The following is a 72,089-nucleotide window of genomic DNA, read 5'->3' on the forward strand; positions in this document are numbered from 1 at the left end:
GCATTACATCTGGGCAAATTCCAGCACGTCCCATGTTTTGCACATACATTGAATTTGGTGGTGCAGAATTATTTAAAAAACGACAGGGCCGTGCAAGAAATGCTGTCGGTGGCCCGAAGAATTGCGGCCCACTTTCGGCATTCATCTACCGCGTACAGAAGACTGGAGCACCACCAAACATTCCTGAACCTGCCCTGCCATCATCTGAAGCAAGAGGTGGTAACAAGGTGGAATTCAACCCTCTATATGCTTCAGAGGATGGAGGAGCAGCAAAAGGCCATTCAAGCCTATACATCTGCCCACGATATAGGCAAAGGAGGGGAAATGCACCTGACTCAAGCGCAGTGGAGAATGATTTCAACGTTGTGCAAGGTTCTGCAACCCTTTGAACTTGCCACACGTGAAGTCAGTTCAGACACTGCCAGCCAGAGTCAGGTCATTCCCCTCATCAGGCTTTTGTAGAAGAAGCTGGAGACATTGAAGGAGGAGCTAAAACAGAGCGATTCCGCTAGGCATGTGGGACTTGTGGATGGAGCCCTTAATTCGCTTAACCAGGATTCACGGGTGGTCAATCTGTTGAAATCAGAGCACTACATTTTGGCCACCGTGCTCGATCCTAGATTTAAAACCTACGTTGTATCTCTCTTTCCGGCAGACACAAGTCTGCAGAGGTTCAAAGACCTGCTGGTGAGAAAATTGTCAAGTCAAGCGGAACGTGACCCGTCAACATCTCCTCCTTCACATTCTCCCGCAACTCGGGGTGCGAGGAAAAGGCTAAGAATTCTGAGCCCACCCGCTGGCGGTGATGCAGGGCAGTCTGGAGCGAGTGCTGACATCTGGTCCGGACTGAAGGACCTGCCAACGATTACTGACATGTCGTCTACTGTCACTTCATATGATTCTCTCACCATTGAAAGAATGGTGGAGGATTATATGAGTGACCGCATCCAAGTAGGCACGTCAGACAGTCCGTACGTATACTGGCAGGAAAAAGAGGCAATTTGGAGGCCCTTGCACAAACTGGCTTTATTCTACCTAAGTTGCCCTCCCTCCAGTGTGTACTTCGAAAGAGTGTTTAGTGCAGCCGCTCACCTTGTCAGCAATCGGTGTACGAGGTTACTTCCAGAAAATGTGGAGAAGATGATGTTCATCAAAATGAATTATAATCAATTCCTCTGTGGAGACATTCACCAGCAGCAATTGCCTCCACAAAGTACACAGGGACCTGAGATGGTGGATTCCAGTGGGGACAAATTAATAATCTGTGAGGAGGGGGATGTACACAGTGAAAGGGGTGAGGAATCGGAGGATGATGATGAGGTGGACATCTTGCCTCTGTAGAGCCAGTTTGTGCAAGGAGAGATTGATTGCTTCTTTTTTTGGTGGGGGCCCAAACCAACCAGTCATTTCAGTCACAGTCGTGTGGCAGACCCTGTCGCTGAAATAATGGGTTCGTTAAAGTGTGCATGTCCTGTTTATACAACATAAGGGTGGGTGGGAGGGCCCAAGGACAATTCCATCTTGCACCTCTTTTTTCTTTAATTTTTCTTTGCATCATGTGCTGTTTGGGGACAATTTTTTTGAAGTGCCATCCTGCCTGACACTGCAGTGCCACTCCTAGATGGGCCAGGTGTTTGTGTCGGCCACTTGTGTCGCTTAGCTTAGTCACACAGCGACCTTGGTGCGCCTCTTTTTTTCTTTGCATCATGTGCTGTTTGGGGACAATTTTTTTGAAGTGCCATCCTGCCTGACACTGCAGTGCCACTCCTAGATGGGCCAGGTGTTTGTGTCGGCCACTTGTGTCGCTTTGTTATGATTCCAGCACTCTGGTCTGAGGAGATCTTTTTGCGAGGACCGGAGCACTGGAACGATATGCTGGGGAAGGGAGTGGGAATGGAAAATAGCCCCTTGCGCCCTAACTCCGTTGTCTCACCCGTGCTGTCAGAAATCCCCTGCGAGACTATGGTTGCTTGAGCCCATGGCAGCCGTGTCTGCCCAACTCCGATGCCCCCCCAGGTCTTAATGAGAGACAAAGGGAAATCCGAGACATGGTGATAACAATGGGCCCTCTGACTAAACAACCAGGCCAGGGGCTACAAGCTAACTGAAAACTAGAAATATGTGCAGAAAAACCGCCAGGGAAAAGGACAACCAAAATATCCACTTGTCCACTTCTCCTACCCAGCACCGCCGAGTTCCAGAGAGGACTTGTGGAAGCGGAACCCTCCGCAAATGCTCCAAAAACAGAATATACAAAGATAAAGCGGCTGAGCCGCAACACACGGCAGAGCCGCAACTCACGGAACACCACTCGATATACAAAGGTGGTTAGTCAGGACAACTGGGGACCAAACGACTTCCTGGGATGAGATGACAACTCCTGAATACAGGACTTCTGAGGACAGGAATGACCGGATACAGCAGGACTGGAACAGACTCTCAGCAAACCAAAGCAGCATGCAGGAAGCTATTACCGGCGTCTGTGAGAAGTACTGGGAAGGTATTTAACGGGGAGTCCTCCAATCAGCTGCTTAGAGCCTGATTGGGAATAAATGCCGTGTAGCTGCATTGCTGCATGGCCAGAGGACAAGTGTGTGTGCTTGTAAATTAGGCCCTGCAATGGGGAACGCGGTCCGCCCGTGGCGTCCCCGTTGCTAGGGTCCGTGCGGCTCAGCGCGCCCGGCGTCTAGCGTTGCTAGGGAGCCGGCGGCTGAACGTGCACGGCGTCCCTAGTTGCTAGGCGCCGGGCCGCGCGGACATGCGGACCCCGGCGCCTAACAGTACCCCCCCCCTTGAGGAGGGGTCAAGGAACCCCTAAAGCCAGGCTTCTGAGGAAATTCCCGAAAAAATGCCCTCTTGAGCCTAGGGGCATGAAGATCCTTATCTAGGACCCAAGACCTTTCCTCCGGACCATAGCCTTTCCAGTGAATTAAAAAATAAAGCCGACCCCGGGACAATTTGGAATCAAGAACTTTCTCTACCAAGAACTCCTGTTGTCCCTGTACATCCACTGGAGATCTACCCTGAGAGATCCTCCGAGGAAATCTACTGGAAGAAACGTATTGTTTCAACAGGGAACAATGAAACGTATTTCCAATCTTGAGAGATCTTGGTAAACGTAGCCGAAAGGCTACTGGGTTGACTCTTTTAATAATAAGAAATGGTCCAATAAATTTGGGTCCCAGTCTAGCCGAGGATTGTCGAAGCCTGATGTTGCGAGTTGACAACCACACCTTGTCTCCCACCTTAAAAGTGCAAGGACGTCGGAGCCTGTCAGAAAATTTCTTTTCTCGAAAGGCCGCTTTTCTGAGAGCAAGGTGCACTTTTTTCCAAATTGCTCTGAGATGGGAGGTCAATGCCAGCGAGGAGACTGGAGAATGATGAAAAAAAGAATTAGCTCTGGGGTGAAAACCAAAAACTGAAAAGAATGGAGACTCTTTAGTGGAGGAATGACAGGAATTATTGTAAGCAAATTCAGCCAAAGGAAGAAACTCGGACCAATCATTCTGGAGTTTGGCTGAATACAAGCGCAGATATTGTTTTAATGACTGGTTAACTCGTTCGGTTTGCCCGTTGGATTGTGGGTGATAACCGGATGTTAAAGACAGTTTCATCTTTAATGAAGCACAAAAACATCTCCAGAATTGTGCGATGAATTGTGGACCCCGATCAGCAACAATATCAGTTGGTAACCCATGAAGCCTAAACACATGGCGGAGGAACAAAACTGCCAACCCTTGAGCAGAAGGCAATCGGGGAAGAGCAATAAAATGAGCCATTTTACTAAAACGGTCCACTACCACCCATATGACTCGGAATCCGGCTGAAAGGGGAAGGTCAACCACAAAATCCATGGAAATATGAGAGCATGGCCTGAGAGGGACACTTAAGGGCATAAGTTGCCCGATAGGCAAGGAACAGGGAACCTTATGCTGTGCACAAACCTGACCTGAAAAAACAAATTCCCTAACGTCTTTAGACATACTAGGCCACCATACTGAGCGAGAGACTAACTCCAATGTCTTAGTGATTCCCGGATGCCCTGAAACCTTGTTGTCATGGAATTCAGTTAAAACAGTAGCTCTCAAAAATTCAGGAACGTAAAGACGACCAGCAGGAGTAAATCTAGGAGCTTGGTGTTGAAGCTAGTTTAACTGGGTAAATAAATCCTGTGTGAGGCCTGCCCGGATGACCGAGGATGGAAGTATTGGGGTAACAACAGGATTGTTATTGTGAACCGGAAGAAAACTACGTGACAGGGCATCAGCTTTAGTATTCTTGGAACCAGGCCTGAAAGTGATTATAAATTTGAAACGAGTAAAAAATAACGCCCAACGTGCCTGCCGGGCATTAAGCCGTTTAGCTGATTCAATGTATTGCAGGTTCTTATGGTCAGTCAATACCGAAATAGTATGCTTTGCTCCTTCCAGCCAATGCCTCCACTCCTCAAAAGCCCACTTTACCGCCAGTAACTCCCGATTACCAACGTCATAATTGGATTCAGCGGAGGAGAACTTCCTGGACATAAAGGCACAAGGATGTAAGTCCAAAGACACCGGATCCTTTTGAGAAAGGACAGCCCCCACTCCAACCTCTGAGGCATCAACCTCCACAACAAAGGGCAATTCCGGATTAGGATGTCTGAGGACTGGAGCTGAGACAAAGGCTTGTTTCAGGGCCCGGAAGGACAACTCAGCTTCATGCGACCAGTTGGTAGGATCCGCTCCTTTCTTTGTCAGAGCCACAATGGGAGCAACCAGGTCAGAAAAAGAATGAATGAACCTCCTATAATAATTCGCAAACCCTAAAAAGCGCTGAATTGCTTTTAAATTTGTGGATTGCGCCCAATTAAGGATGGCCTGAAGCTTCTTAGGTTCCATGGAAAATCCCTGAGGGGAAATTATGTACCCTAAAAAAGATACTTCCGTGACGTGAAATTCACACTTCTCCAGCATGGCATATAAATGATTCTCACGTAACTTTTGAAGAACCAGACGCACCTGGGTGATATGTTGTTCCATCGATTCAGAAAAAATCAAGATGTCGTCTAAATAAACAACCACGAATTTCCCTAGGACGTCACGGAGCACATCATTTATGAGGTCTTGAAAAACTGCTGGAGCATTAGACAGGCCGAACGGCATCACCAGGTATTCGTAGTGACCCGACTGAGTACTGAAAGCCGTCTTCCACTCATCTCCAGATTTAATTCGGATGAGGTTGTAAGCTCCTCTCAGGTCAATTTTAGAAAAAAAATCACAGCCGAACGTAACTGATCAAAGAGTACAGAAATCAACGGCAAAGGATAGGTGTTTTTGACTGAGATTTTATTCAAGGCTCTAAAATCTATGCATGGTCTGAGCGAGCCATCCTTTTTCTCCACAAAGAAAAAACCAGCACTTAAAGGAGATTTTGATGGTCTAATAAATCCTTTCTGTAAGCTCTCCTGAACATAGTCATTCATAGCCGAAGTTTCTGGCCCGGACAATGCATATAATCTCCCCTTTGGCAATGCGGCACCAGGAACTAGCTCAATAGCACAATCATAAGGCCGATGGGGAGGCAAAATGTCCGCATTGCCTTTGGAGAATACATCGGCAAACTCCTGGTATTCCACAGGAATGAGTACTGGAATGATAGCTGCTACTCTAACTGGAAACGAAATACATTCCTTAGCACAAAAAGTACCCCATTGTGAAATCTCCCCGGACCGCCAATCAATGGTGGGATTACAACTGGAACTGCTGGGCAATGTGTTAGATAGAACTCGATCTTTTCGGAATGTAAAGCTCCTACTGTAAGTACTACGGGAGGTGTACGGTGAGTAATAACCCCGTTGGAAAGCGGACTCCCATCTAAGCCATGCATAGTGACACACCTACCCAATGGTAACTGAGGAACGCCTAAGGCCTTAGCCCAAGTTAAATCCATAAAGTTTCCTGCAGCTCCACTGTCAACAAAAGCCGACACCAAAGAACTGAGGCTGCCAAAGGAAACCTTAACTGGGACTAAAAGAGAGTTATTCGAGGAGATAAGCTGCAGACTTAGGTGAACCCCCTCACAATTCACCTGGTCAAAGCGTTTCCCGACTTGTTCGGACAGTTACGAGCAAAATGTCCCTTACCACCACAGTACAAACAAAGACCGGAATTTTGCCTTCTGGCCCTTTCCTCAGGAGACAGCCGGGAGAGACCCATCTGCATGGGCTCCTCTACGTCTTCTGGAATGGAATAAACACAAGGACTTGACCTTACAGGTGTTCCTCTTTCAGCCCTCCGCTCTCTGAGACGACGATCAATCTTAATAGAAAGCTCCATGAGTTTATCGAGAGTCTCAGGAGCGGGGTACTGGAGGAGACTGTCTTTAATGGACTCTGATAAGTCGAGGCGAAACTGACTGCGCAGGGCTGGGTCATTCCAGCCACAGTCGTTCGACCAACGGCGAAACTCAGTACAATAAACCTCTGCAGGATTTCTTCCTTGTTTGAGAGCGCGCAGCTGACTTTCAGCGGACGCCTCTCTATCTGGGTCATCATACAAAAGCCCTAAAGACTTAAAGAAATCGTCCACTGACAACAACGCAGGATCCTCTGCCCTTAAACCGAACGCCCAGGTCTGAGGATCCCCCTGGAGTTAAGAAATAATAATCCCAACCCGCTGAGATTCAGAACCAGAGGAAGTAGGTCTTAAACGGAAATAAAGTTTACAGGATTCTTTAAAACTAAAAAATTATTTTCTATCGCCAGAAAAACGGTCAGGCAAATGCATCTTTGGTTCAGGGACTACCTTTGGGGAGGCTCGCAAAAGATCTTCCTGCGACCTCACCCGAAGAGAAAGGTCCTGAACCATCTGAGTAAGTTCTTGAATCTGATTGACTAAGAGCTGGCCAGGGTTTGGCACTAAACCTGTCGGATTCATGAGGCCAAAAATTTTTAACAAAAACTGAATGAGAGGAAAAAATTAAAGCCCTGTTTAATCTTAATTTTTTGGTATGGCCGGTAATAATGTTATGATTCCAGCACTCTGGTCTGAGGAGATCTTTTTGCGAGGACCGGAGCACTGGAACGATATGCTGGGGAAGGGAGTGGGAATGGAAAATAGCCGCTTGCGCCCTAACTCCGTTGTCTCACCCGTGCTGTCAGAAATCCCCTGCGAGACTATGGTTGCTTGAGCCCATGGCAGCCGCGTTTGAACGGCGGATTATGTCTGCCCAACTCCGATGCCCCCCCAGGTCTTAATGAGAGACAAAGGGAAATCCGAGACAGGGTGATAACAAGGGGCCCTCTGACTAAACAACCAGGCCAGGGGCTACAAGCTAACTTAAAACTAAAATATGTGCGGAAAAACCGCCAGGGAAAAGGACAACCAAAATATCCACTTGTCCACTTCTCCTACCCAGCACCGCCGAGTTCCAGAGAGGACTTGTGGAAGCGGAACCCTCCGCAAATGCTCCAAAAACAGAATATACAAAGATAAAGCGGCTGAGCCGCAACACACGGCAGAGCCGCAACTCACGGAACACCACTCGATATACAAAGGTGGTTAGTCAGGACAACTGGGGACCAAACGACTTCCTGGGATGAGATGACAACTCCCGAATACAGGACTTCTGATGACAGGAATGACCGGATACAGCAGGACTGGAACAGACTCTCAGCAAACCAAAGCAGCATGCAGGAAGCTATTACCGGCGTCTGTGAGTAGTACTGGGAAGGTATTTAACAGGGAGTCCTCCAATCAGCTGCTTAGAGCCTGATTGGGAATAAATGCCGTGCAGCTGCCTTGCTGCATGGCCAGAGGACAAGTGTGTGTGCTTGTAAATTAGGCCCTGCAACGGGGAACGCGGTCCGCCCGTGGCGTCCCCGTTGCTAGGGTCCGTGCGGCTCAGCGCGCCCGGCGTCTAGCGTTGCTAGGGAGCCGGCGGCTGAACGTGCACGGCGTCCCTAGTTGCTAGGCGCCGGGCCGCGCGGACATGCGGACCCCGGCGCCTAACACGCTTAGCTTAGTCACACAGCAACCTTGGTGCGCCTCTTTTTTTCTTTGCATCATGTGCTGTTTGGGGACTATTTTTTTGAAGTGCCATCCTGCCTGACACTGCAGTGCCACTCCTAGATGGGCCAGGTGTTTGTGTCGGCCACTTGTGTCGCTTAGCTTAGCCATCCAGCGACCTCGGTGCAAATTTTAGGACTAAAAATAATATTGTGAGGTGTGAGGTGTTCAGAATAGACTGGAAATGTGTTGAAATTATGGTTATTGAGGTTAATAAAACTATGGGATCAAAATGACCCCCAAATTCTATGATTTAAGCTGTTTTTTAGGGTTTTTTGTAAAAAACACCCGAATCCAAAACACACCCTAATCCGACAAAAAATTTTCGGTGAGGTTTTGCCAAAACGCGTCCGAATCCAAAACACGGCCGCGGAACTGAATCCAAAACCAAAACACAAAACCCAAAAAATGTCCAGTGCACATCACTAGTTTTCACACCCTTTTCACGTTATTTAAGTATCACTCAAATGTATTAAAGGTCATTTGGAGCAGTTTTCATGAAAGACTGCTCCAAACCCCTTAATTGTCACTTTTTTAGTAACCCACATTGCATTTCCCATACTTATAATGGGAAATGCGATGTGGCCGAATTTACAAAAAAAAAAAAAATGTACAAAAATTCTGCAGTGTGCCCTGTGACAATTTCGCTTGCTCAGGCTGGTAAATTCACAGGACAGCACTGCACTGTACACCCTTTGCCCAGCTTTCTCTGCTCCCTTGCAGAGAAAGCTGTGCGGGGACCAGGCTCCAGTGATCAGCTATGTGTGTCCGATAGACACACAAGCTGATCACAGTGTAAAAAAAATAAAAATAACCCCCGTCATACTTACCAGTCCAGGGAGCCGATGTCCACTGTCCACTGCTCATGTGAGTGCTGCCAGGCGCCAGGTCCCCCATATGCTGTGCTGTGACCATGGTGTAGTAAAGTGACGCTGCAAAGCAGCAGTGCACTGTACAGCACCACAGGTCACAGCGCAGAAGAAGGACGTCTGGCAGCCTCCTGAAGCAGCGGACACCGGCTCCTAGACTGGTAAGTATAAAATACGGTGGTAGTGCCGACGGGGAAGAACCTGGCAGTGGCGCAGCAGGACATTTGGGTATTTTTTACTAAAAGTACCCCTATGATGCTGTGGAGAGTCATTGCAGGGACAGAGCTTGCTCGCAAGCTCTTTACCTGCATGCGATAATTGCTACTTCAATGTGATGTACTCAATTCAGGGGCATCTCTAGAGAAGAGGGCACCCGTATGCATACTCCGTGTGTGGGCCCCCTCCTCTCCCCTAGCCGTCACGCCGCTGCTAGCGCTCTCAGTGCTCTAGACTCTGGTACAGTGCCAGAGTCTACAGCACATGCACAGGACTACGAAAAATGGCCGCAGCGCCATTTTTCTGGAGTTCTGCGCATGCGCTGTAGTCTCTGGCACTGTGCCAGAGTCTCTAGTGGTCAGTGCGCTAGCAGCGGCGCGATGGCTACGGGAGAGGAGGGGGCCCACAAATGGTCAGCGATGGACTCCGGAAAGGTAAGTATAGGAGAAATGGGTGCAGTGTGTGGACCCCCCTGGGACTCAGGTGCCCATGAGCACCGCACCCACTGCACCTATTATAGAAATGCCAATGACTCAATTATCGCAATGCAAGTCTGGTTGAGTTTATTACTTGTCATCTGATGCGGATGGTGATAAATAGACCTCAAAATGACTAGAGATGAGCGGGTTCGGTTTCTCTGAATCCGAACCCGCCAGAACTTCATGTTTTTTTTCACGGGTCCGAGCGACTCGGATCTTCCCGCCTTGCTCGGTTAACCCGAGCGCGCCCGAACGTCATCATGCGCTGTCGGATTCTCGCGAGGCTCGGATTCTATCGCGAGACTCGGATTCTATATAAGGAGCCGCGCGTCGCCGCCATTTTCACACGTGCATTGAGATTGATAGGGAGAGGACGTGGCTGGCGTCCTCTCCGTTTAGACACTTGATTTACTAATTTTGGGGAGCATTAGGAGTACTCAGTAGTGTACAGTGCAGAGTTTTGCTGATAGTGACCAGTGACCACCACTTTTATTTATAATCCGTTCTCTGCCTGAAAAAAGCGATACACAGTGACTCAGTCACATACCATATCTGTGTGCACTGCTCAGGCTCAGGCCAGTGTGCTGCATCATCTATTATCTATATATAATATTATATATCTGTCTGACTGCTCAGCTCACACAGCTTATAATTGTGGGGGAGACTGGGGAGCACTACTGCAGTGCCAGTTATAGGTTATAGCAGGAGCCAGGAGTACATAATATATTATATAGTGAGTGACCACCAGACACACAGTGCAGTTTATTTAATATATCCGTTCTCTGCCTGAAAAAAGCGATACACACAGTGACTCAGTCAGTCACATACCATATCTGTGTGCACTGCTCAGGCTCAGGCCAGTGTGCTGCATCATCTATATATATTATATATCTGTCTGACTGCTCAGCTCACACAGCTTATAATTGTGGGGGAGACTGGGGAGCACTACTGCAGTGCCAGTTATAGGTTATAGCAGGAGCCAGGAGTACATAATATTATATTAAAATTAAACAGTGCACACTTTTGCTGCAGGAGTGCCACTGCCAGTGTGACTAGTGACCAGTGACCTGACCACCAGTATATATAATATTAGTAGTATACTATCTCTTTATCAACCAGTCTATATTAGCAGCAGACACAGTACAGTGCGGTAGTTCACGGCTGTGGCTACCTCTGTGTCGGCACTCGGCAGCCCGTCCACCTAACCATATACCACCTAACCGTGGTTTTTTTTTCTTTCTTTATACATACATACTAGTTACGAGTATACTATCTCTTTATCAACCAGTCTATATATTAGCAGCAGACACAGTACAGTGCGGTAGTTCACGGCTGTGGCTACCTCTGTGTCGGCACTCGGCAGCCCGTCCATAATTGTATATACCACCTAACCGTGGTTTTTTTTTCTTTCTTTATACATACATACTAGTTACGAGTATACTATCTCTTTATCAACCAGTCTATATATTAGCAGCAGACACAGTACAGTGCGGTAGTTCACGGCAGTGGCTACCTCTGTGTCGGCACTCGGCAGCCCGTCCATAATTGTATATACCACCTAACCGTGGTTTTTTTTTCTTTCTTTATACATACATACTAGTTACGAGTATACTATCTCTTTATCAACCAGTCTATATATTAGCAGCAGACACAGTACAGTGCGGTAGTTCACGGCTGTGGCTACCTCTGTGTCGGCACTCGGCAGCCCGTCCATAATTGTATATACCACCTAACCGTGGTTTTTTTTTCTTTCTTTATACATACATACTAGTTACGAGTATACTATCTCTTTATCAACCAGTCTATATATTAGCAGCAGACACAGTACAGTGCGGTAGTTCACGGCTGTGGCTACCTCTGTGTCGGCACTCGGCAGCCCGTCCATAATTGTATATACCACCTAACCGTGGTTTTTTTTTCTTTCTTTATACATACATACTAGTTACGAGTATACTATCTCTTTATCAACCAGTCTATATATTAGCAGCAGACACAGTACAGTGCGGTAGTTCACGGCTGTGGCTACCTCTGTGTCGGCACTCGGCAGCCCGTCCATAATTGTATATACCACCTAACCGTGGTTTTTTTTTCTTTCTTTATACATACATACTAGTTACGAGTATACTATCTCTTTATCAACCAGTCTATATATTAGCAGCAGACACAGTACAGTGCGGTAGTTCACGGCTGTGGCTACCTCTGTGTCGGCACTCGGCAGCCCGTCCATAATTGTATATACCACCTAACCGTGGTTTTTTTTTCTTTCTTTATACATACATACTAGTTACGAGTATACTATCTCTTTATCAACCAGTCTATATATTAGCAGCAGACACAGTACAGTGCGGTAGTTCACGGCTGTGGCTACCTCTGTGTCGGCACTCGGCAGCCCGTCCATAATTGTATACTAGTATCCAATCCATCCATCTCCATTGTTTACCTGAGGTGCCTTTTAGTTGTGCCTATTAAAATATGGAGAACAAAAATGTTGAGGTTCCAAAATTAGGGAAAGATCAAGATCCACTTCCACCTCGTGCTGAAGCTGCTGCCACTAGTCATGGCCGAGACGATGAAATGCCAGCAACGTCGTCTGCCAAGGCCGATGCCCAATGGCATAGTACAGAGCATGTCAAAACCAAAACACCAAATATCAGTAAAAAAAGGACTCCAAAACCTAAAATAAAATTGTCGGAGGAGAAGCGTAAACTTGCCAATATGCCATTTACCACACGGAGTGGCAAGGAACGGCTGAGGCCCTGGCCTATGTTCATGGCTAGTGGTTCAGCTTCACATGAGGATGGAAGCACTCAGCCTCTCGCTAGAAAACTGAAAAGACTCAAGCTGGCAAAAGCACCGCAAAGAACTGTGCGTTCTTTGAAATCCCAAATCCACAAGGAGAGTCCAATTGTGTCGGTTGCGATGCCTGACCTTCCCAACACTGGACGTGAAGAGCATGCGCCTTCCACCATTTGCACGCCCCCTGCAAGTGCTGGAAGGAGCACCCGCAGTCCAGTTCCTGATAGTCAGATTGAAGATGTCAGTGTTGAAGTACACCAGGATGAGGAGGATATGGGTGTTGCTGGCGCTGGGGAGGAAATTGACCAGGAGGATTCTGATGGTGAGGTGGTTTGTTTAAGTCAGGCACCCGGGGAGACACCTGTTGTCCGTGGGAGGAATATGGCCGTTGACATGCCAGGTGAAAATACCAAAAAAATCAGCTCTTCGGTGTGGAGGTATTTCACCAGAAATGCGGACAACAGGTGTCAAGCCGTGTGTTCCCTTTGTCAAGCTGTAATAAGTAGGGGTAAGGACGTTAACCACCTCGGAACATCCTCCCTTATACGTCACCTGCAGCGCATTCATAATAAGTCAGTGACAAGTTCAAAAACTTTGGGTGACAGCGGAAGCAGTCCACTGACCAGTAAATCCCTTCCTCTTGTAACCAAGCTCACGCAAACCACCCCACCAACTCCCTCAGTGTCAATTTCCTCCTTCCCCAGGAATGCCAATAGTCCTGCAGGCCATGTCACTGGCAAGTCTGACGAGTTCTCTCCTGCCTGGGATTCCTCCGATGCATCCTTGCGTGTAACGCCTACTGCTGCTGGCGCTGCTGTTGTTGCCGCTGGGAGTCGATGGTCATCCCAGAGGGGAAGTCGTAAGCCCACTTGTACTACTTCCAGTAAGCAATTGACTGTTCAACAGTCCTTTGCGAGGAAGATGAAATATCACAGCAGTCATCCTACTGCAAAGCGGATAACTGAGTCCTTGACAACTATGTTGGTGTTAGACGTGCGTCCGGTATCCGCCGTTAGTTCACAGGGAACTAGACAATTTATTGAGGCAGTGTGCCCCCGTTACCAAATACCATCTAGGTTCCACTTCTCTAGGCAGGCGATACCGAGAATGTACACGGACGTCAGAAAAAGACTCACCAGTCTCCTAAAAAATGCAGTTGTACCCAATGTCCACTTAACCACGGACATGTGGACAAGTGGAGCAGGGCAGGGTCAGGACTATATGACTGTGACAGCCCACTGGGTAGATGTATGGACTCCCGCCGCAAGAACAGCAGCGGCGGCACCAGTAGCAGCATCTCGCAAACGCCAACTCTTTCCTAGGCAGGCTACGCTTTGTATCACCGCTTTCCAGAATACGCACACAGCTGAAAACCTCTTACGGCAACTGAGGAAAATCATCGCGGAATGGCTTACCCCAATTGGACTCTCCTGTGGATTTGTGGCATCGGACAACGCCAGCAATATTGTGTGTGCATTAAATATGGGCAAATTCCAGCACGTCCCATGTTTTGCACATACCTTGAATTTGGTGGTGCAGAATTTTTTAAAAAACGACAGGGCGTGCAAGAGATGCGGTCGGTGGCCAGAAAAATTGCGGGACACTTTCGGCGTACAGGCACCACGTACAGAAGACTGGAGCACCACCAAAAACTACTGAACCTGCCCTGCCATCATCTGAAGCAAGAAGTGGTAACGAGGTGGAATTCAACCCTCTATATGCTTCAGAGGTTGGAGGAGCAGCAAAAGGCCATTCAAGCCTATACAATTGAGCACGATATAGGAGATGGAATGCACCTGTCTCAAGCGCAGTGGAGAATGATTTCAACGTTGTGCAAGGTTCTGATGCCCTTTGAACTTGCCACACGTGAAGTCAGTTCAGACACTGCCAGCCTGAGTCAGGTCATTCCCCTCATCAGGCTTTTGCAGAAGAAGCTGGAGGCATTGAAGAAGGAGCTAAAAGGGAGCGATTCCGCTAGGCATGTGGGACTTGTGGATGCAGCCCTTAATTCGCTTAACAAGGATTCACGGGTGGTCAATCTGTTGAAATCAGAGCACTACATTTTGGCCACCGTGCTCGATCCTAGATTTAAAGCCTACCTTGGATCTCTCTTTCCGGCAGACACAGGTCTGCTGGGGTTGAAAGACCTGCTGGTGACAAAATTGTCAAGTCAAGCGGAACGCGACCTGTCAACATCTCCTCCTTCACATTCTCCCGCAACTGGGGGTGCGAGGAAAAGGCTCAGAATTCCGAGCCCACCCGCTGGCGGTGATGCAGGGCAGTCTGGAGCGACTGCTGATGCTGACATCTGGTCCGGACTGAAGGACCTGACAACGATTACGGACATGTCGTCTACTGTCACTGCATATGATTCTCTCAACATTGATAGAATGGTGGAGGATTATATGAGTGACCGCATCCAAGTAGGCACGTCACACAGTCCGTACTTATACTGGCAGGAAAAAGAGGCAATTTGGAGGCCCTTGCACAAACTGGCTTTATTCTACCTAAGTTGCCCTCCCACAAGTGTGTACTCCGAAAGAGTGTTTAGTGCCGCCGCTCACCTTGTCAGCAATCGGCGTACGAGGTTACATCCAGAAAATGTGGAGAAGATGATGTTCATTAAAATGAATTATAATCAATTCCTCCGCGGAGACATTGACCAGCAGCAATTGCCTCCACAAAGTACACAGGGAGCTGAGATGGTGGATTCCAGTGGGGACGAATTGATAATCTGTGAGGAGGGGGATGTACACGGTGATATATCGGAGGGTGAAGATGAGGTGGACATCTTGCCTCTGTAGAGCCAGTTTGTGCAAGGAGAGATTAATTGCTTCTTTTTTGGGGGGGGTCCAAACCAACCCGTCATATCAGTCACAGTCGTGTGGCAGACCCTGTCACTGAAATGATGGGTTGGTTAAAGTGTGCATGTCCTGTTTTGTTTATACAACATAAGGGTGGGTGGGAGGGCCCAAGGACAATTCCATCTTGCACCTCTTTTTTCTTTTCTTTTTCTTTGCATCATGTGCTGATTGGGGAGGTTTTTTTTGGAAGGGACATCCTGCGTGACACTGCAGTGCCACTCCTAGATGGGCCCGGTGTTTGTGTCGGCCACTAGGGTCGCTAATCTTACTCACACAGTCAGCTACCTCATTGCGCCTCTTTTTTTCTTTGCGTCATGTGCTGTTTGGGGAGGGTTTTTTGGAAGGGCCATCCTGCGTGACACTGCAGTGCCACTCCTAGATGGGCCCGGTGTTTGTGTCGGCCACTAGGGTCGCTAATCTTACTCACACAGCTACCTCATTGCGCCTCTTTTTTTCTTTGCGTCATGTGCTGTTTGGGGAGGGTTTTTTGGAAGGGACATCCTGCGTGACACTGCAGTGCCACTCCTAGATGGGCCCGGTGTTTGTGTCGGCCACTAGGGTCGCTTATCTTACTCACACAGCGACCTCGGTGCAAATTTTAGGACTAAAAATAATATTGTGAGGTGTGAGGTATTCAGAATAGACTGAAAATGAGTGTAAATTATGGTTTTTGAGGTTAATAATACTTTGGGATCAAAATGACCCCCAAATTCTATGATTTAAGCTGTTTTTTAGTGTTTTTTGAAAAAAACACCCGAATCCAAAACACACCCGAATCCGACAAAAAAAATTCGGTGAGGTTTTGCCAAAACGCGTTCGAACCCAAAACACGGCCGCGGAACCGAACCCAAAACCAAAACACAAAACCCGAAAAATTTCAGGCGCTCATCTCTAAAAATGACAAAGGGGTCTATTGAAAAGAGTGGAGACTGTAAGTAAATGTGTGCTTTAGATCCTGAAACACAAAATCAATAAAAAAATCATCCCAACATTGACCCAAATCGACTTTTAGGAAATATTCCCCCATGTGGAAAATACTTCTGCCCAATATACTGGGCTTGTTTTTTCTGCCCCTTGTATTTTTTTTCTCATGTCCTGTTCTGGAGCTTATTATTGTGAGTTATATCTACTGCAATGCTTGCTTTCTTAGCTGAGTTTCTTATATGGTTGATCTTTTTATCAGTGAATGTTAAAGGGTTAAACTCACCTAACAAATTATGCTTAGCTTTACGGACCTTCAACACCCATAAGGCAGATGTGGTGGCTTTGCAGGACACACACTTTTCAGTCCTTAGCCCCCCCCCCCCCCATCCTCAAGGATCATAGATACCCAGTTTGCTATACAGCCAATGAGCCCTTTAAAGAGAATGTTGTTGCCATTTTATTCCATGCTGGCTTCCCTTTCACCCTTTCCCATAAATTTGTCAACAAAAATGACCTCCAGGTCACTTTGGTCTCCTTATAGGTCCCAAATTCCTGTTATAAGAGCCAAAGAGTTCAGAAATGTTATCTTATTATTGGTGGGGATTTTAACACTGCTCCTGACCCTTGCCTGGATAGGTCTGGCCCCGTTTGGTTGGTCTCCCCCCTAGGGAACTCAATCCATCAACATTTTTTATAGATCGCGTTCTGAATTTTAAATTTATTATGTGTGATGTACCGGGAATCCTGAGGTGCGAGACTATACTTTTTTTTTCTAATGTTCATAATACATACTCATTGACCTAACTTGGGGCCCTTCATTTGGGCCTTTCAGCCTACTCATATCATATTATCAAAATTTTACCCATCACTTGGTCAGCTCATGCCACCCTTTTTATGGTTTTGAAACCCTACCCAGCAGAATCCTTAATTTGACCTTGGTGGCTATTCAAGCACCTCCTTTAGTTTCCTGATGTACTGTAGTCCAGGCGCTCTCAGCCTCTTTGTCTCAATACACTGGCACCAACTTCCTCGAAGATACATAAGTTTTTATCTGCTGGTGTTCTCTGAACACCAGTGGCTACAGCCATTCAGAAAGGGGTCCGCTCAAATTGGCAGTGGGCTACAGTCATTCAGCAAGGGGTCCGCTTAAAGAAGCAATTACATGTGATTAAATCCCAATTTCAGAAGCTTTTATGGATCACATGCAGGCTGCCCTTACTAATGGCCGGTAAAAAGTTGGTAAAATGCTAGCACATAATCTGCGTGCACAGAATAGTATTTCAAATCTTTTTTTTTCAATACTACCTCTATATCATTGTAATCTGATACTGAGATTCCCCAACCTACTGTACTAGTGATAACATTTCCTCCTCATTAATTTCGGGACTGTATTTGCCATCCTTGACTGTGGATAACTAAACTTCACTTAATGCCCCTTGGACTCTTGGGGATGTTAAGTTGGTTATTAAAGATCTCCCTAAGGGTAAAGCTCCCAATCCTGATGGCTCTATTAATACCCTTTTATGCCTCTTTCTCAGCTGTCTTAGCTACTATCTTGTTAAAATGATTCAATGAAGCCAATAAACTTGCCCATTTCCCTGCTAAACTATTGGAAGCCCATTCCTAAACCAAGTAAAGATCTGTCAGACTGTAAGAATTATAGGGGGTAATACAGACTGGATAACAGCAGTAGCAGCGATCACAGTCTGGATCCCTTTGTGGAGTGCGCTCACGCACCCCGGGAGCCCAGTGAGATGCTAACAGCGTCTCAGGGCTGTGATCGCCTCTGCCTAATTGACAGGCAGAGGCGGTCACGGGGCAATGACATTAGAATGCCGTTGGCAGGGCGCTGTTCGGACAACGCAGATGTGTCTGGACCACTGCGGTGGCGGGCCACGGTGGCGGGCCTCGGTGGCTGCGTGATGTCACACGCAGCCGCTGGCGACCCGGGAAGCACAGGCAGGGATCTACTCGCTGGGTGCTAAAGCATCGCCGCTATGCAATGGTTTTGCACCCTTGCGAGGGGGTTGTGCCCTGCCATACGAGGCGGACTAACTCTGTGCCCGGGCTTCCCCCTGCATGTCAGAGAAACTGATCGTAGATGTGCTACATTTAGCACATCTACTATTAGATCTGAATTACCCTCATAGACCAATAGCACTCCTACATACAGATGTTAAAATATTTGCCTGGCTTATTGTGAACCTGCTCTCTATCCTCCTCCCACAGTTTATACACCCAGATCAGGTCAGATTTGTGCTGAATAGACAAGCCTCTGATAATATCCGCGGGTGTTTAACATAGTTCAGTTGCTGTCTCATTTCCAGGAACAATTTGTATTGCTTTCATTAGATGCCAAAAAAGGCTAATGATAGGCCTAATTGGGAATTAATGCTGCATACGCCTTCTCTTCTTGGCTCTCATGGAGCCATTTTTGACTCAATACTGGCTTTATATCAGCTCACCTCAGCACAAGTTTTTTTTTTTTTTAGCAATGGCAGGGTTGTCCACTCTCCCCTTTAATCTTTGTTATGGCTATGGAACCTTTGGCCCAAAAAGTTAGACTGTCTACAGAATTCCTGTTCTATCACACTCCTAGTGTTTACCATAAACTATGTATTTTTGCTGATGACATTCTGCTTTTTGTTACCAAGCCCTTTACATCTTTGCCTGTCTAACATACAGTAACACTTTGTATAACTTTAGTGCAGCCTTCTTTTATAAACTTAGTACATTTAAATCTGATGCCCCAATTAATATCTTTTTCGTTCTCCCTGTCCCTCCTCAAATGGTCTGTTCTTTATACTTAAAAGACAATATCTCTCACTTATCTAGGTGTACAGATCCCATCCCAAATTAAGAATGTTATTGAAATTAACATATCCCCATTGCTTACATAATTGTCTGTGCTCATTAACAACTAGTGCTCCTACAATATCTCATGGCTAGACCAAATACTGTAGCTGCCTTTAAAATGATGTTACTCCCTAAACTGCTATTTGGTGCTGTTTAAAAAATGTACAGTATCTTATGTTTGGAAAAACAAGCCTCTGCGATTAGGGGCACTTAAGATGACTTTGCCACAGCAGTTTGGTGGGCTTAATCTACCTATGTTTTCCCTATATCACTCGGCATGTATTGTAGCACAAATTCACAACTGATTCTTGCCTTCTAGGGTCGAACCCTGGGTTGACCTGGAACTTACTACCTTGGCAGGATTTCCCTTGGCAGACCTACTATAACTCCTGAACATAGTTTTTCCCCTTCCTAAGTTTTATCTTTTAGCCATTATGGAAATTCTATGAGTTTGGGACACTAATGTTAACTCTAAAGCAGATTGGGGACTAACCACTAAAAATTTATCCATAAAAGTAGTGGTTCTAAACGCGGTCCTCAAGTACCCACAACAGTTCACATGTTCACTCACATTTTCACTCTCCTCAAAGAATCACAAGTGAAATAATTAGATCCACCTGTGGCACCCCACCTGCACCTCACCACGTGAATTTCTATAGGTATATCCCCTCTCAGTGATCTTTTATCAGGTCATGCTTTATTGGCTTTCTCTTGACTCCAGTCAACTTATGGGGTCCCCAGTACAACCACACTACTCATATCTACAAATTGCCCATTGGTTTTGTGATATAAATTGCCCAGGGTAGGCATGTCCAAACTGCGGGCCTCCAGCTGTTGAGAAACTACACATCCCAGGATACCCTGACACAGCTTTAGCATTCTCTGACAGCAAAACTGTGTCAGGGCATGCCGGGATATGTAGTTTCACAAGAGCTGGAGGGCTGCAGTTTGGACATGCCTGGCCTAGGGCTTTGTCGTCCCCCCCCCCTCCACCCCCACCAACAACTCTTAAGTAAACTAACCCTACAAGTCACTTTAGGGAATAATTCCTTGTGGTATGTTCATGTACAAAGTTTTTCTACTGCCAAATCTACAGCTCATCTTCACTGGGAATCGGATTTACAGTGTACCTTCACAACCCAAGAATGGTAAAGCATTTACAACAATTAATTTCATATGTCTAGATGTTCCAACCATGTTGAGATGCATTTCAAACTGCTTCGTCTGTATTTTACCCCTCTCAAATTGCCCATAATATGGTTCTCCTGTTTGAAATTCTTCTGGAGCCAATGCTCAGAGGAGGAAACTCTTTCATATTTTCTGGGATTGCCCAGTCCTCCATGGTTTCTTGGTGGAGGTTTTAAATTTAGTCCAGTTCTTGCTCTTTTAAACTGGTGCTCCCCTTTTATTCCCAAAAATTATCAATCATTACTTGGCAAGCCAAATTTCACCTCCAGAGCTGCACTGGCCCAATTGTGGAAGTCCCCTAATCCTCCTACTTTGCTTAAGGTGATCTCGAAAATGCAATTTAACTTTGAATTGGAGACGTTTGAAGGCCCCTACTCCACTTCCCCTTCTTCTCCTTTGAAGAAATTGCTTTCATGACATTTCTACATTACTGAGGAAGACGCTGCTAGCTCTCATAGGCATATTCATGCATCTAGCGACTCTCCTCTAGATTCTCCATTTTTGGCACAACTGGGTAGTTGATTTGAGTTGTCTAGTTTTAATTGCCCTTTGTTTTTCTTATGTTCACGACTGTATTTAGACTTGTGTCTACAGTATGTACAGTATTATTGTGACCTTGTGTTTGTACCCTGTACAATATAGCCTACAAACTCCATTTTTGTTTCACTGTACTTCTGAATGTTTGCATTACTAATGATTAATACTTATCTGATTACCCCCCCCCCCCCCCTTAATCTTTTTCTGTATCCTCTCCTATTTTAGTTTTGCTTCTTCCTGTTATTGTTTTTGAAAATTCTCAATAAAAATGATTTAAGTTAAAAAGATATGGAGGTAAGAGTGGGCATCACTCAATGCTTTCTTTTATTTGTTCTATGTCTCTGGAAACACCAGGTCACTGGTATCACATGCTCTGGCTGGCAGTACTGTTTTCTTTCAATTTTCTTTAAATTAACAAGCTGATTAAAAGCATTTTTGATAGTATAGGCATTAAAAGGTTTTACTCGTGTGACTTCAGCTGAAAATTTGCTACCTTTTTGACCGTCACGGAAATGGTGGTTTAGCATTTTGAATAATCCCTGTTTTTTTTAACTTTTTACAGGGCCTTTCATGCTGCATTTAAAATGTTGGAACTTGTCGCTTTGTCTAAGTGGGTAGTTTTGGATAAGCTCATTGGTGAGGGGTACGTGCTTTATAGAATTCTACGCTCAAAAGACTGAACTGTTGGGAAGGGAAACCTGGGTTCTTTGGTGTCCTGTTTTGATGTCCAAATTTGTCCAGTGGCTCTTGCTCATTGGTATGCTGATATTCATCCTGATATGGATGAATCTTGTCTCATTTACGATGATCATACTCCCCTAACTAAATATCAGTTAATTTAGGTGTTGCAGTGATATGTTTCTTGTGTTGACCTCTTGACTGGTGACTCCTGTAAAGACTAGTTCAGAATTGGTGCCATTATTTCTGTTTTAGTATTTAAAGCATTGGGCTAATGGAAGTTAGCTAGTTTAATGCATGATATAAGGCCCCTTTCTTTCTTAACATTTGTTTGAGATTAGTTTTGAGTATTGAGTATTTTGTATTGAGTATTGAGTATTGTTTAAGATAATCATTTGGCTTTTTATTTTTATATTAGTTTTTTGGCATGCTTATTTGAACAGGTTTGATGGGGTCGTTTGTTGAAAGAGGGGGTATTTTTGTTTTTAGAAGATCAGTTTGGAGTTTTTGGGTAGTTAGGTCAGGTTTGGTGGCGGTGCAGTGGTTTTGTTACCAGATTTACAGTATGTTTTGGCTGGAAAGAACAGCATACCATCAGTCTGGGTGCAATTATATACATTTTGGGAGCACTTACCTTCATTGACTGTCAGTTTGCTGTACCATCTTACTTGTACATCCTCATCATCCTCACTGGTTGTCAAGATAGAGGGTTGAGTTGGATACTCTTGTATGGTTTGTTATCGTTAGTCACCTTGTGTGGTATCCACTCACAATGCAAGTTGTGGTTAGTTGGGGGTACATTGATGGACTGCTCAGTATCCGGCCATCCTTTTAATGCCAGCATATGGGTTCTCTTTTATTAATAATTCAAAAAATAGCTAACCTTGTTACTGCCAAAATATACCTCTTTGAGTCTTAGTTTATTAAGTTATTATTTAGTACAGTGCATCCAGAAAGTATTCACAGCGCTTCACTTTTTCTACATTTTGTTATGTTACAGCCGTATTCCAAAATGGAATAAATTCGTTTTTCCCTCAACATTCTACACACAATACCCCATAATGACAATGTGAAAAAAGGTTTTTATTTTTTTATTTTTGCAAATATATTAAAAATAAAAAACTAAGAAATCACATGTACATAAGTATTCACAGCCTTCGCACAATACTTTATTGATGCACTTTTGGCAGCAATTACAGCCTCAAGTCTATTTGAATATGATACCACAAGTTTGGCACACCTATCTTTGATCTTTTGGCAGTTTTGCCCATTCCTCTTTGCAGCACCTCTCAATCTTCATCAGGTTGGATGGGAAGCGTCGGTGCTGTAAATGTTGATTTACTTACAGGACTAAAAGCAACACTTTAAAAATACATTCAATACACTTTAAAATGGAGCCACTGCAGCCGCTGTAATCAATCCTTAGCCTTCGTACTTTTTACATAGTTTGCGTACAAAGCCCTGTACCGTGTACGCACTTTGCGTATAAATGCCGCAATGGTCGTACAAAATACACACGGTGCATACACACACAAAGACATGCCGTGAGCACTTTGCAGCTACACGTGTGACTAGATTACACTTATATAACACTAGCAGGGAAAGAGAGACATGACACCAATTTGTATTTCAAAAGACTATGTTGGGATCTGACCCACCAATGGTTCTTTACTAGCAGGGGGTTACAATAATAACAATACAATACAATAAGAAAATGGCTACAGTCAATGGTACATACGTTTGGTTTCGCCTGCGCTTCCCGGTCCGGTCCTCAGTCATCAAGGTAGATAACCTTCAGAGATTGAGAGAGTGACCTGGCCTGCAGCTGGCTATTTATACATTTGTCCAAAACCTAACACAATGGAAACTGTAATCTCTTTGTCCATTGGACACAGGGATGGTCATTTACAGTACAGGAGAGGTCATAGGTCAGTTTGAATAGGTGGGTGATGTCTGGTCCAGGTGCAGTTGCAGATGTTATCCTCTGGGTTCCCTCCACATATCAAGTGTACAGTAAATACAGTTAATATTTATATTCTGCTCCTGCGCATAACTATTCTAAGGAGCGTGCAATCTTCTCAAACTGACACTGGGATATTGCTCTTAAAATACCCTAAAGCTGGATACCAAACACCACCTTATAACCTAGTTCTGTCCCCTCATATCCTGTAAAGGTGAATCCCTTTGTTCTTATACCATTTAAACAAGTGTAACTCGCTGGTGTGGTGCAGGGAGACTATGTGTCCATTGTGCACTATTTGGATTTAAATATGTAATGTGTTTTTATGGCTTTTCCATGCGATTACAAACACTACCGTAATTACTCATACCACGCGCTAATACGCAGGCTGCGGGAGCGACCATACGCAAATTGCGAACATGCGCACGCACGGCAGAACAAGTACGTGCACGGAGGCCATCTGTGTGTAGTTTGTATGTGACGTGTGTATTGCAATATTTTTCGACTTCGGCAGTGCACAGCCATTTTCAGATCTCTCTAGAGATGTTCAATCAGATTCAAGTCTGGGCTCTGGCTGGGCCACTCAAGGACATTCACAGAGTTGTCCTAAAGCCATTCCTTTGATATCTTGGCTGTGTGCTTAGGGTCGTTGTCCTTCTGAAAGATGAACCGTCTTCCCAGTCTGAGGTCAAGAGCGCTCTGGAGCAGGTTGTCATCCAGGATGTCTCTGTACATTGCTGCATTCATCTTTACCTCTATCCTGACTAGTCTCCCAGTTCAAGATGCTGAAAAACATTCCCACAGCATGATGCTGCTACCACCATGTTTCACTGTAGGGATGGTATTGACCTGGTGATGAGCGGTGCCTGGTTTCCTCCAAACATTATGCCTGGCATTCACACCAAAGAGTTCAATCTTTGTCTCATCAGACCAGAGAATTTTGTTTCTCATGGTCTGAGAGTAGTTCAGGTGCATTTTGCAAACTCCAGATGGGCCGCCATGTGCTTTTTACTAAGGAGTGGCTTCCGTCTTGCCACTCTACCATACAGGCATGATTGGTGGATTGCTGCAGAGATGGTTGTCCTTCTGGAAGGTTCTCCTCTCTCCACAGAGGAATGCTGTAGCTCTGACAGAGTAACCATCAGGTTCTTGGTCACCTCCCTGACTAGGGGCCTTCTCCCCCGATCACTCACTTTAGACAGCCGGCCAACTCTAGGAAGAGTCCTGGTGGTTCCAAACGTCTTCCATTTATGGATGTAGGAGGCCACTGCGCTCATTTGGGCCTTCAAAGCAGCAGATATTTTTCTGTATCCTTCCCCAGATTTGTGCCTCGAGACAATCCTGTTTCAGAGGTCTACAGACAATTACTTTGACTTCATGCTTGGTTTATGCTCAGACATGCACTGTCAAGTGTGGGACCTTATATAAACAGGTGTGTGTCTTTCCAAATTATGTTCAATCAACTGAATTTACGACAGGTGGACTCCAATGAAGCTGTAGGAACATCTCAAGGATGATCAGTGGAAACAGGATGCACCGCAGCTTAATTTTGATCTTTATGGCAAAGGCTGTGAATACTTATGTACATGTGATTTCTTAGTTTTTATTTTTAAAAACTTTTTTCACATTGTCATTATTGGGTATTGTATGTAGAATTTTGAAGGAAAAAAATAATTTATGCCATTTTGGAATAAGGCTGTAACATAACAAAATGTGGAAAAAGTGAAGCGCTGTGAATACAGTACTTTCCAGATGTACTGTATATGGTTTAAGGTATGGCAAGCACACATCACGACCCTCAGCCTACAGAAGAATAGGTAATAATGCACTTTTAAGATCTCGTTTGTTTAGCATTTTGTGCATTTATTATTTATATAATCCATTACCTATTTTTATTGTACATATATTTTATTTGTTAGTGCTTTTTAAAGAGAACAATGATTGTTCTATAGCACAACCAGCACAACCTAATCCTTTCAAGGGCTGCATAGCAACTGAAATAAGTTTGAATTACAGTAGTTCTGGAAATGGAAAAACAGAGTATTTAAATATAATTATGTAAATTCAAAAACATTAATATATAATCATAGAGATAATTAAAAATAAAGTCTTATGAAACCAGAATCTCAAATCAGTTAATATTCCTATTTCATCATTAAGTCAGTTATTTTCTCATTGATGCAACAAACCATATTTTATTGATTACATTAGAGATCAAGGGAGAGCTGTGATGTTTTTATATTTTCGCCCTAAGTCACTTTGTAGCATTTACATTATGAATTATTTAAGCCATATCTGTATTTTCACTTGAGTTTATAACAGGGAGCACTGCAGTGGTAAGAATTATATTGATCTTCTGCTGTCCTCTTTATACTCAATCACTCATGCCTTGTATAGTACACATAATTACATACCCTATTACTTTTTCACTTGCCTAAAGAATGATTTAAGCAAAGCCTATTCCTTTCAGCTCTAAACTTTACAACACCCTAATCCATATAAACCCAAAAGTGTGTTAGGCTTACACTGTCACTATCCTATTGCATTAGTCTGCTGCTCTCAGATTAAAGGCAATCTTATTCAATTATAATATATTATTATTCTAAACTAATTGATAGATAGATAGAGAATAATAGGACATTCGGAAAAATGAAGGTAATTATTTGGCTTCATCTTCCACTCCCAACTGATGTACTATTGATTATGTTTATAATTTAAATGGCATAAGCCATCATTGTAGGCTTAAACATTTTATGATTTGAGTAGTGGTCTACAATGACCTATTCGGATATCTAAAATCAAGCATGTGTGGATACCATTAGTCAGGGCGTATCTAGAGAGGAGGAGGCCCAGACGCTGTCTGGGCCCCCTCCTCTCTACCTGGCAGTGCTGTAGATCTGGGCACTTGGGTCCCTAGGGGACCCTAGCGCTGTCCTAGAGTCTAGAGCACATACGCAGATCTCCGGGAAAATGGTGCAATGGTCATTTTCCCAGTGATTTCTGCAGCGCTGCTGCTGCGCCACGGGACTCCGGAGGGTAAGTATTAAAAATAATTTGTGTGCGGACCCTGGGATCACATGTGCACTGCACACACTGCACCCATTATAAATACACCAGTACCGTTAGTCCTTTTATTATACGCACCTTATCTGACTTACAACAGTTTTCCAGAACAAAATGGCAAATAATGGACTACAGGTCTCAATACATCAGCGATGGATTAGGGCAATAGCGTAATCCCCCAATGGTCATGGTGGGAGATTGGGATTTTTAAGCATGTTTAAAAATCCTGATCCTAGATCCTGAGTGGTAACAGTCAGGATCGGCAAATCAGGCATTTTCAACATGGTTTATTTACCCAATTCCCCGACGGTTTGGTAATCATCGCTGGCCGATGATCAGCGGATCCTGTCGGTGGATCGGTGTTTATGGCAGGATGAATAAAGCGCTACACTATGACATGAAGAAAAGCATTTTGTTTCCCCCCCAGCACCATGAATGATACCAGTAACCAGATTTAAATCCCACACAATGTTAGAATTAAGAGATCTCGGTTAGACATATTGCGCAAATGTATGAATAAGCCCCCAAGCCACGTCAAGTCCTCTGTGTATATTGCGGGTCCCTAGCGCAATATCTAGGTGCAGGGTGCGGTGCCCCAAAAATCAGCATAAGCCAGAAAGCCCAGGGCAGCATACCAGTGAAAAAACTATAGTGTTAATAAATTAGTGTTAGGAAGCCGAAGCTATATACAGAAAGTGATACATAAAATGAGATGTAATTAAAATAATAAAGAAATAGTGTAAGTAAAGAAATTAGTATGTGATAACTGTTAATAGAATGTAAAGATATGCCACACTAGAGCCATCCAGCTCAGCCAATCCAGAGGCACCACACACCACACCTCCATTACCCCAATCTGGATCTATGATTAGCCAGCAAGGAGCCACATAATAATGGCTCCTTACTTAATTTATAACTATGATACTCTATGCTACTCTATGGCATATCTATAATAGGTGCAGGGTGTGCGGTGCACATGGGCCTCTTGGTGCACACCACACACCCACTTAATTATTATTTCTCCACCTTCTCCATAGTCCCGCATCAGCCAACAATGTAGAGCAGCAGTAATCACCATGAAAATGCTGTGGTGACCTGGGTATGTGCAGTAGTTTCTGGTACAAAGACAGAATCTACTGCACTCAGTGGGCTTGCAGAGAGAAGGAGACCCACATGGAGCCTACACATGGACCCTCTTCTCAAAACCACTGTGTGTTCCGCTTCCAGCAACAGGGGCCTTACCACTTGACAGGATTAGGCATATTATGGTGACAGTGATTATGTTGACATTCAATATCGACTTAGTGACAATGGTGAAATGTTAATCACATGGACAAACTATATATATATATATATATATAAAGGAAAGGGATGGGGGGTAGCGACTACTGTTGTCTAAAATAAATGAATTACAAGAAAAAAAACATTTATTACAAATTTACAAAACTTTTTCTACAAATGGGATAAAAAGTAATTACACATTTATGTAAAAAGATATAAAGTGCAAGATATTAAAGTGCTTATCTGAAGCAGAGGTCACTCTGTGAACCAACGCGTTTCATCACACAGTGCTTCATAGTGCTCCACTCCCAGCAACAGGGTTTTTACCACTTGACAGGATTAGGCATATTATGTTGACAGTGATTATGTTGACATTCAATATCAACTTAGTGACAATGGTAACATGTTAATCATATGGACAAACTATATATGATATATATATATATATATAAAATTTTAAACAATATTTAGAATAGTTTATAATAGAAAAATAGTTTAATGAAGTTATTTTTTATTTTAATTTATTTGTGTCTAAAAAATTAGTCTACAGCACATGTTCTTAAAGACAGTCCTCAGTACCCCACACAGTTCACGTTTTCCAGATCAACTGTGGTGGATTTTTAAAACGTGACAGTGGTGATACACAGAGCACCTGCCGGGTGACCTGGAAAATGTGAACTATGTGGGGTCATACTGATTGTCAGAGAGGTGCGGTAAACACTTTTCGGGTTTTGTGTTTTGGTTTTGGATCTGGATCCCCGCTCGTGATTTGAATCTAGATTGGTTTTGACAAAACCACCCTTTTGGGTTTTGGATCTGGATGTTTTTTTTAAAAACCCCATAAAAACAGCTAAAATCACAGAATTTGGGGGTAATTTTGATCCTACGGTATTATTAACCTCAATAACATTCATTTCCACTCATTTCCAGTCTATTCTGAACACCTCGCACCTCACAATATTGTGTTTAGGCCAACAGGTTGCACAAAGGTAGTTGGATGACTAAGCTAAGCGACACAAGTGGGCGTCACAAACACCTAGGCCATCTAACAGTGACACTGCAGTGGCAAACAGGATGGCAATTTTAAAAACTAGGCCCCAAACAGCACATCATGCAAAGAAAAAAAAAAGTGCAAGATGAAATTGACCTTGGGACCTCCCACCCACCCTTATGTTGTTTAAGCAGGACATGCACAGTTTAATAAACCCATAATTTCAGCGACAGGGTCTGCCACATGACCTCCAGTGATCCCTCTGTATCACTGGTGGATTTCCAGTGAATCTGGAGATGCCAGGATGTAGTGGCAGCGATGGCCCTTTAACCCCTTCAGTGGCAAGTTTTACAATTTAAAAACACACCCTGGGGAGGGGGGGGTTTAATTGAAGTGGGAGCAGGAAGAGAGTGCAGGGGGGGGGGGGGCAAGCGATGAGGCAGGGCGAGATAATCGCCTGGCGATTGCCCGCGAGCATCGCGCATGGGAATCGCCAGCCCCAGCGCTGATTTCTGGCTGCCATGCGGCGCCCGGGAATCAGTATAATACATTTTACTGCTAAGCCCACTCCCCAACCAATAGAAGTCCGGGGAGTGGGCTAAACTCCCTAATGGAGTATGCTGATTCTCGGGCACCGTACACGCTGCACGGCTGTCCCTGGGACCATGGACGGTACAAAATCTGTCTGCACCCTAAGCAAATCTTCATCCTAGCACCCCTAACCTGTAAATCCCACGACCACCACCCCTCAGAGGGGAGATGCAGGTGGCCACTAGGTGGGCTGGGATGAATTGCGTCATTATACATATAGGGCGGGATGTACTAAGCTCTCCTGCCATGGAATCTCCCCTTCTTTGCGCTCCCGTTTGCCTTCTCCACGGTAAAGGCCGGCGCTGCCCTTCGCTCGCCATAGTTCCCCCCTCCACACTTGTTCCAACTCCTCACCGCTGTGGCCACTCAGGATACTGCATTGTCTCAGCCGTGCTCCCCCCTTCCTATTCTCCTGCTCACGATACAGCATCCCATCATGCGTACACTGGACTGAGGGACCCTGGAACTCTCTCATCCCGGGCGCCATTACTACTCCTGCCTACAGTGCGGAAACTATGGGGAGTGAAGGGCAGCGCTGGCCAGTGTGAGGAGAGCGGTTACCTGGAGTAGGCAAACGGGAGCGCAGAGGAGAGTTTCTGCGGCGGGAGAGCTTAGTACATCCTGCCCATACAGAGAAAAGGGACAACACTGAAGACTTTTAAAGTGATAATGTATATTGTAAACAACGTCACTAAATTTTGTGACTTTGCTCACAATATACGTTAACTTTAATGTCTTTGAGTGCCATCTATTCTTTATGTATACACGCTAGCTGGCACGTTAGGAATCATATAGGACACCAAGGCCAATTTCACTTTTTTTTCCTATATACTCTAAATGGGTGGTTGGTATATTTATTTGGGGTTGGGTATGGGATACCGGCGGTCTGAATATTGACAGCGGCATCCCGACCACCATAATCCTGGCATTTTGAATTAAATTAATTAACCTTACCCCTTACCCTAACCCTCCCTCCCACAGCCTAAGCCTAACACTAACCCTCCATGGCATACTAACATTCAGGATGCCAGATGTCGAGATTCTGGTATCAGTATTCTGACAGGTGTCGGGATTCTGGTGTCGGTATTCTGAATGCTGGCATCCCATCTGCAGGTATGCCAACTACATCCCTTTCGTTGTATGTGTATACATAAATAATTTATATACGCACAGACATAAATATATTTGTATGCTCCTTTTTATGTTCTATCCACCCATGTGTAAGTTCATTACTAACCCCCCCTCCTCCTTTTGTACTGTATTGTGCCCCAGTGCCCGTGTGTCCCTAGTATGCTGTTTGTAAACCACCCATAGGGCTGTAAGATCTATACTGTCTGTGATCCTGTAGAGAAGGTGCATCAGGGCTATGAGGAGCAGCCGTAGGGGCGCTCCTCGGGAGCCATAGTTACATCCGCCTCCTATGTACCTTCACAAGACTTGATGTTACACGTGTCAGCATGGAGGAAGCACTGAGGCACTATGTGGTACAGCCTGATAGCGGTGGCTGCACCAGTGTAAAAGGAGGAGGCCGCATACAGAGAGACATGCTTCAGTTTTTGCTAGATGAATTCAGTTACGCCCTCCAGGTGCTGGCGCCCCTAGGCAGCTGCCTTAAGGGGTTAAATCATCCAGGAAGTCAGGGAGTGCGGTAGATGGTAACTGCACTGAGTCTATTACCAGCAGTAGATTCTGGAGCACACTCCAGGCTGAGAGACATCAAATCTAGTGCTGAGACCTGTTACTTATACCCAGTGCTTACACAGGGCCGGTTCTAGGGCTTTTAGCGCCCCAGGTGGGCAATAGGAGCGTGGCTTCATACAGGGGGCGTGGTCAGTTACGCCCCCTGTACAGTAGTAGCGCCGCTGAAATGATGTGCGGTGCGCAATGATGTCATCGCGCACCGCACAGAAAAGGTCCTCTCCACGAAGGGAAACTAGATGCTACACGTCTGGTTCCCTTCACAGTGGGGGCAGCGGTAGCGACAGCGGGACAGAGCGGGCAGCGGGGGGCACAGCAGCAGCGGATCTTGCCATGGTGCGGCGCCCTCTGGATGGCGCCGGCGCCCTCCGGATGGCGCCGGCGCCCTCCGGAAGGCGGCGCCCCGGGCAAAAGTCCTGCTTGCCCATGGCAAGATCCGCTACTGTGCTTACAGCTGAGTGGATGAGTGACTCAGATGATGTGGAAGTGAATCCGGATTGGCTCCTGGGAGATCAGCTGACTGGAGACTGTCATGGTGCTATCCATGGGGGAGAGCGGTGGGAACTTTGGCATGCTGCAGCCAGAGCCTGTCGCTATGGCCACCAGACAGGGAGACACTAGTACACAGTCACAGGTGCCACGGCAAGCGTCAGGACACATCAGGGGAGCGCCTGGATGAAGGATCGCGCCCAGGCTTGCAGCGCAGGTGAGCTAAAGCATGGCTAGGTAGCGCGGATAACCTCAGTTTTGTGACACAAACCACATCACGATCAGAATCCTCATCGTCAACTTTCTCCGCAGTGCAAGCTACACCCATATCCTACTCATCCTGGTGGACTTTTACAGTGACATCTTCAATCTCAATATCAGAAACTGGACTGACAGCGCTCCTACCAGCACTTGCAGAGGGCGTGCAAATGGTGGTAGGAGCCTCCTCTTCCCATACAGTGTTGTGAAGGTCAGGCCTAGATATCGCAACCGCGGACAGTGCCAGCACCCCTGTATTTTTACAGCAAACATGACCAGTGTTGTATTATTTTAACAGCAGCACCCCTATATTTTAACAGCATACAGGACCAGTGTGCTTTTATTTTAACAACTGCACCCCTTAATTTTTACAGCATACATGGCCAGTGTTGTATTATTTTAACAGCAGCACCCTTATATTTTAACAGCATACAGAACCAGTGTGCTTTTATTTTAACAACTGCACCCCTGAATTTGTACAGCATACAAGATAAGACCAGTGTACACTGATTTTCACTGCACCCTAGAATTATTAGAATTATTACAGCATACAAGACAGGGCCAGTGTACATTTATTTTAATGCACACTAGAATTTTTGCCAGTGTAATATTATTTTAACAGCAGCACCCCTATATTTTTACAGCATACAGGACCAGTGTAATATTATTTAACAGCAGCATCCCTATATTTTTACAGCATAAGAGAGGACAGTGACCCTGCCCCTGTACAACACAGTGACAACCAGGACAGCACATGAAAGTTGAACACCAGTGACAGCCAGGACAGCTAGGACAGCCAGGACAGCACCCCTAACAGCACAGGGACCCCACAGTGACAGGAACAGCACCCATACAGAGCACACACTGACCCCAGACAGCATTGAAGTAACATTTATAGTTTGCATACTATAAAATTATACAGAGCAGCTGATTGGCTGCCATGGGCAAATTCTCCACTGGCTCACTTCTCAAGTCTTTTCACTGTTTAGAACATCTTCCCCTGCTGTTATAATATTCCTAATAGTTTGTGTGACCCTGACTTGTGCAGTGAACATACAAAAAATCACTAAAAGGTTTCCCAATTACCATTAAAGATGAATGCTAAGCTGAGCTACAAAACACTGGTGTGAGACAGAGCAGAGGGGATTGGCTGAGAAGTCCAGTCCCAAGGGAGACAAACAGTCGAGGAAAGCCCATGATGGGATAAAGCCAGAAGACACAATGACACAAAGGGTAAAGAGAGGTGGAATTGACAAGGAGGAAGAGAGCGGTGGGGAAAAAGGGTAAGAAAGAGAGAAACAGAAAAAGAGGAGGAGATACAGGGAGAAGGGAGGTAGAGAATGTGGGATAAAAGGGGGGGGCGAGACAGGCAGTGGCATACCAATAGCCCCTGCAGACCCCACGGTGGCTTGGAGGCGCTTGGAGGCTTGTGGGAACTGTGTGTCTGCAGAGACTATTGTTACAAAACTGCCTGGACCTAGAGAAACTTTTCTGTAGTTATATCCCCTTTGCACAATTTAAAAATGTCCCTCTCAAAAAGACCATCTCCTCAGAGGAGACAGGATGTAAGTGGAGGCAACCGCCATCTTGGGAGGGACATTTTTAATGGGGGCAGGTGCAACAGGATTGCAGACCCACTGTGGCCAGAGAGGGGATCCCCTGACAATGAGCAGAACCCCTGACAATGAGCAGGACAGACGTAACAGGACCGCAGACCAGCAGTGCAGTGGTGGCTGGGGAATTCCCTGAAGAGCAGGTACCATGGGATGGGGGTATGGAGGGGTGCCTGAAACTTTTTGGTTGGGGGGATGACTAATTTATAGTTATGCCACTGGAGACAGGATAAGACGGGGAGCCCAGACAAAAGAGCTATCAATTTAATTTAATTTTTTGCTTGGGAAATGCTTATAGAGCTCTGGTTTGCAAATAAGAGTCATTTATAGTGTTTGTACAGTCTTAAAAATCTTCATACTGTACAACACTTTCTCTTGATACTTTAATCACCAAGTCCGGTCTTGAGGCAGTATCTAAGCAGGTGCTCTGGCTTTTGCTTCTCTCCGACAGAATGAAGGATCACAGTTGATGCAACCTCATTTAAAATAAATTCCCAGAAATCTCTGTTGGAAGCAGATTTTGCGGTTCCACTGGACATGATCTGACCACCCCCAGACCAAGAAGATGCCAGATATCTTTCTTACACCTTGCATTTCAATCACAAATTGGCATGATTGGATTTGAAGGCCATGATCGAGGTGCCATCCAATAGACATCTAATCGTGCCATTTTCTCATTTAAACATCTTCCATCTGTCTATTATAGACCTAATGAATCTGCTAATTGGTGTCCTGTAAAACTTACCATCTGGTATATCTTCCACTGAAGCTGTGATAATGAACCCCAACAATCTAAAGTGTTTATTAATAAGGTTTGTAAAAATCTCTTAACACACTAAAGGACATTTATTTGTCTGCTTTATAATGTATACTATAAAAATTTTTTTTTGCATAGCATGTTTTATTTATATATAGAAAATGTGCATTGTTTGAAGGATATTGTATAATATTACTAGCAATCATCACTCAATTTAGTTCAGTTTCTATGGTATCAATTACGATACACAGTAACCAATTGTTAAAGTGCAAATTGTCATAACCAATTGAATATTTTTCAGTCATATATCCAGGTGCGCACACAGCCTGACATATGGGATATTATAATGCCCACATTGAAAAAGTAATAAATGTTTAATATGTGGCAGAAATATTTAATTACTCGTTTTAGCATCTGGTAGAAAAATGTCTAGGAAGTGCTGAAGGAAATCACTTGTATTGAATTGATCAACAACACAGGAGAAAATGCACTTTAACTATAGTATTATTTAGAGATGAGCGGGTTCGGTTCCTCGGAAACCGAACCCGCCCGAACTTCATATTTTTTTACACGGGTCCGAGCGACTCGGATCTTCCCGCCTTGCTCGGTTAACCCAAGCGCGCCCGAACGTCATCATCCCGCTGTCGGATTCTCGCGAGGCTCGGATTCTATCGCGAGACTCGGATTCTATATAAGGAGCCGCGCGTCGCCGCCATTTTCACACGTGCATTGAGATTCATAGGGAGAGGACGTGGCTGGCGTCCTCTCCGTTTAGAGAAGAGAGTGAGACAGTAGAGAGAGACACAGTAGTAGTAATTTTGGGGAGCATTATTAGGAGGAGTACTACTATACTACTACTACTTGCTGAAGTGATATAGATTAGATAGTGTGACTGTATTAATTATCTGACTTGTGGGGGAGACACTGACAGTGGGGAGCAGTTAGAGTCTGAGAGCAGGACTCAGGAGTACATATAACGTACAGTGCACACTTTTGCTGCCAGAGTCAGTGCCACACTGCCATTGTGACCACACTGACCACCAGACCAGTATAATATATTTTGTGATTGTCTGCTTAGGAGTACTACTTGCAAGTTGCTGATAGTGTGACCAGTGACCTGACCACCAGTTTAATAATCAATAACCACCACCAGTTTAATATATATATATTTTTTTTTTCATTCTTCTTTATACATACTACTATAGTAGCTTACTGTAGCAGTCTGCGGTGCAGCTGAGCTGACAGTGTCCAGCAGGTCCGTCATCAGTCATTACATAATAAATATATATACCTGTCCGGCTGCAGTACTAGTGATATTATATATACATATATATTGATTTCATCTCATTATCATCCAGTCTATATTAGCAGCAGACACAGTACGTTAGTCCACGGCTGTAGCTACCTCTGTGTCGGCACTCGGCAGTCCATCCATAATTGTATACCACCTCCCCGTGGTTTTTTTTTTTCTTTCTTCTTTGTACATACTACTATAGTATAGTAGCTTACTGTAGCAGTCTGCGGTGCTGCTGAGCTGACAGTGTCCAGCAGGTCCGTCATCAGTCATTACATAATAAATATATATACCTGTCCGGCTGCAGTACTAGTGATATTATATATACATATATATTGATTTCATCTCATTATCATCCAGTCTATATTAGCAGCAGACACAGTACGTTAGTCCACGGCTGTAGCTACCTCTGTGTCGGCACTCGGCAGTCCATCCATAATTGTATACCACCTCCCCGTGTTTTTTTTTTTTCTTTCTTCTTTGTACATACTACTATAGTATAGTAGCTTACTGTAGCAGTCTGCGGTGCTGCTGAGCTGACAGTGTCCAGCAGGTCCGTCATCAGTCATTACATAATAAATATACATACCTGTCCGGCTGCAGTACTAGTGATATTATATTGATTTCATCTCATTATCATCCAGTCTATATTAGCAGCAGACACAGTACGGTAGTCCACGGCTGTAGCTACCTCTGTGTCGGCACTCGGCAGTCCATCCATAATTGTATACCACCTCCCCGTGTTTTTTTTTTTTTCTTTCTTCTTTGTACATACTACTATAGTATAGTAGCTTACTGTAGCAGTCTGCGGTGCTGCTGAGCTGACAGTGTCCAGCAGGTCCGTCATCAGTCATTACATAATAAATATACATACCTGTCCGGCTGCAGTACTAGTGATATTATATTGATTTCATCTCATTATCATCCAGTCTATATTAGCAGCAGACACAGTACGTTAGTCCACGGCTGTAGCTACCTGTGTCGGCACTCGGCAGTCCATCCATAATTGTATACCACCTCCCCGTGGTTTTTTTTTTTCTTTCTTCTTTGTACATACTACTATAGTATAGTAGCTTACTGTAGCAGTCTGCGGTGCTGCTGAGCTGACAGTGTCCAGCAGGTCCGTCATCAGTCATTACATAATAAATATACATACCTGTCCGGCTGCAGTACTAGTGATATTATATTGATTTCATCTCATTATCATCCAGTCTATATTAGCAGCAGACACAGTACGGTAGTCCACGGCTGTAGCTACCTCTGTGTCGGCACTCGGCAGTCCATCCATAAGTATACTAGTATCCATCCATCTCCATTGTTTACCTGAGGTGCCTTTTAGTTGTGCCTATTAAAATATGGAGAACAAAAATGTTGAGGTTCCAAAATTAGGGAAAGATCAAGATCCACTTCCACCTCGTGCTGATGCTGCTGCCACTAGTCATGGCCGAGACGATGAAATGCCAGCAACGTCGTCTGCCAAGGCCGATGCCCAATGTCATAGTACAGAGCATGTAAAATCCAAAACACCAAATATCAGTAAAAAAAGGACTCCAAAATCTAAAATAAAATTGTCGGAGGAGAAGCGTAAACTTGCCAATATGCCATTTACCACACGGAGTGGCAAGGAACGGCTGAGGCCCTGGCCTATGTTCATGGCTAGTGGTTCAGCTTCACATGAGGATGGAAGCACTCAGCCTCTCACTAGAAAAATGAAAAGACTCAAGCTGGCAAAAGCACCGCAAAGAACTGTGCGTTCTTCGAAATCCCAAATCCACAAGGAGAGTCCAATTGTGTCGGTTGCGATGCCTGACCTTCCCAACACTGAACGTGAAGAGCATGCGCCTTCCACCATTTGCACGCCCCCTGCAAGTGCTGGAAGGAGCACCCGCAGTCCAGTTCCTGATAGTCAGATTGAAGATGTCAGTGTTGAAGTACACCAGGATGAGGAGGATATGGGTGTTGCTGGCGCTGGGGAGGAAATTGACCAGGAGGATTCTGATGGTGAGGTGGTCTGTTTAAGTCAGGCACCCGGGGAGACACCTGTTGTCCGTGGGAGGAATAGGGCCGTTGACATGCCTGGTCAAAATACCAAAAAAATCAGCTCTTCGGTGTGGAAGTATTTCACCAGAAATGCGGACAACATTTGTCAAGCCGTGTGTTGCCTTTGTCAAGCTGTAATAAGTAGGGGTAAGGACGTTAACCACCTCGGAACATCCTCCCTTATACGTCACCTGCAGCGCATTCATAATAAGTCAGTGACAAGTTCAAAAACTTTGGGTGACAGCGGAAGCAGTCCACTGACCAGTAAATCCCTTCCTCTTGTAACTAAGCTCACGCAAACCACCCCACCAACTCCCTCAGTGTCAATTTCCTCCTTCCCCAGGAATGCCAATAGTCCTGCAGGCCATGTCACTGGCAATTCTGACGATTCCTCTCCTGCCTGGGATTCCTCCGATGCATCCTTGCGTGTAACGCCTACTGCTGCTGGCGCTGCTGTTGTTGCTGCTGGGAGTCGATGGTCATCCCAGAGGGGAAGTCGTAAGCCCACTTGTACTACTTCCAGTAAGCAATTGACTGTCCAACAGTCCTTTGCGAGGAAGATGAAATATCACAGCAGTCATCCTGCTGCAAAGCGGATAACTGAGGCCTTGACAACTATGTTGGTGTTAGACGTGCGTCCGGTATCCGCCGTTAGTTCACAGGGAACAAGACAATTTCTTGAGGTAGTGTGCCCCCGTTACCAAATACCATCTAGGTTCCACTTCTCTAGGCAGGCGATACCGATAATGTACACGGACGTCAGAAAAAGACTCACCAGTGTCCTAAAAAATGCAGTTGTACCCAATGTCCACTTAACCACAGACATGTGGACAAGTGGAGCAGGGCAGGGTCAGGACTATATGACTGTGACAGCCCACTGGGTAGATGTATGGACTCCCGCCGCAAGAACAGCAGCGGCGGCACCAGTAGCAGCATCTCGCAAACGCCAACTCTTTCCTAGGCAGGCTACGCTTTGTATCACCGCTTTCCAGAATACGCACACAGCTGAAAACCTCTTACGGCAACTGAGGAAGATCATCGCGGAATGGCTTACCCCAATTGGACTCTCCTGTGGATTTGTGGCATCGGACAACGCCAGCAATATTGTGTGTGCATTAAATATGGGCAAATTCCAGCACGTCCCATGTTTTGCACATACCTTGAATTTGGTGGTGCAGAATTTTTTAAAAAACGACAGGGGCGTGCAAGAGATGCTGTCGGTGGCCAGAAGAATTGCGGGACACTTTCGGCGTACAGGCACCACGTACAGAAGACTGGAGAACCACCAAAAACAACTGAACCTGCCCTGCCATCATCTGAAGCAAGAAGTGGTAACGAGGTGGAATTCAACCCTCTATATGCTTCAGAGGTTGGAGGAGCAGCAAAAGGCCATTCAAGCCTATACAATTGAGCACGATATAGGAGGTGGAATGCACCTGTCTCAAGCGCAGTGGAGAATGATTTCAACATTGTGCAAGGTTCTGATGCCCTTTGAACTTGCCACACGTGAAGTCAGTTCAGACACTGCCAGCCTGAGTCAGGTCATTCCCCTCATCAGGCTTTTGCAGAAGAAGCTGGAGACATTGAAGGAGGAGCTAACACGGAGCGATTCCGCTAGGTATGTGGGACTTGTGGATGGAGCCCTTAATTCGCTTACCAAGGATTCACGGGTGGTCAATCTGTTGAAATCAGAGCACTACATTTTGGCCACCGTGCTCGATCCTAGATTTAAAACCTACCTTGGATCTCTCTTTCCGGCAGACACAGGTCTGCTGGGGTTGAAAGACCTGCTGGTGACAAAATTGTCAAGTCAAGCGGAACGCGACCTGTCAACATCTCCTCCTTCACATTCTCCCGCAACTGGGGGTGCGAGGAAAAGGCTCAGAATTCCGAGCCCACCCGCTGGCGGTGATGCAGGGCAGTCTGGAGTGACTGCTGATGCTGACATCTGGTCCGGACTGAAGGACCTGACAACGATTACGGACATGTCGTCTACTGTCACTGCATATGATTCTCTCACCATTGAAAGAATGGTGGAGGATTATATGAGTGACCGCATCCAAGTAGGCACGTCAGACAGTCCGTACTTATACTGGCAGGAAAAAGAGGCAATTTGGAGGCCCTTGCACAAACTGGCTTTATTCTACCTAAGTTGCCCTCCCACAAGTGTGTACTCCGAAAGAGTGTTTAGTGCCGCCGCTCACCTTGTCAGCAATCGGCGTACGAGGTTACATCCAGAAAATGTGGAGAAGATGATGTTCATTAAAATGAATTATAATCAATTCCTCCGTGGAGACATTCACCAGCAGCAATTGCCTCCACAAAGTACACAGGGAGCTGAGATGGTGGATTCCAGTGGGGACGAATTGATAATCTGTGAGGAGGGGGATGTACACGGTGATATATCGGAGGATGATGATGAGGTGGAGATCGTGCCTCTGTAGAGCCAGTTTGTGCAAGGAGCGATTAATTGCTTCTTTTTTGGTGGGGGTCCAAACCAACCCGTCATTTCAGTCACAGTCGTGTGGCAGACCCTGTCACTGAAATGATGGGTTGGTTAAAGTGTGCATGTCCTGTTTATACAACATAAGGGTGGGTGGGAGGGCCCAAGGACAATTCCATCTTGCACCTCTTTTTTCTTTAATTTTTCTTAATTTAATTAATTAATTAATTTTTCTTAATTTAATTTTTTGCGTCATGTGCTGTTTGGGGAGGGTTTTTTGGAAGGGACATCCTGCGTGACACTGCAGTGCCACTCCTAGATGGGCCCGGTGTTTGTGTCGGCCACTAGGGTCGCTTATCTTACTCACACAGCTACCTCATTGCGCCTCTTTTTTTCTTTGCGTCATGTGCTGTTTGGGGAGGGTTTTTTGGAAGGGACATCCTGCGTGACACTGCAGTGCCACTCCTAGATGGGCCAGGTGTTTGTGTCGGCCACTAGGGTCGCTTAGCTTACTCACACAGCTACCTCATTGCGCCTCTTTTTTTCTTTGCGTCATGTGCTGTTTGGGGAGGGTTTTTTGGAAGGGACATCCTGCGTGACACTGCAGTGCCACTCCTAGATGGGCCAGGTGTTTGTGTCGGCCACTAGGGTCGCTTAGCTTAGTCATCCAGCGACCTCGGTGCAAATTTTAGGACTAAAAATAATATTGTGAGGTGTGAGGTATTCAGAATAGACTGAAAATGAGTGTAAATTATGGTTTTTGAGGTTAATAATACTTTGGGATCAAAATGACCCCCAAATTCTATGATTTAAGCTGTTTTTTAGTGTTTTTTTGAAAAAAACACCCGAATCCAAAACACACCCGAATCCGACTAAAAAAAATCGGTGAGGTTTTGCCAAAACGCGGTCGAACCCAAAACACGGCCGCGGAACCGAACCCAAAACCAAAACACAAAACCCGAAAAATTTCCGGTGCACATCTCTAGTATTATTGTCCTTATATGGATGTACATTTAACTTTTAACATTTCACTGTAGAAAATCAGTAATATAATTTACCTCGTATGAAAAAAATTACCTTAGAAGTAAAAGCCACAGTGATCACATATGATTGTTTATTAAATATACTAGCCATACGGTACGTGCTTATATAATGGGGAGAAAGCAAAAGTTAGTTTATTAAAATCAGTTTGTGTCTTTGGTTGACAATTGGTAGACTATTCCACATTGTCATACGAAAACCAAAGACACCAAATAATCAAATGAAGCGCGGTTCATCCAAGGTATAGTCAGTGGTGCAAGTAGAAATATTTTCTTATTTGGGTGTGGTCAAGTGACACTAGGGGGAATGGCTACATTACACTAGGGGTGTGGCCACACAGCATAGTCCCTTTTCTTTGCACTCTGTAGGCAAGGCTAGAAATATATAGTACTGCCTCCAGTATAATAGAAATACTTGTATATAGTAATAACACCAGTATAATAGAAATATATTCTAATGCCCCTGGTATAATATAAATATATAGAAGTGTCCCACATTACTATATAAATATATAGTAATATCCCATAATAATAGACCTATATAGTAGTGTCCCACATTACAATAGAAATATATAGTAATGCCCCATAATAATAGACATATATAGTAGTGTCCCACATTACTACCTGTATACAAATATATAGTAATGCCCCATAATAATAGACATATATAGTAGTGTCCCACATTACAATAGAAATATATAGTAATGCCCCATAATAATAGACATATATAGTAGTGTTCCACATTACAACAGAAATATGTAGTAATGCCCCCATAATAATAGACATATATAGTATTGTCCCACATTACAATAGAGAAATATAGTAATGCCCCATAATAATAGACATATACTGTATAGTAATACAGAAAGAAAATCTTTTACAGCGCCTGGTAATCAGCAGCTGATCTTTACCCTATGGTGTACACCTGCACCAATCCACATTTACACACAAAGAAAAAGGGAGAGATTTCAGTGCTTGATATTGGTTATATATATGTTTGAATATTGAAATAGAGTTGCCTTATAAATATCAAACAAAATATTTTGGTACTATGATTATGTTTGTTCTGGTAAGAGTGAATAGCCGTCAGTTAGTCACAGCACATAGGAGTGTCCAATCTTTTCCCTCTGGGCAGACACTTACTTTTAAACCCCTTGGTTCGTTCCTAAAAAGGTATCTTTAAATCACCCAATCACTGCAGAGGTATTTTCACCAAAATAGGAAACCCGTCATCCCATCAGCGGCTTTTCAGATACCGAATCATGCAAGGAATATAAAAAAGTACCCAATGTGGTTTTTTAATGAATAAAATACTTAAAATGATATTCCACACAGTTAAAAAAAACACACAGCAGCAACTGATCATATGCAGTGTATGTGGACGTATAGGACCGTACCCGTTCCCGACAGAGGCTGTGCGCTTCGGCTGAGAGTGTCCGGAAAATCTCAGCACGCTGTCCCGGCAACAGCCTCAAGCTTGTGAGTTAGCGGTAATCTTTCTGTGTTCCATCTCGTCACATCCAAAGCCTGCAAATGTCTATCAACGCGTTTCAGAGGATCCGCCTCCTTTCTCAAGATCTATTGCAGGTGTTCTTTTCATCTCTATAAATACCGATTCCTGATCCATGATTGGTTGGTTCATAGTTCACAGGTGTTATAAGCATTCACACTCTCATTCCAATTTATAACAACACCGTATTTAATCTATTAAAGTGCATACTATAAATCCATATATTTACACATCTCCAATGCATAACAATGTTATATTTGTTCTAATAAAATGCATCCTATAAATCTGTATATTGAGACATCTCTTATACGGAATCAATATGATAAAAAACATGGTAAAAAGTATATTACAACAAATCTAATACCCTAATATAATTTAATCTACTACCATTATATATAACTCATCATTACATGATCTGGTGCCATATACCACAATTGTGCATGATCATTCAAACAGCATGGAGAGGATGGAAAATGAAAAAAGAAAAAAAGAAGAAGAGAGACATATATTAATATTATGAAAATCTATTTTACAAGAACCGTTTAGTCTCAAAATCTTTATTTAGCCCATTGGGCATCAAAGTTTTAAATTCAAATATGGTTTTCATCTCAAGTTTAGCTAATCTTTCGGTTCTATCGTTTGTTCTCCAATTGCAATCTACTTTTTTAATACCAGCAAAAAACTTTATATACTTAGGGTCACAATTGTGTGTGGTTTTAAAGTGCATAGAGATATGATGGTTTTCATAGCCTCGTTTAATGGCCCTCATTCCGAGTTGTTCGCTCGGTATTTTTCATCGCATCGCAGTGAAAATCCGCTTAGTACGCATGCGCAAAGTTCGCACTGCGACTGCGCCAAGTAACTTTACTATGAAGAAAGTATTTTTACTCACGGCTTTTTCTTCGCTCCGGCGAACGTAATGTGATTGACAGGAAATGGGTGTTACTGGGCGGAAACACGGCGTTTCAGGGGCGTGTGGCTGAAAACGCTACCGTTTCCGGAAAAAACGCAGGAGTGGCCGGAGAAACGGTGGGAGTGCCTGGGCGAACGCTGGGTGTGTTTGTGACGTCAACCAGGAACGACAAGCACTGAAATTATCGCACAGGCAGAGTAAGTCTGGAGCTACTCTGAAACTGCTAAGTAGTTAGTAATCGCAATATTGCGAATACATCGGTCGCAATTTTAAGAAGCTAAGATTCACTCCCAGTAGGCGGCGGCTTAGCGTGTGTAACTCTGCTAAATTCGCCTTGCGACCGATCAACTCGGAATGAGGGCCAATATTTCTAACATGTTCCGCTAATCTCTCTTTTAATGGGCATATTGTACGCCCTATATATTGTTTGCCACACTGACATTCTATTATATACACTATGTATTTGCTGTGACAAGTAATACAATCTTTTATGGACATATTTTTACCTGTACTGTTAGAAATAACCCCTGTAACTTTTCTATCTGTTTTGCAAGTTTTGCACATGAGGCATTCACCACATCTTTGAAATCCTTGTGATATAGTGCGAATATCTCTTTTAGGCTTATATGTTACACTGCTCACTAGGAGATTTTTCAAATTATTTGCCTTACGATACACAAAACATGGAGATTCTGAAATAAACTCTTTAAGACAGAGGTCCGCATAAAGTATCCCCCAGTATTTTCTAATAATAGATTTGAATTCTCTATACTGATTCGTATAATGGGTAATTAAGGGAATATCCCGGTTATTTTCCTTTTTAGATGTTTTCCCTGTAAGTATATCTAACCTTTCCATTTCATACAGGCATATGGAGGCCACACACACTACTGAGCCTCATTTTGACTTGTTTTAAGGACATTACATCAAAGTTAGATAGCCTGTAGTGTGTTTTTCCACTTTAATTTTGAGTGTGACTCCAAATCCAGACCTCCATGGGTTAATAAATTTAATTTCCATTGATAATTTTTGTGTGATTTTGTTGTCAGCACATTCAACTATGTAAAGAACAAAGTATTTAATAAGAATATTTCATTCATTCAGATCTAGGATGTGTTATTTTAGTGTTCCCTTTATTTTTTGAGCAGTGTAGTAGTGTCCCACATTACAATTGAAAAATATAGTAATACCCCATAATAATAAATATATAGTAGTGCCCCACATTACAACAGAAATACATAGTAATGCCCAAATAATAATACACATATATAGTTGTGTCCCACATTACAATAGAAATATATAGTAAGGCCCCATAATAATATTCATATATAGTAGTGTCCCACATTACAATAAAAAAATATAGTAATGCCCCATAATAATAGACATATATAGTAGTGTCCCACATTAAAACAGAAATATATAGTAATGCCCCCCATAATAATAGAAATATATAGTAGTGTCTACAGTACAATAGAATTATATAGTAATGCCCCATACTAATAATAATAATAATAGAAATATATATTAGTGTCCACATTATATTACATAGTTATTTACCCCACAAAGTGAAGCCAGAGACTTGCCCAGCAACCCAGCCTATGAAGAACAAAAGCCGCTCAGTGCTGATGTATCACTTGAGCCAAGTGAAGGGAAACAGCTGGACACTGCGGCAAAAGGCACCCAGCCCAGTCCCTAGGCTCCTCTCATCGTGCCAGCCGAAGCCGCCAGGACAGGGAGCATGATGTGATCTTATGACATCACCGTCCCGCTCCCGGTAGCCCTTACAAAGTGTGAGGCGCTGTCATGCTACCAAACCCTATGGTCTTGTTGCTCGGCAGCGCATTATAATTGCGGTAATGGCAATCACGGGTGCAAAGTGTGCAGTGGGTGGTACTGCGTACCTGCTGCCGAATTCTTAAGGGTGCTCCATACCCAAGCGTACCTGCATACTTGCAACACTGAGTATAGTGTACACACACATTTATTACAATCATGAAATACATATGAACAATAGATACACTCTTCTGGTGCAAAAGAAAAATTAAAAAAAAATTTGATTAAAAGACAATAAATTCCTTCTCATTTAATGGCCCCTATGGAGTCATTATATAGCCTTGTTAGCTTGATTTAATTACCATGCCAATTCATAGGTTAGTAAAGCTGAAGCAGTAGGAATGTGTTAGCAGGACAGATACAAAATTAACGCTAGGATTTGGCCATTGCATTTAATAAACCTTTGTAATGTTTGAACAATATAAAATGTTGCTTTCAAACTCCTCAATATTTTGTTTCATCCCCTCCTTTGCTCCCATGTGAATCATTTCATGGAAATTGCCACAAAAGCATTTACACTTTCTTGTATGGCATATCAGGTATGTAGCATGTTCAAGGTGCTGATTTTTACCAGCCAATAGGAAGTACATCTACTTGCACTTAAATCACGCTCAGCTGAGACAGCTTAATGGTTACACAATTGCCAATATAGGTAGTGTATACATGGGCTACTTGTCATTAAATAAACCATACCTCCTAATTTTTCCTGTTGATGAATTGGGACAATTGCTGTGCACAATAGAATGGGACTTGGTTGCAAATCACATGAGTGTGAGCAGTGATTATAATGCTAGAGTTTTTTTTGTCATACTGTGACTCGTGTTCCTCATGCTGTGGATTTTGCTGTTGTCATGTAACCAACACAACCTGTAATAGGTTGGTTCTAGTTATGGCTTTTGTACCCCCTAAACCTACGTATTAGTGGTAACCATCCCAAGCAATGAGTACTGCTTCTTAGTAGAGATGAGCTGGCTCGGTTCTCAGAGAACTAAACCCATCTGAACTTCATGGGATCTTAGTGAATCTGAGCTGTGGCTCGAGTTTTCCCACCAGGCTCAGATTCATAATTGAAGGTAAAAGGTCATCATCCTGGCATTGGATCTCGTGGGTATAAGTCCCTCCCACAGTGCTTCGGGTTCATTTCACAATGGACTGCCATAGGGGAGCGTCAGGGCCTGTTTGCTGGGCAACCACAGCAGATTCAGGAGACTCAGGACACTGACGGGAACTCACATGTCACTAGAGGCAGATTTACCATTAGGCGGCCAAAGCAGGAGCTTAGGGCCCGGCGAGTCTCAGGGGGCCTCATGACAGAACTTAATCTGAGCAGGAGCTGGCCCTGCACTACAGTGAAGTAACTTAAAATAAACTACAACTCCCAGCAGCCCTTGCTGCCGAAAGCTCCCGGCAGCAAGGGCTGTCGGGAACAGTAGTTTATTTTCAGTTGATTCCTGCAGTGCAGTATGCAGGGACAGATTGGGCTGGTCCAATTGTCCCCAACCCATCGTACCTGCACTGCCCGCCACCCTTTACGCCGTCAAGCAAGGCCTGTGGTGCTCGGCGGCATGACTTGACTACATTGTCACTGCTGCAGTGGTTAGTGCGACGCCAACGCTCCATGAGCCTCACAGTCCACTGGCTTCTTCTTCTCTGAAGGTGAGGGTGGCTGACAGGACACATATAAACATGGAAGGGGGTGGGTGGACACACACATAGAGAGACATAGAAGAAGGGGTGCAGGGAGACATAGAAGACAGAGGGGACACACACACATAGAGAGACATAGAAAAAGGGGTGCAGAGAGACATAGTAGGGGGAGGGGGAGACACATAGAGAGATATAGAAGGGAAAGGTGGACACACATAGAGAGACATAGAAAGGGGGAGGCACAGAGAGACATTGATAGGGGAGGAGGGACACACATATAGAGACATTGAAGAGGGAGGGGTGACACACATAGAGAGACATAGAAGGGAGAGAGGGGGACACACATAGAGAGACATAGAAGAGGGATGGAGGACACACATAGAGAGACATAGAAGATGGAGAGGGACACACATCGAGAGACATAGAATGGGGAGTGGACACACACATAGAGAGACATAGAAGAGGGAGGGGGACACATAGAGAGACATAGAAGGGGGGCATAGAGACATAGAATGAAGGGGGATGACGAAACAGAGAGACATAGAATGAAGTGGGGTGACATAGAATAAAGTGGGGGAAGCCATTTCACACAGTGAATAGAGGGGGACATGTTGAGAGTAGAGATGAGCGCCTGAAATTTTTCGGGTTTTGTGTTTTGGTTTTGGGTTCGGTTCCGCGGCCGTGTTTTGGGTTCGAACGCGTTTTGGCAAAACCTCACCGAATTTTTTTTGTCGGATTCGGGTGTGTTTTGGATTCGGGTGTTTTTTTCCAAAAACACTAAAAAACAGCTTAAATCATAGAATTTGGGGGTCATTTTGATCCCAAAGTATTATTAACCTCAAAAACCATAATTTACACTCATTTTCAGTCTATTCTGAATACCTCACACCTCACAATATTATTTTTAGTCCTAAAATTTGCACCGAGGTCGCTGTGTGAGTAAGATAAGCGACCCTAGTGGCCGACACAAACACCGGGCCCATCTAGGAGTGGCACTGCAGTGTCACGCAGGATGTCCCTTCCAAAAAACCCTCCCCAAACAGCACATGACGCAAAGAAAAAAAGAGGCGCAATGAGGTAGCTGTGTGAGTAAGATTAGCGACCCTAGTGGCCGACACAAACACCGGGCCCATCTAGGAGTGGCACTGCAGTGTCACGCAGGATGTCCCTTCCAAAAAACCCTCCCCAAACAGCACATGACGCAAAGAAAAAAAGAGGCGCAATGAGGTAGCTGTGTGAGTAAGATTAGCGACCCTAGTGGCCGACACAAACACCGGGCCCATCTAGGAGTGGCACTGCAGTGTCACGCAGGATGTCCCTTCCAAAAAACCCTCCCCAAACAGCACATGACGCAAAGAAAAAAAGAGGCGCAATGAGGTAGCTGACTGTGTGAGTAAGATTAGCGACCCTAGTGGCCGACACAAACACCGGGCCCATCTAGGAGTGGCACTGCAGTGTCACGCAGGATGTCCCTTCCAAAAAACCCTCCCCAATCAGCACATGATGCAAAGAAAAAGAAAAGAAAAAAGAGGTGCAAGATGGAATTGTCCTTGGGCCCTCCCACCCACCCTTATGTTGTATAAACAAAACAGGACATGCACACTTTAACCAACCCATCATTTCAGTGACAGGGTCTGCCACACGACTGTGACTGATATGACGGGTTGGTTTGGACCCCCCCCAAAAAAGAAGCAATTAATCTCTCCTTGCACAAACTGGCTCTACAGAGGCAAGATGTCCACCTCATCTTCACCCTCCGATATATCACCGTGTACATCCCCCTCCTCACAGATTATCAATTCGTCCCCACTGGAATCCACCATCTCAGCTCCCTGTGTACTTTGTGGAGGCAATTGCTGCTGGTCAATGTCTCCGCAGAGGAATTGATTATAATTCATTTTAATGAACATCATCTTCTCCACATTTTCTGGATGTAACCTCGTACGCCGATTGCTGACAAGGTGAGCGGCGGCACTAAACACTCTTTCGGAGTACACACTTGTGGGAGGGCAACTTAGGTAGAATAAAGCCAGTTTGTGCAAGGGCCTCCAAATTGCCTCTTTTTCCTGCCAGTATAAGTACGGACTGTGTGACGTGCCTACTTGGATGCGGTCACTCATATAATCCTCCACCATTCTATCAATGTTGAGAGAATCATATGCAGTGACAGTAGACGACATGTCCGTAATCGTTGTCAGGTCCTTCAGTCCGGACCAGATGTCAGCATCAGCAGTCGCTCCAGACTGCCCTGCATCACCGCCAGCGGGTGGGCTCGGAATTCTGAGCCTTTTCCTCGCACCCCCAGTTGCGGGAGAATGTGAAGGAGGAGATGTTGACAGGTCGCGTTCCGCTTGACTTGACAATTTTGTCACCAGCAGGTCTTTCAACCCCAGCAGACCTGTGTCTGCCGGAAAGAGAGATCCAAGGTAGGCTTTAAATCTAGGATCGAGCACGGTGGCCAAAATGTAGTGCTCTGATTTCAACAGATTGACCACCCGTGAATCCTTGTTAAGTGAATTAAGGGCTGCATCCACAAGTCCCACATGCCTAGCGGAATCGCTCCGTGTTAGCTCCTCCTTCAATGCCTCCAGCTTCTTCTGCAAAAGCCTGATGAGGGGAATGACCTGACTCAGGCTGGCAGTGTCTGAACTGACTTCACGTGTGGCAAGTTCAAAGGGCATCAGAACCTTGCACAACGTTGAAATCATTCTCCACTGCACTTGAGACAGGTGCATTCCACCTACTATATCGTGCTCAATTGTATAGGCTTGAATGGCCTTTTGCTGCTCCTCCAACCTCTGAAGCATATAGAGGGTTGAATTCCACCTCGTTACCACTTCTTGCTTCAGATGATGGCAGGGCAGGTTCAGTAGTTTTTGGTGGGGCTCCAGTTTTCTGTACGTGGTGCCTGTACGCCGAAAGTGTCCCGCAATTCTTCTGGCCACCGACAGCATCTCTTGCACGCCCCTGTCGTTTTTTAAAAAATTCTGCACCACCAAATTCAAGGTATGTGCAAAACATGGGACGTGCTGGAATTGGCCCAGATTTAATGCACACACAATATTGCTGGCGTTGTCCGATGCCACAAATCCACAGGAGAGTCCAATTGGGGTAAGCCATTCCGCGATGATCTTCCTCAGTTGCCGTAAGAGGTTTTCAGCTGTGTGCGTATTCTGGAAAGCGGTGATACAAAGCGTAGCCTGCCTAGGAAAGAGTTGGCGTTTGCGAGATGCTGCTACTGGTGCCGCCGCTGCTGTTCTTGCGGCGGGAGTCCATACATCTACCCAGTGGGCTGTCACAGTCATATAGTCCTGACCCTGCCCTGCTCCACTTGTCCACATGTCCGTGGTTAAGTGGACATTGGGTACAGCTGCATTTTTTAGGACACTGGTGACTCTTTTTCTGAGGTCTGTGTACATTTTCGGTATCGCCTGCCTAGAGAAATGGAACCTAGATGGTATTTGGTACCGGGGACACAGTACCTCCAACAAGTCTCTAGTTGGCTCTGCAGTAATGATGGATACCGGAACCACGTTTCTCACCACCCAGGATGCCAAGGCCTCAGTTATCCGCTTTGCAGTAGGATGACTGCTGTGATATTTCATCTTCCTCGCAAAGGACTGTTGAACAGTCAATTGCTTACTGGAAGTAGTACAAGTGGGCTTACGACTTCCCCTCTGGGATGACCATCGACTCCCAGTGGCAACAACAGCAGCGCCAGCAGCAGTAGGCGTTACACGCAAGGATGCATCGGAGGAATCCCAGGCAGGAGAGGACTCGTCAGAATTGCCAGTGACATGGCCTGCAGGACTATTGGCATTCCTGGGGAAGGAGGAAATTGACACTGAGGGAGTTGGTGGGGTGGTTTGCGTGAGCTTGGTTACAAGAGGAAGGGATTTACTGGTCAGTGGACTGCTTCCGCTGTCACCCAAAGTTTTTGAACTTGTCACTGACTTATTATGAATGCGCTGCAGGTGACGTATAAGGGAGGATGTTCCGAGGTGGTTAACGTCCTTACCCCTACTTATTACAGCTTGACAAAGGGAACACACGGCTTGACACCTGTTGTCCGCATTTCTGGTGAAATACCTCCACACCGAAGAGCTGATTTTTTTGGTATTTTCACCTGGCATGTCAACGGCCATATTCCTCCCACGGACAACAGGTGTCTCCCCGGGTGCCTGACTTAAACAAACCACCTCACCATCAGAATCCTCCTGGTCAATTTCCTCCCCAGCGCCAGCAACACCCATATCCTCCTCATCCTGGTGTACTTCAACACTGACATCTTCAATCTGACTATCAGGAACTGGACTGCGGGTGCTCCTTCCAGCACTTGCAGGGGGCGTGCAAATGGTGGAAGGCGCATGCTCTTCACGTCCAGTGTTGGGAAGGTCAGGCATCGCAACCGACACAATTGGACTCTCCTTGTGGATTTGGGATTTCGAAGAATGCACAGTTCTTTGCTGTGCTGCTTTTGCCAGCTTGAGTCTTTTCATTTTTCTAGCGAGAGGCTGAGTGCTTCCATCCTCATGTGAAGCTGAACCACTAGCCATGAACATAGGCCAGGGCCTCAGCCGTTCCTTGCCACTCCGTGTGGTAAATGGCATATTGGCAAGTTTACGCTTCTCCTCCGACAATTTTATTTTAGGTTTTGGAGTCCTTTTTTTACTGATATTTGGTGTTTTGGATTTGACATGCTCTGTACTATGACATTGGGCATCGGCCTTGGCAGACGACGTTGCTGGCATTTCATCGTCTCGGCCATGACTAGTGGCAGCAGCTTCAGCACGAGGTGGAAGTGGATCTTGATCTTTCCCTAATTTTGGAACCTCAACATTTTTGTTCTCCATATTTTAATAGGCACAACTAAAAGGCACCTCAGGTAAACAATGGAGATGGATGGATTGGATACTAGTATACAATTATGGACGGGCTGCCGAGTGCCGACACAGAGGTAGCCACAGCCGTGAACTACCGCACTGTACTGTGTCTGCTGCTAATATATAGACTGGTTGATAAAGAGATAGTATACTCGTAACTAGTATGTATGTATAAAGAAAGAAAAAAAAACCACGGTTAGGTGGTATATACAATTATGGACGGGCTGCCGAGTGCCGACACAGAGGTAGCCACAGCCGTGAACTACCGCACTGTACTGTGTCTGCTGCTAATATATAGACTGGTTGATAAAGAGATAGTATACTCGTAACTAGTATGTATGTATAAAGAAAGAAAAAAAAACACGGTTAGGTGGTATATACAATTATGGACGGGCTGCCGAGTGCCGACACAGAGGTAGCCACAGCCGTGAACTACCGCACTGTACTGTGTCTGCTGCTAATATAGACTGGTTGATAAAGAGATAGTATACTACTAATATTATATACTGGTGGTCAGGTCACTGGTCACTAGTCACACTGGCAGTGGCACTCCTGCAGCAAAAGTGTGCACTGTTTAATTTTAATATAATATTATGTACTCCTGGCTCCTGCTATAACCTATAACTGGCACTGCAGTAGTGCTCCCCAGTCTCCCCCACAATTATAAGCTGTGTGAGCTGAGCAGTCAGACAGATATATAATATATATAGATGATGCAGCACACTGGCCTGAGCCTGAGCAGTGCACACAGATATGGTATGTGACTGACTGAGTCACTGTGTGTATCGCTTTTTTCAGGCAGAGAACGGATATATTAAATAAACTGCACTGTGTGTCTGGTGGTCACTCACTATATAATATATTATGTACTCCTGGCTCCTGCTATAACCTATAACTGGCACTGCAGTAGTGCTCCCCAGTCTCCCCCACAATTATAAGCTGTGTGAGCTGAGCAGTCAGACAGATATATATAATATTATATATAGATAATAGATGATGCAGCACACTGGCCTGAGCCTGAGCAGTGCACACAGATATGGTATGTGACTGAGTCACTGTGTGCTGTGTATCGCTTTTTTCAGGCAGAGAACGGATTATATTATGTACTCCTGGCTCCTGCTATAACCTATAACTGGCACTGCAGTAGTGCTCCCCAGTCTCCCCCACAATTATAAGCTGTGTGAGCTGAGCAGTCAGACAGATATATATAATATTATATATAGATAATAGATGATGCAGCACACTGGCCTGAGCCTGAGCAGTGCACACAGATATGGTATGTGACTGAGTCACTGTGTGCTGTGTATCGCTTTTTTCAGGCAGAGAACGGATTATAAATAAAAGTGGTGGTCACTGGTCACTATCAGCAAAACTCTGCACTGTACACTACTGAGTACTCCTAATGCTCCCCAAAATTAGTAAATCAAGTGTCTCTCTAATCTATTCTAATTCTAAACGGAGAGGACGCCAGCCACGTCCTCTCCCTATCAATCTCAATGCACGTGTGAAAATGGCGGCGACGCGCGGCTCCTTATATAGAATCCGAGTCTCGCGATAGAATCCGAGCCTCGCGAGAATCCGACAGCGTCATGATGACGTTCGGGCGCGCTCGGGTTAACCGAGCAAGGCGGGAAGATCCGAGTCGCTCGGACCCGTGAAAAAAAACATGAAGTTCTGGCGGGTTCGGATTCAGAGAAACCGAACCCGCTCATCTCTAGTTGAGAGGCACAGGCTATACATGATGCTATTGCAGAGAGACATATTTGGGAGATGATGATGTGGCTGAGAGATGACGCAGGGAAGGAGATGATGGTGTATTGAGAGATGATGGAAGGGGGGAGATGTGTGCTAAGAGATGACACATGTGGGGGAAATGGTGTGCTGAGAGATGACGCAGTGGGGGAGATGATGTGTGCTGAGAGATGACGAAGGTGGGGGAGATGATGAGCTAAGGGATGACGCAGTGGGAGAGATGATGTCTGCTGAGAGATTACACAGGTAGGGGAGATGGTGTGTGCTGAGAGATGATGCAGTTGGGGGAGATGGTGTGCTGAGAGATGACACAGGTGAGAGAGATAGTGTGCTGAGAGATGATGCAGGTGGGGGAGATGGTGTGCTGAGAGATGATGCAGTGGGAGAGATGATGTGTGCTGAGAGATGACACGGGTAGGGGAGATGGTGTGTGCTGATAGATGATGCAGGTGGGGGAGATGGTGTGCTGAGAGATGACACAGGTGGGGGAGATGGTGTGTGCTGAGAGATTATGCAGGTGGGGAGATGGTGTGCTAAGAGATGATGCAGTGGGGGGTAGATGGTGTTGCTGAGAGATGCAAGGGATAGATGGTGTGGTTGAGAGATGCAGGAGGTAGGAAGTGACACAGGGGCACGAGTCTGGTTGAACCTCTGTTGTATGATGATGACCTTGGTAATATTGCTACACAAACAGGCATTTTCCGGATGATGTGATATCCTACATGAATAGTGAATACCAACTGAAGATGTCGACTTCCCTGGGAGGATACAAACAGATGGGCGTTGCCACCATTTTAACTCCAGACTTGGGGAGTAAGGGAGACAGACCTCTGTCTCTCTCTGTGGGTGATGGTGTCAGGTGGGGTCAGTGTGTGCTCTGTAGGAGTGCTCTTCCTGTCACTGGTGTGTACCTGTGATGTTACGGGTGCTGTACTGGCTGTCACTGGTGTTTCATGTGCTGTTAGGGGTGCTGCAGCTGTACATGGGTGTTGTTGTCCTGGCTGTTACTGTGTTGTACAGGGGGCAGGAGCACTGTCCTCCTATATGCAGTAAAAATACAGGGGTGCTGGCTCTGTCTTGTATGATGTAAAAATTCAGGGGTGCTGTTGTCAAACTAAAAGTTCACTAGTCCTGTATGCTTTAAAAATTCAGGGATGCTGTTGTTAAAATAAAAGTACACTGGTCCTGCATGCTGTAAAAATACAGGGGTGCTGTTGTCAAACTAAAAGTTCACTGGTCCTGTATGCTGTAAAAAATACAGGGGTGCTGTTGTTAAACTAAAAGTACACTGGTCCTGCTTGCTGTAAAAATAAAGGGGTGCTGTTGCTAAACTAAAAGTACACTGGTCCTGTATGCTGTAAAAATACAGGGGCGCTGTTGTTAAAATAAAAGTACACTGGTCCTGTATGATGTGTAACTACAGGGGTGCTGTTTTTAAACTAAAAGTACATTGGTCCTGTATGCTGTAAAAATACAGGGATGCTGTTGTTAAACTAAAAGTACACTGGTCCCGTATGCTGTAAAATTACAGGGGTGTTGTGAAAATGCAGGGGTGCTGGCATTTGCACTCCCTCTGCAAGTGCTGGGAGGAGCACCGCCAGTCCAGTTGCTGATATTGAGATTGAAGATGTCACTGTAAAAGTACACCAGGTTGAGGTGTAGCTGGCGCTGAGGACGAAGTTGAAGATGAGGATTCTGATGGTGATGTGGTTTGTTTGAATAAGGCACCAGTGGAGACAGTTGTTGACCGTGGGATGAAAAAGACCATTGTCATGCCTGGGCAAAATACCAAAAAAGCCACTTCTTTGGTGTGGAATTATTTCTCCACAAATCCGGACAACAGGTGTCAAGCCATGTGTTGCCTTTGTCAATCCATAATAATTAGGGCTAAGGACATTAAAAACCTAGGAACATCCTCCCTTATACAGTACATCACCTGCAGTGCATTTATCATGTCATTGTCAAGTTCAGAAACTTTGGGTTATAGTGTAAGCAGTCCACTGACACCTTAATGATGTGGTTTGTTTGAATATTATTTCCCTGTGAGGATGAGGATGTAAACACGGAAGGGGGGGAGGGACTCTGAAGATGGGGATGACATCTTGCCTCTGTAGAGCCAGTTTGTTCCAGGAGAGATTAATTGCTTCTTTTTTGGTGGGGGTCCAAACAAACCAATCATTTCAGCCACAGGCATGTGGCAGACCCTGTCGCTGAAATGATTGGTTTGTTAAAGAGTGCATGTCCTGTTTATACAACATAAGGGTGGGTGGGAGGGCCAAAGGACAATTCCATTTTGCACGTCTTTTCTTTGCAACATCAGTTTAGGGGTGCTGCCCCTCTGCCCTATCAGTCCATGGGTGCTGCCCCACTGCTGGTTCAGGGGTGCTGTTGCCTGTCTGCTGTGCTGTGGGTGCTGCCTATGATGTATAAGTCATGTGGTGCTGCCATATAATTCCAGGAGTGCTGCTGTACTTAATCCTAGGTTTAAATGAAATCCTAGAGCAGATATGACACAAGCTTCAACATCACAAACAGGTTTGTGAAAACATAGCCGAAAAGGTGGAAATGGAAATTGCAATTTTGACAAAGTGTTTTCCAATGAGACCACATTTGTGGCCAAAGTCAGTCAATCTCAGAAGAGACAGAATCATAATCCAGTGCAACTGTCAGAGAGGTAAAAGAGTGATTTTCTGCCTGAGCATTAGAGAGAGGTTCTTCTCAATTATTTCATGTTAGGGACTCAACTCAAATGAATGGCTCCAATTATTAAACCTTAATTTTGATTTATTACTAATGTTCCACATTTTGGGATTATTTATTTACAAAATGCACATTTGTTGTACAGGGTTCTTTTCCTAAGGGCTGCGTAGGGTTGTCGCAAGACCTTGCGGTGTTAAAAGAACAGAGTTTCAGTGATCTTGCATTGCATCAGCTTTCCATTGCACTGCAGCACTAGATGAGCCAGGAGCTCCTGTGAGGCACAAACAGTTACTGAATAAGGTCCAGTATGGAGTCTCATGGTGGCTTACAGCCAGGAAGATGTCTGGCTTGCCAGGCTCAGGCATGCTGTGGACACAGAGGTTAGCATTGCTTCCTCCCACAGTCCTACTTATAGTATGAAATGATTTTCAACTGTAAAGTAGTAAGCTGCACTAGGGCAGGGGCTAAATAACAAACAATTCACTGCACTATCCTGCTTAGTATTGTACCTAACCCACCCAAACTCAACTTGCCCCATCCAGGGCTGCTGGGGGGGCTTAGGAGGGGCTGCTAAAACATCTAAGGGGCTGCTTTATTTAAAAATTAAATATGAGACACACAGGTATGCTCAGGTGCACAGACACACAAATGATTGATATTAGAGCATGGTCAGCCCATGAAGGAGGCCCAATTAAAACTTTAGCAGTAGTCTGCATTATACAAAGTGCAGTGTATGAAATACATTAGACATAAGGGGTCATTTCGACCTGATTGTAGGTATGCTAAATCTAGCACAGCTATGATCACTTACACTGATATGCAGGGGTATGCCCAGCACACGGCTAGTCCGCCCCACATGTCAGGCCCCCCACCCCGCACAATTACAAAAGCATCACACAGAGGCGATGCTTTTGTACTTGAAGAGTAACTCCCAGCCAGTGCAGCACCTGCGGCTGGCCGGGAGTTACTTGTCGCTGCCCGGGTCGCAGCGGCTGCGTGTGAAGTCACAGAGCCGCTGCGGCCCGCCTCCCTCATGGTCCATCCATACTTGCATTGCCTGGAGCGCGCCCACAAAACACCAGCAAAGCGCCACCGTGCCGCCCCCTCCTGCCCAGCAACCGCCTCTGCCTGTCAATCAGGCAGAGACGATCGCTAGCCAACGACAGCCGTCGGCTTTCAGCCATGCACCGGCGCATGCGCAGTTCTGACCTGATCGCTGCGCTGCAATGAACTGCAGCGAGCGATCAGGTCAGAATGACCTCCATAGACAGAGCTAGAGCTAATAGTAAGACACTTGCCTTTTTTTTTGCCTGCTGGCAGCTGCACTTCGGTCTCTTTCTGGCCTTGTTCGCTGAATGAGGGTGCAGATCCACACACAGTGGACTGGCTAGGAGAAGCTGCTGCCACTGGGCATACACAGCAGCTCCATTATGTCCCTTATACTGAATGTTGTGGTCGCAGCTCTAGTAAGATTGTCTTATATACTACTGCTACTGCTATGGTTGTGGAGTTTCTGGGCAACTGGAGACCCCCTCTGAGTTTGCCTATGGAAGATGCGTGCAGTTTTGTTTATTTGATTCATATATTTCTGGAACCTTATCGCAGACTCGTGCTTGAATATTGTGCATCTTACAAACATACAAAACAATTGCAAATCCCTTTACTATAGTTTGCAAGTTTTGTGCATGTTTTACTTTACTGTTCACATTTTCAAGTAAGTAGGACAGAAATGACTTTGCCATGTAGCAAATTATGAGCTGTTATAAACAGGACCTGGGGCACAGATGTAGTTCTGCTTGCATTCGTGTGACATATTTTTTTTTGTGGTAAATTATGTTGTAGGCTGAGAAATGTCATACATTATGTAGAAGAAATCTTAGGACACATTCATGTACGCTGAAAAAGGGTTATATATAGTATAAACTGTTTTCTCTAATGCGAGCATGCTAATGTAAATCACACCATCCTTTAATGAAAAACAAAAAACAAAAAAAAACCCTCCAGTTTCAATTGATCCTATAAATCCAAAGGATACTTTACATTATGTCATTTTTACACAGTCTCCAGAGATAATCTTAATGGAGAAAAAGAGCTTTTTCAACACTTATATAAAGCTTTTAGTATCCAATTTCAGCTGTGATGTTAAAAATCACTTCACCGCATGGTCTTTTTCTTTTTGGTTTAATTTCCCTTCTTGACATACTACACAGTTTTCAGCAAGACTATTCTGCATGATATATAGTGCTCTACACTGACCTTCTGCTCCTGTACATTTTTGGAATCATATTATTTGTACCCTACATACTGTACATTACTTTGGAAACACATCTCTTGGAGAAATTAATACATTTTTCCCAAAACGTTTGATGTTCGTATGCATAAACTAATTTAGGGGGTATCCAATTAGAGGTGAAACAACCGGCTGTTTTTCGCACTTTTTTTTTGATGTTTCACAGATATTTTTTTTTTTACAGACTATCCTATTAGATTGCTTGTAAAAAAAATACATTATCTCCTGAAAACACACAGATTCAGTAAAACATCTGTGTTTTTGGTATAAACAGCCCCATTTTTGCATGAAAACGGGGTGGTTTCTGGGGATTTGGTTTCACCTGCCTCAAAATCCCTAATAAGCGCAGCGACCTGCTGAGTCCCTTGCTCTCCACAGCAGCAGCAGGCTGGGACTGCAGGGAGGGCGCCGTGGCCTGGTAGTTGGCACCCGGCGCTATGAATCCTGGTGAGGAAGCCAGGGCAGCGTCCTGACCCACATCCCCCATCTTTTCTCGCCCCCAGCAGCGGTCACATGATGGGGGAGTGGTCATGTGACCAGGAGGAGCCGAAGGTGCAGTAATGCATCAGGAGCTGTCAGCAGCCGGCACCTGGTGCAGCAACAGGTAGCCCGCGATAAGCAGCCACTTGTGCCGGCTTATTGGGGCTAATAGGATAGCCCACAGCGGAACAATTAGCCCTAGTAAATTACCGGAGCTAATTGAATATCCCCTTTAGTGTTTCATGTTTTAATAAAGTTTGAAGTGTATAAAATAAAATAAAAAAATTATATCAAAACAATAAAACAAAAACTATCCCTATGGTTGGAATCCTGACAGGGGTCAAGTAAGTATACTTACACCCCCCCCCCACACTCTAACCCTAACCCTCCCTTACCGAAGCCTAAACGCCTAAATCTAACCCTCCCCCCACTGCAACCTAACCATAACCTCTCCTGGTGGTGCCTAAACCTAACTCCCACCTTCTGGCAGCCTACACCTAACCACCCCCTTCCCACAGCCTAACCTTAACCTTCCCCCCACAGCCTAAACCTAAACCTTCCCCTCAGTGGCTTACCTCTCCGGGGGCCCAGCAGACACTTATTTGCGATCCCGGCGCCACGATTGTGATTCCATATGGGATGCTAGCTCCGGCATTCCAACCAGTGTCGGGATTCTGGTGTCGATATTTTGACTGTCAGGATCCTGACTGTTGGGATCCTGACTGGCTCCCGTTGTATCTATCGTCTTATAGCTCTGTATTTATAAAGTGTTTTTTTAAAACATCAATATAAATAAAAATAACATGTCACAATGCTATCATAGTTAAACTAGTTATAGTGGTGAGCAAAGGTTAACATTTTCATCCATGCAAATACGGTAAAATAGAAAAGGTTGAACATACTGAAGCAATTACATGTTTTTGGCTAGTGGCCAGTAATAATGGCTACTGTTTAAAAAACGTAATCATCCCATCATCAATGCAAGTTTTATATAATTAATCAAATTCTTGGTTCAGATATGCTATATGATAAATCAAAGAAACACATGCTGTGACCAGCAAAACAATTTATAATGATCCCAAATTTCTCATACTTTTGCTGTATTGCAGGTCTTAAATCAACCACAAAACAAGACATAAAAGATTTGCTAAAACATGTTTTTGACATTGCATTAAAAAAAAGCAGAAAAAAACAAAATATGAAAGCACATTAAAATAATGGCCCTCATTCCGAGTTGTTCGCTCGCAAGCTGCTTTTAGCAGCTTTACACACGCTAAGCCGCCGCCTACTGGGAGTGAATCTTAGCTTCTTAAAATTGCGAACGAAAGATTCGCAATATTGCGAAAAGACATCTCTGTGCAGTTTCTGAGTAGCTCGAGACTTACTCTGCCAGTGCGATCAGTTCAGTGCTTGTCGTTCCTGGTTTGACGTCACAAACACACCCAGCGTTCGCCCAGACACTCCTCCGTTTCTCCAGCCACTCCCGCGTTTTTACCAGAAACGGTAGCGTTTTTTCCCAGACGCCCATAAAACGGCCAGTTTCCGCCCAGAAACACCCACTTCCTGTCAATCACATTACGATCACCAGAACGAAGAAAAAGCCGTGAGTAAAATTCCTAACTGCATAGCAAATTAACTTGGCGCAGTCGCAGTGCGAACATTGCGCATGCGCACTAAGCGGAAAATCGCTGCGATGCGAAGAAATTTACAGAGCGAACAACTCGGAATGACCCCCAATGTGTATAAAGTCATTTATTTGAAAATACTTTGGGGAAAATGTAAGAAGGTGCATTGTAAATGATTGCTGATTTAAAAATACAGGCATTCTGGAACAAACTCTCACACCTCTGGTGTCTTACGGCCTATTACATCTACTCCCTTATATTTTTAAAGAAATATCTTAGTCTTCCATTTACAAAGTGTCTCTTCAACCCAAAGCAGCATAACTTCTAACAGAAGTCTCAAAGGTGGGAGAATTTACTTTCAACTCTTGGGAATTCAATTAGGTGAGAAAGAGGCAGATTAGTCATTACCGCAGCATTTCAACATAGGTAACGGCAGCTCGATCTGCCACCTTTGCGTTGCCCGCTGAATGCCAGATCGTCTAAAAGTGTTCACTGCCTATGGGGCACCAAGCACTTTTTAGCGAGCTCCCCACCACCATAAGGTTCGGTAGTATCACGCAAATTTACCAGCACTTAATTGAATTCTCTCCTGAAGCTCATTCTTGAGTAGAATGTAAACTATTCTCTCAGATGCAGTTAGTCAAGAGACTCCACAATGGTCACATGATGGCAGAGGAAGAATTGTGCCCTTAATATATATATACTGAGTAGAGCAGTGACCTTTACAATTATGTCATATGACTTTGGTTGCATAAATCTTAGCTTACTATATATAATTGGTGCAAATCCACAGGCCCATTTCTTATGGAACAAATAAAGTAGAAGTGATACAAGGAGACCCAGCACACATATGCTCATTACCTCTAATGACCTTACAGGTTCCTTGCACTAAGTTGAGATGTTAATGCAACCTCATTCCCAAATCACCCACCTCTTCATAGGCAACTTACCCTATTAGCTTTTTCTGTACCTGATGGGTACTTGCCATTTGAGACTAGAACCCCTGTATCACTTACCTGGGCTACCTGGAAATAAATTAATGCTGCTTATAAGATTCACCTCTGCATGAGAGATCTAAGGGCTCTATTTACTAAGCCTTGGATGGAGATAAAGTCGCTAGATATAAAGTACCAGCCAATCGGCTCCTGTCATTTTTCAAACACAGCCTGTGGCATAGCAGTTAGGAGCCGATTGTATGGTACTTTATCTCCAGCGACTTTATCTCCATCCAAGGCTTAGTAAATAGACCCCTTAGATTCTTAATGTATCTCTTCCAAGCAGAGCCGGAACTAGACTTTTTGGTGCCCTATGCCAGAAACAGAATCCCCCCTCCCCTGCAGAGCACACTCTGCACACAACTAGTTATACGGAGCACACTCTGCACACAACTAGTTATACGGAGCACACTCTGCACACAACTAGTTACGGCCCTGCTTACAATGATAATAAATATAATGTTACAAATAGTTTTAACTTTATTTTGCAGGAGCAGATCAGAAAATGTCTCCTCTGGGCAACACTTTCTGCAAAAAAAAAGTAAGTTTATGCAATAAACAGCATTTACTGTTATGATAAATTATTTCACCACTTTAATAAGCACTCTAAAACATTACTTCCAATAAACAGTGTAACCGAGGCGGATTAAGAACGGAGAAGGGCCTGTGTGCAGACTTCATGTGGGCCTCCTCCTCTCTGGCAGCAGCTGCAGCATTGTAGACTCTGGCTGTGTGGAAACCACTGGGAAAATGGGCACAGTGCAGCTGGACTCCGGAGGAGTAAGTTTAACCACTGATATTTTTGTTAAAAAATAGGTTCAGGACCTCCCCCTGGAAGGGAAGCGGTGGGCGGAGCTGTGTGTAAAGTAGGAGGTGTACAGTGGGGGCACCTTTGTAAAATTAAAGCATTATTTGTAAAAATAAAGAATTTAGGAGGTGTGGCCTCACTGCAAGGGGCGTGGCATTGCTGCAAGGGGCATGGCCTTGCAGGAAAAGACTACCTTATACTCCAGTTTTGCAACCTGCATGTCAAGACATTGCACACCACAGGCAAAACAAATATCTGATTCATGTCTCTTACATTATTTGGCATTTTTCTTCCTTATAGTAATGCTCCTTACACATTATGCCACACACCGTAATGCTCATTACACATTATGCCACGCTCCGTAATGCCCATAACAAATTATGCCACACACAGTAATGCTTCAAACACAATAATTTCCCTTACAAATTATGCCCCACAGTAAGGCTTCTAATTACTTTTAAATTACATGCTTATTGTCAGGGGTCTCATGCTCGTTGCAAAGGGTTTCATGCATGTTGTCAGTGGTTTCAAGCTCTGGGTTCCATGCTCATTGCCAGGAGTCTCTTGCTCATTGCCAGGGGTCACATGCTCATTGTAAGAAGTTTCATGCTCTGGTTTTCATGCTCATTGCCAGGGGATTCCTGCTAGTTGCCAGGGGGCTCATGCTCATAGCAAGGGTTTCATGCTTGTTGCCAGGAGTTTCATGCTCTGGGTATAATGCTCATTGCCAGGGGTCTCATGCTCATTGCCAGGGGTTTCATGCTTGTTGCCAGGGGTTTTCTGCTCATTGACAGGGGTCTCCTGCTAGTTGCCAGGGATCTCATGCTCATTGTCAGGGGTTCTCATGCTCATTGTCAGGGGTTCTCATGCTCATTGCCAGGGGTTTCCTGCTAGTTGCCAGGGGTCTCATGCTCGTAACAAGGGGTTTCATGCTCATTGCCAGGGGTTTCATGCTCTGGGTATAATGCTCATTGCCAGGGGTTTCATGCTCATTGACAGGGGTCTCATGCTCATTGACAGGGGTTTCATGCTTGTTGCCAGGGGTTTTCTGCTCATTGACAGAGGTCTCCTGCTAGTTGCCAGGGATCTCATGCTCATTGTCAGGGGTTCTCATTCTTGTCATCAGGGGTTCTCATGCTCATTGCCAGGGGTTTCCTGCTAGTTAGCCAGGGGTCTCATGCTCGTAGCCAGGGGTTTCATGCTCATTGCCAGAGGTTTCATGCTCTGGGTATAATGCTCGTTGCCAGGGGTTTCCTGCTCATTGTCAGGGGTCTCGTGCTCATTGCCAGAGGTTTCATGCTTGTTGCCAGGGGTTTTCTGCTCATTGACAGAGGTCTCCTGCTAGTTGCCAGGGATCTCATGCTCATTGTCAGGGGTTCTCATGCTCATTGTCAGGGGTTCTCATGCTCATTGCCAGGGGTGAGGGCGGGCATGATTAAGCACACCAATAGCCCCCACAGGGGAATGAGAGTGCTGGTGGCCGCGGGGGCACTTCCGCAATTAACAGTTTAAAAAACACTCTAAAATTGGCTCCAGCATCTGTCTATACTCCTTGGTTGTGGCCATTTTTAGAGGATTTTTATACTGCTATGGCAGAAGTGCCCCTGCAGCCCAAGGCACTCTCATTCCACTGCAAGGGATTGGTAAGCTTAATCACATCCACAGCCGCCCTCCCAAACTTTGCTGGTGCCCGTCGGCCAGGTGACGTAATTTTCCATAACACCTTTAAAAATAGCCCATTATAGAAATGCCAGTGGCTCTGCCTCTCTTGGCAACAGCTGTCTGCTCCTCACTGCCTGGCCATTCCCATGTCACTGCTGCTGAAATACGGACACCCTATGTAGTCAGACACTGCAGAGCCTCCCCTTCAAGGTAATCTTTGCCACTAGGGTACTGCTTTAGTGCTCGACATTGACAATACGCCTGCTCCACCCAGCTGCTGCACTGGCAAACCTCCCCTTTATGAGCAATATTATATAACAGGATCATGTAATTTCCCTTGTTTTTTCCTCTTCCTTCACCACCTGCTCCCATGACTCAATTTTTCCCCACTTTCACTGCTCCCTCTCACAGTGCTTGCTTCAAACTCACTCAGGTCTTTAATCTCTCTCTCTTCACTGGTACTGCTCTCTCCTTCTTTAAACATACCTTTCTTGGGTTATCATGTTTATACTGCCAAGACTGAGCTCCTCCCCCTTACTAGTTCAGCTTCTACATTTTACTCTGCTCCTATTCTTTCTCAATTTCAATTTAATACTTCTTAGTTGAAATACATGGGTATCAGTGACTGCGAGTGCATCCGCCAGAGCAATCTGAATTGTGTGTGCCTACCTGTTGCCTGCACTGGCTCACACCTTCCTCTGTAGCCGACGCCACTATCAATGTGATTCCAGACTGAACGCACTCCGGGTTCCTTGTGCGCAAATACATCATCCTGTGACATCACCACAAGTGATGGATCTGCAACATACAGCTCCACCTACCAGGGGCAGGGTGATGTCTCCAGAGACCGTACTACTGAGGACACTTGATGGTTGCTGTGCATGTCCAGCCAGCTGCTGCCTCAGGGGGCTGTTTTTGTCATGTGACTGGAGGTCCAGGGGTGACAGGAAGATGGAGGCATGTGGGGGGGTCACGGTGCTGATGCTGTTGGGACCGGGAGAGCTGCATATAGGAGGAGCTGATGAGAGGACCCTGGTCTATGAGACTGCTCCAGCCTGTATCCCCTTCCCCAGCATCTAAACCCTCCCCACACAGTACACCCCCTGCCCCCCTCCCTACACATTACACCCCCTTGCCCCTGACACCCCTCATCTATCACACCCTGCTCCTCTTATACCTCAACATCCCTCATGCCCCCCTCCCCACATCAGGAGCCGGATTTAGGGGTCAGGCCCCTAGGCACAGTTATATTAACTTCCCCAGCACAACGATATTTTTAGCCGAACATCCAACCCCCCAATTCCTCCCAACCCTCCTGTCCATCCATCCGCTGCAGCTCTAATGCGGCAGGAGGGGGAATGCCATGCTGCAACGCTGCTCTTATGTGGGGGACGGGGACTGCTGTGCCACTGTTCTGATGTGGGTGGGATGGGGGGAACTGTCATGCCACTCCTCTAATGTGGGGAATGTAATGCTGTGCCACACCACTGATATGGGGGGAGGGGGGAAAACTACTGTGCTGCTCCACTGATGTGGTGAAAGGGGCAGGGCCAGTTGTAGACCTTGGAGCCCAGGGAAAACATTTCCTTTGGGGCCCCCCTTCTCCACTGAAAACAGGAACACTGCGCACCAAAGGTCCTCTGTCATCAAACCCGGGGCACACTGCAAGTGTCCCGAAGCACCCCAGGGTGCCACGGCACACAGTTTGAGAACCACTGCCTTACACACATTACAATAGGTGGAGCTGCTTCTACACATTGCGCCAGGTAGAGCCTCTTATACACATTACACTAGGTAGAGTCCCTTATACACATTATGCCAGGTCGAGCCTTTTATACACATTGCGCCAGGTCGAGCCCATTACGCACATTGTGCCAGATATACCCTTATACACATTACACCAGGTGACAAAGAGTGAGAGAGGGAGAGTGTGAGTGAGTGTCACCACCATCAACCATCTGCGCCGACTCCTGTCCCTCAGCTGCGAGGAGGAGGGGTGCGGCCTGCGGGAAGCTTGCGGGCGGGGGAAAGGATGCGAGCAGCGGGATGCTGGCGAGGGGGATGCGGGCAGCCCTGCTAGTCCCTCCGCACTTAGAAACACAAAAAGCAGGGCGGAGGACTGCTGTGATGCTCCTTTGGTTTTGGGGGAAACTGCTGTGCCACCCCCAGCAGGTGCCGCCCATAGGCATACACCTAACACCCCTCCACTATCACGATCAGACACTGCTCCCCCTATACCAAATGACACCCCTCATGCCCCACTCCACACACATTACACCCCTCATATACCTGACATCCCCTTTCTCTGTCACACTCTGCTCCCCCCTTATACCCCAGACATCCCTTATTTCTCCTTTCCACATTAAACCCCCATGCACATGACATCCCTCCTCTGTCACACCCTGCTTGACCCCATATACCACAGACATCCCTCATGCCCCTCCACTGTCACATACTGATAATCCCCTTTACCCCAGACACCCCTCATGCCTCTCCCCACACCACACCCTCATATACCAGAAAACCTTTCTTTATATAAGCTTTAACTACAATACAAGGATGGAGGATTGGCTGTTTCTGATCTCCTAGCCTTCTCTAAGGCTGTAGCTATTAATTATTTTCTTGACTGGTTATTGGCTCGTTCCACCTACACTAATTATCACATTGAACAGGCCTTGGTGTTGCTGTATGATCTTAGAGCATTGCTACATAGGTGGTCAGTGAATAAGCTCATAGGTAGGAACTAGAGATGTACACCAGACTACTTTTGCTGGATTTGGATTTGGCTCTGATTCGTCATCCAGCTTTGAATTTGCCAAACCGCCATGACTGGTTTTGGATTTGGATTTATTTAAAAAATTGACAAAAAGCTAAAATCACATAATTTGGACCTTTTTTGTTCCCAGAGTATTATTAACTGCAATAGCATTAATTTCCAGTCAATTCCAGTAAATTTTGACCACCTCACATCTTATGACACTGTTTTCACTATTATTGGCCAAAGGCTGCCGCGACCTGATTGGTTATTAAGCGTCAGAGCAGTCGTACAAACACATATAAACACATGGCAGTTTATAGTACATCTATGAAACATTGCCACACTGCTGTGGCAGAAATTAAAGCTGGTTCAAGATGGAATTGTCCTTGGGCCCTCCCTCCCACCCTTATGTTGAATATTAACAAGGACATCTACAGTTTAAGAAGCCAAGCACTTCAGCAACAGCGACTGATACTTTTGTGGATGAAGTGCTTGCTTTGTTTGTACCTCCACAAGACAATTTTTTGGAAAGACTACCTTTGATGAATAATGAGGAGGTTAATAATGAGTTTGTTAATTCTATTATAATCTTGTAAAATAAGTTTCATGAACTTGCTGCAAATGACATAACTTAAAGGAGATGCCTAGATGGCTAACGACCCTACCTCTACTAACTTTGGCCTCACAAATGGAGCAGATGTCTTCACAAACATTGTCAGGATTTGGGTAAAAATAATCCCACACCCAAGAGGTTGCTTTTTTGGTCTTATGCCCAGGCATTACAATGGCTTTCTTTTTATCACGGGCAAGAACTGCAGCCACTGGTTGCTGACTTACACAAACAACATCATCAACATCCTCATCTTCAGTGTCAGATAGTAGTAGTACACACAAATCCCCCTCATCCTTTTCTACTTCCACACATGAATCCTTAATTTACTTTATGCCCTGATCAACATCTTTTCTTGTACTGCTCCCCACATGTGCAGATGATGGAGTAGTGGTAAAAAAAGGTGAAAGAGGCTTTCCTAGAGGACAGTGTAAGAAATGTCAGACTCACACATAGCTAACATGGACCCTCCTAAATGTTCCTCAGGAATGTTTGATGGTTCAGAATGCACAGTCCACTGCCTTAGTGGTTTTAAATTTTTTTAAAACCACTGCCTTAGTGGTTTTACATTTTTTGTTGCCTCTTCTAGACTCTGAGTGAAAAGTTATTGCATCATCATGAGAGGCAGAAGAAGATGCCTCACTGACAATTACAGAAGCACCACTCAGAAAGAAAGGCCAAGGCCTGAGCCTTTCCTTGCCACTGCGTGTGGTGAATGGCATATTGGCAATTTTATTTTTTTATGCATTAAACCTTCCATTTATCAGAGATATCTTTTTCTTTAACACTGTATATTGGGGTTTTGATTTTGGATCCTCTGACTTAGACCCGCTATGCTCTTAATGATCTGCTTTAGTAGATGATGTTTCTGCACTAGCATTGTTACCTTGACTGGTGGCAGCAGCTACTGCACTAGTATTTGGTTGCTCTTCCCTAAAGTGATAGTTATCCATTTGTCAAGTAGTAGATCACTGCGCGGATCACAGGGTTTATAGATGCATGTCAACAAAGCACACTTGAGTAAAGCACACCAACCAACCAGTACAAAAATATATATATAATATATATTTTATTTTTCTATTTATAAACTTGCAGATCGGTTCCAACTGCATGGATCGCAGGGCTTATTGATGCATGTGAGCAAAATGCACTTGATTAAAGCACTGCCAATACAGCAGTGTACAGTGCATTACACAGAAGCGTGCAGCATGCCCCTATATACACAGTCACTATACTGCACAGCCACAATTAGTCTGGAGTCTCTGGATGGACACAGCACAGCTTAAGCAGCAGAGTATTGCACAGCATTCATCAGCGTGCATTGAGTGAAATGACGTTGAGTCCCGGCCATGGTGCCTTATATGGAATCCATGTCCTGCGAGAATCCAATGCTGGGAAGATGATGTTCGGCCTCGACGTGGAATCCGAGCCTGGCAGGAGCTTCGGATCCCAATGTTCAGAGCAGCTCGGATTCTGTGGAATCCAAACCACTCATCCCTAGTAGGATCCCAGCTCACTCTAAGTTTATTTTTTGTTGAAATCCTTGTTTCCTACCTGTGACAGATAATGTCAAATTTTCTCATTGAAAGGTTAAAGGTATTATTTCCATTAAAGATGTCCTTGAACCAGGAGGAACCTTAATTTCATTTAGTGAGCTCTTGACCAGATACGGGTATCAGTCAGACTTTTATATATATTTACAAGTGCACCATTATATCCAATCGCTGACTCCCCCTTATGATCAATCTTTGTATTTAGACCCTTTGGTAACTCTTCTTTCTAGAGTCTCCCTCTCCCCATATAGAACTTGATATTTGTACTGGGATCTAATACCCATGAAGTTAGAAAGAATGTGGTCTCATTCATTAGCAAAATAGTCTGAGGATTACTCTCAAACCTTACAAATTCCCGATTTAGTAAACTATTTACCTGTTATTTTAAATTTCTTTATTCAGCATAGTTACAAAAAGTTATTTAAAAATTCTACACTGTGCTTATTTTTCTCAAGAATAGATGAAACAGATGGGATCATATTTAGAAAAATTCAATTCGGGTTGATTTTGATCAATTGCGGGTCGATGTTTGGTAGTTTTTTTGATCGATTTTGTGTTTCAGGGCCTAAATCACACTTTTACATTTTTGACACTCTTAACTCACACCCCATGTCCTCCTACGTCATTTCTTTCTTCCTCCTGGGCTTTTCCTGTACTGCCTTCTCCAACACTACCTGCTCATACCAGCTGGTCATGTCTGATCCCTGTATGGATGACTGCAGCCGACATGGCACCTGGAGCTAAATCCATACATTCTTTCAGGAGTCCCTTGTAAAAATTTGTGCCACGTTAGATCCTGCACCTATGCTTCTGGTAAACCAAACTACAGTAACCTGATTGGATTGTCTGAACTCTGGTGCCATTGATTTGTATGCGATCTCCTCTTCACAACAGTGAGCCTCTGCAACTATATGACCTCTCTATACAGGAATCTACTTATCTTTCAAAATACAAAGAACAATAGAACTGACAAGGAGAACCCCAATATTTACAAGGCACCCTCATTATACGATATGAAGCTGGTTCCTTTATAAATAATAACTGTTCCTTTATAAATAATAACCTATTAAACATGACTTGCAATGACTAAGTATTTTTCTGCATTGTGATAGGTGCAATGCCATTTTAATAGTATATAAGGAAATCACCATTAGAGGTATTGATTTCATTTTGCAACTTACAGTAATTTTGTGCTATAAATTAAATTGTCAGCCTAACCAATAAATAGCACTGTTTGGTGCTGGCTTTAGAACGTCAAACATGACTTGTGGGCATATGTTGTATAATGTATTGTGGGCTGTTTTAATCCATACATGCTATTTTACACATACATCAGTATATTGCACTTCTATGAGTGTGATACATAAAGTACTGCTCATTTTACACCCATACAGCTATTATAAGTACTGTCAGACTTCACTGTCTCCTGTCTGTGACTGTTTCAACCATGATTTGCATTTTCTCAATTTTCCTTCATCAATGTCTTTGGTGGGCACCCATTTCCATGTACTGTATATTAATTAGCACTAACAGACTGACATTATCCTATTAACTCTTATGGCTCCTCTATGAAAAAACGATGTGTGATTCTCATTGATATTCATGCATTCACTTCCTTGCTGCTGAGAGAATATACATTTCGTGGGACTTCACATGGGACGTTTGTGTTAATGCAGCACATTAGCTTCTCTTGCCTGGAGGTTTTGGTATATTAGCAAATAAATGGAGTGGTTGGGTTTCTACAAGAGGCTGTGCTTGGAAGGAGCTGTGTGCATACGTACAACCATGTTTATATTGAACAACATTTTTTTTACTAGCGCGTACAATAATTTTCTTTCTTTCTTTCTTTCTTTCTTTCTTTCTTTCTTTCTTTCTTTCTTTCTTTCTTTCTTTCTTTCTTTCTTTCTTTCTTTCTTTCTTTCTTTCTTGTCCAATAAGATGACGCAATAATAAGATACACAGGACCATGTCCATATGCACTGCATCTACAAATTTTTTGCATACTCATCTTTAAGCACTTGCAGTACAGATGTGTCCTCATACATCTAGCCTCAATACTCCATACAGCATCAGATGCCCGGTGCAAGTGAGCTTCCAGGTCACGTGCAACTCTGCTAGCAACTGACACCTTTGTTTTGATGAGTATGCGTCTTAGTCACAAAGCGATGTGACTAGGACACACCATGAGAAGGTGTTGATTCTTATTTGTATGAGCATATTGTGTGTGACTGGATCTGTATACAGGGCATATTGTATTGTAAATAAACTCCATTGTAACACTTCTTATACAAGTGTTGCACTGTGACTAAGATGCATTTTCAGCATAAAATATGCTAATAAAACACCAAAGCTAGCGGAACCCGGTGCGCCGAGTGGGAGTGTTTGGCAGACTGCAGCAATGATGTATGAGGACAAATCTTTCTGAATGGGTGGTATTTTTTTTTAGTAGGTTATAATGAGGTGTTTGTATTTACGAGAACATTTTTATTGGGCATGTCATGGGTATAAAGTTGTGAGCTATTTATATGTATGCACAGTGCATGTCATTTTCAGTGGATACTGCGCCTAGCATGGAGTAGATGTAAATGCTGTTGATAGTGATGACGCTGCTCTTGCTGCCAGAGTGCTGATGTCTTTGCAATTGGAAAGATGTGTTTGACTCAGGATACTGGTGCATAATGTCGTAGGATATTACCCTCACTGCAGGGTTGCAGAATTCCGATCACAGGCGACTGCCAATCATGCCCACATTCAACAGTTTATTGTAGATGAGATTGCTTCATTAACCTTTTTCTTATTATATTCCTAAGTGGGCAGCTAGAATATGGGTTGCTGAAACATTTTTTCTATTTTTTTTTATTCTTATACTGTAACTAGATCCAAAATCAGGAAGAAACCAATTTTATAAATGAATGCAATAAGGCTCTGCACACTTATTTAGAGTATGGAAGAGTATGGAAGCTACTATGAATATGGTATCAACTTGCAACCTTACCGGCACCTAGAGAAAAAGCACTTGTGACAATTATAAGTTTGCTTTAAAGTCTGTTACAGTACAGCCTGTTACTCATATACAGTAAAGTCATCAGCATATGTT

This window comes from Pseudophryne corroboree, chromosome 4, assembly GCF_028390025.1.
Source record: "Pseudophryne corroboree isolate aPseCor3 chromosome 4, aPseCor3.hap2, whole genome shotgun sequence".
NCBI lineage: Eukaryota > Metazoa > Chordata > Amphibia > Anura > Myobatrachidae > Pseudophryne > Pseudophryne corroboree.